Source organism: Lactuca virosa, chromosome 1 (assembly GCF_052849685.1).
Source record: "Lactuca virosa cultivar CGN04683 chromosome 1, Lactuca_virosa_CGN04683_v6, whole genome shotgun sequence".
NCBI classification, from domain to species: Eukaryota; Viridiplantae; Streptophyta; class Magnoliopsida; order Asterales; family Asteraceae; genus Lactuca; species Lactuca virosa.
Window position 1 is genome coordinate 35349559 of NC_136426.1, and position 72089 is coordinate 35421647.

The following is a 72089-nucleotide window of genomic DNA, read 5'->3' on the forward strand; positions in this document are numbered from 1 at the left end:
CTTTAGGGTTTTAGAATTTAATATTTCAAAATTAATACCTTTTAATTAAAATTAAATTCCAAAACTTGAGGGAAAGTTTTGAAACCTTTCAAAACATTAGGGTTTAACTATTTAAATTTCAAAAACTAAAACTTTTAAGTTCAAATTTAAACTATAAAACCTATAGGGTGCAATTTGAAACTTTTACAAATTACTAGGTCAAATATTTGACTCATAATAATCCTATATTATCCATATTTAACCAAATACATTAATTTTGATAAGGATCATCATTCCAAACATAAAACATCGATTTTAGGCAATAAAAACGAGTTTTGGTAATTATCCTTAACAAAATCAGCTCAAAAAATAAAAATCCCGGCAACAACACACTGGACTCGCCGAGTTCAGGCAACTCGCCGAGTCCACTGATGGACTCGCCTAGTCGCCGTCGCAGACAGCAAAAAATTCGACTTTTTGATCATTTAGCAGTTCACTTTTGCATCTATTCAACTAGAAAAACGACCTAGGCTCTGATACCACTTATGGGTTATGGGCATTACATCATTCCTTTGGTGTACATGCAACCCTAATTGCTTTGATCTAGGTTTTCTACTATGAACACAACAACATTGAATACCAAAGCATAAACCGTAGATCTAACATGCTATTATCGAAATTGACATAAGATTAGGGTTAGAAACATTACCTTGATTGTTATGTAGCAATAACAATCACAATCCTTCTTGATCTTGACTTCTGAAAGCTTAGTGCCTCAAATGTTGCACCTCTAATGGAGTCACAAACACCACTAGCAACAAGACGACTTAGGAGAGGGGAGGAAATCGGCTAGGGCAACACCAGGAAGCATAGGGCCGAATTCTACAAGAGAAGGGGACTATTTATACTTGTTTAGGCTGCTAGAGTTTCAGGTGAAAACCCTAATTCTTTGCTTAGGCCTTAAGCAACCCATGGAGTCCCTCTAGAAAGCCCATGGGCGATTTCCTTATGGGCTTCCCATAAAATTCGTCCAACCTATATTCCAAAGTGATCCATCAGCCAAATTGCAATTATCTTATAATTACATCATCAGTCCCCTAAGTTTAATTAATCTCTTTTGACCACAAAATTAATTCTAAATTAATTCTTGATCAATATTAATTAAACAATATGATTTCTCTTTTAATATATTAATCTTATAATATATTAATAAATCATAATTAATCCTCTTTCTCCTTAATTCGTCCTATCAGTTGCTATGGTGAAGGCAACCCAAAAGGACCATGCTCATAATCGGGTCAAGTACATACCAAAATAGTTATGGGCTTAGACACCTAATCCAAAAAACAGACCATAGATCCGAACAAATAATAGCACATAAGGAAAGCATAAAGCATTTAGCACATAAAAGCATTTTTGGCATCTTTCCTAAAATAAACTAGTGCTCGTGTCTAAAATATGGAGGACACTCATCTCACGATCATCGCTTAGCATTCTAAGTTTAAGTCTAGAAATCCCACAAATTCCTAGTTCGCTTAAACTAATGCTCTGATACCAACTGTGACATCCCCATTTTTACGGCCAGAAAAGACCGATTTCGTATATGCTTTTTAATAAAATCAAAGTAACTTTTTAAAGAAAAGTGTTGCGGAATTTGTTCCCAAAACAAAATATGACAAAAATTTTATCAAAGCATTTCTTAAAGAAATCTATTTTCATTACATTACAAAACTCAGGATGTCATCGTTAATACAGATCAAAAGCATAAACAAAACATCATAGGCCACAAAACAAAATTGGCCTCAAAATAATATAGGCCTTACAACATTCCATTTATTTTCTACTGACCTATAAATCCATAATCTCTCGTCAGATCATCCAACTATGCTTTTGCCACTACCTGTAATACAAGAAACTGAGTGGGTCAGGCTGGGGAGCCTGGTGAGCATATAGGGTTTTCAACCAACAATAAATAAGTTTATTATTTTCAACAATCATTAAACCCGATTACCCGTTCCCGTTTTCCTCACTTTACGTCCCTAAAACATCTATTATAAGGGACATATCCTAAGGAATTTCATCTAGATGGACACTACTACTAAGGGGATTCCTCAGCCATATAGGTCTGTAAGGCAACCATGGGGGTGGGGATGGAGTACACCGGTGAACACATCGTTCACAAACACCTACAGGTTGCGAGCCTTCTAGCGTTCCAATGGACTTCCTAGAAAAGTCTGTGGTCGTCATCCATACTCCGCTAGATGACTGGATCAACGTCCACATCGAGGACTCTCATCATTTTATTTCACCACACACCAACTATTTCATCTACCCATGTTTTACCCAACATAATTGTTGTTTTACCCAACATAATTGTAGATATAAAATAGATATACAACTCAGATATGAAAACGAAGATTATATCTTTCATACAACATAGATCTCAAGTACAAATTATTCATATATCAGGTCTAGATCTGAAAAGTTCAGATCTGAAATGAGAAAGTATAGATCTGAAGGAAAAAGGTTCAGATCTGGAAGAAAAGTTTAGATATGAAAGAAAAAGTTTAGATCTGAAGGAAAAAGTTCAGATCTGAAAAGAAAGAGGTTCAGATCTTTCATTCGGCATAGATCCCAAGTAAACAAATAATATACATACACATAGCATTTAATTTATATAATATACTTCATATCTATGTGTAAGATGAAAGTGACTATACACTCACCTGATAATGGGGCGATTCGGACAACACTTCGCTTCTTAAAATGATATTCTTTCACGAAATCGGGAAGTTTGCTTGAAAACCGGGCTCTGCGGGGGCAGAGTTTCCAAACCGAAAAACTCTTTTTCTCGGAGCCCTCGGGCGCTCCGGGGCTTTCTTATAATGCTAGGGAGGTTTCCTAGGCTTTCGAGGTGTTTTGGAAGGATAGAGTAGAGAGAGAAAGAAAGTTGCAAAATGGCAAAGGAAACGAGTTGCCCTCGCAGCCCTTATATAGTCGTGCGAGGCCTCGGTACGCTGGGCGTACCTCGGACCTACGCCACGCATAATGGGGCTCATGTTGGTTCCCCGGTGGTGCGACGTGGCTTATCTCGGACCACAGAAAATAGTCAAACCGTGGTGTGTCCGCTTCTTGTACGCAGGTCGTACTCCGGAACGCTTGACGTCCGAGGATACGCTGGGCATACCCCCCTCGGACAGTCTCGCAAATTGCCATCCCACTTTCAAAAATTCATAACTTTCGCATATGATCTTCTTTTTTGACGTTGTTTATATCCACGCATAGGCGGGACCGCACTCAACAACTTTCGTTTAGACTCCGACGGCTAATTTTGACTTTATTTTTAAAGTTATATTTTTAACAGACTGGGACAGGAAAAGTCTGTTAAAAATTCATAACTTCTTCATCCGACGTCCGCTTTCGTCTGTATTTTTACCATTGAACTACTATTAACGAGATCTTCAATTCTCATTTAGGTTGCGTTGGCCAAAATCCACCCGATCTAAAATTCGAATTCCGGGCTGTGCACTGCTATGTCAAATCTTAGAAAAATCAGAACTTCCTCATACGAAGTCAGATTTGGGCGTTCTTTTTATGTACACTCTCGGTTTAACGAACACTACGAATTTTGTTTAGATCGTTAAGGCTAAAAAGTCAAATATCGCAAATTCACTATTTACGTCTCACAGTGTCGTGCCGGTTTTATCGTGAAACTTCGACAGGTCATAACTTATTCGTTATAACTCAGATTTCGGCATTCTTTATATCTCCGGAATCCTTGTCACGACCACTAAAACTTTCTTCATCAATATCGGGCTTATCTAACATTTTATTTTTGACGCTTATTTTTATTATATCTTTACAAACATGTATATAATCACATAAAAGCACATAATTCACATAATATTCAAGTAATTCATCTTGATTTGGACAATTCAAATGTTTCCATCGCACAAGCACTAAGTCGACCATCTTGCGTCGCAAATTCTTCGTCTTACGGTCAACAATCGCCTCGGGCTCGTCGATTAGCCTCTTATTCTCATCCATCCTTAACTCTGAAATTGGAATTATGTCGGGAACTTCTCCCGTGAACTTCCTCAAATAACACACATGGAATGTGTTATGAATACCATCTAGTTCTTCTGGTAGTTCTAGCTTGTAAGCTTGGTTCCCAATCCTCAGAAGAACTTTGAACGTCCAATGAACCTTGGACTAAACTTTCCTCTTTTCCCAAATCTCATAAGTCACTTCCACGGTGAGACTTTAAGCAAAACCGAATCTACAACTTCGAATGTCACCGATCGTCTCTTCTTGTCAGCATAGCTCTTTTGACGATCTTGAGTTGCTAACATCCTGTCCCTAACTACTTTCAGCTTTTCAGCAATCTGATGGACTATCTCGGGGCCCATAAACTGCTTTTCTCCAGCTTCAAGCCAACAAGACGGCGTACGACACTTTTGTCCATACAAAGCTTAATAAGGTTCCATCTTGATGCTCGAATGATAACTATTGTTGTAGGAAAATTATACCAGAGGTAAATGCTCATCCCAGTTACCTTGTAATTCCATGGCACATGCTCTTAGCATATCCTCCAACGTTTGAATCGTTCCTTCGCTCTGACCATCGTTCTGCGGATGGTAGGTTGTACTTAAACACAACTTCGTACCCAATTCCTCTTGTAGACTCCTCCAAACCCTTGACGTGAAACGGCTATCACGGTCTGATACAATCGTTAAAGGAACACCGTGAAGTCTTACCACCTTCATGTAAGCATTTGCAAGCTTATCCATAGACCATCTTTCATTGGCTGCTATGAAGTGTGCACTCTTAGTGAACCGATCAACGACCACCCAAATCATGTCGTGACCATCCTTCGTTCTGGGCAGTTTAGTGACAAAATCCATGGTAATGTCTTCCCATTTACCCATGGGTACAGGTAAAGGTTCTAAACTCCCATACGGTCTCTGATGTTGTGCCTTAACTCTTGCACATGTCACACACTCGTCCACATACTCTGCAACATCGAGCTTCATCATCAGCCACCAGTAGTAGAGTTTCAGATCCCTATACATATTTGTGCTGCCGGGATGAATCGAGTACATGGTCTTGTGAGCTTCTTCCATCAGAAGATCTCTTATTCCTCCCATCTTAGGTACCCAAATCCTATCTTGGAATACCTTCAATCCTTGATTGTTTGTACTGAACACTAACGTTTTTCCCAAACGCTCTTCCTTTCGGTCATTTTTCTCTGAAGCTTCTTCTTGAGCTTTCTTGATGCTTTCCACAATCGTTGAGACAACTTCAATTATTAACGCTCTTGGCCTTCGCCTTTCAAGGCTCATTTTTCGACTTAGAGCATCAGCGACAACATTTGCTTTACCAGGGTGGTAAAGTATCTCACAATCCTAATCCTTGAGCAAATCTAGCCAGCGTCATTGTCTCATGTGCAATTCCTTCTGATTAAAGAGATACTGAAGACTCTTATGATAAGTGAAAAGTTTGCACTTCGTGCCGTATAGATAATTCTTCCATATATTTAGTGCAAATACTACCGGTGCCAACTCCAGATCATGAGTGGGGTAGTTCTTTTCGTGTTCTTTCAATTGTTTCGATGCATATGCTATCACCTTATCCCTTTGGGTCAGAACACAACCTAACCCACCTCCAGATGCATCGCTATAAACTGCGAAGTCTGCAACTCCCTCGAGCAGAAAAAGAATCAGTGCTTCACACAACTTCTTCTTTAGCTTCTCGAATTCTTCCTCGTGCTTCTCGCTCCAAGTATAAGTAGCTCCTTTATGGGTCAAGGATGTTAATGGAGCAGCTATCAAAGAAAAGCATTGGATAAACCTTCGGTAATATCCGGGTAATCCCAGAAAGCTTCGGATCTCCGTAGGACTCTTTGGTCGCTCCCACTTCATCACAACTTCAATCTTTGCTGGTTCAACCATGATCCCTTCTTGGTTAACCACATGACCCAAGAATTGGACTTCTCGAATCCAAAAATCACATTTGGAGAACTTTACGTACAACTTCTCCTTTTTCAGAACTTCTAACACTTATTGCAGGTGCTTTCCATGCTCCTGCTGACTCTTTGAGTAAACCAGAATGTCATCTATGATCACTATTACGAATTTATCGAGGAATGGTTTACAAAACCTGTTCATCAAATCCATGAATGCTGCTGGAGCATTGGTGAGTCCAAATGACATAACCAATAACTCATAGTGTCTGTATCTCATTCTAAATGCGGTTTTCTCAATATCCTGCTTTCTCACCTTCAGCTGATGATATCCAGACTTAAGATCGATCTTGGAGAAATAGCTCGAACCTTGCAGCTGATCGAACATGTCCTCAATCCTTAGCAACGGGTAATTGTTCTTCACTGTTGCCTTGTTCAGCTCCCTATAGTCTATGCAAATCCTCATGCTTCCATCTTTCTTCTTTACGAATAACATCGGAGCTCCCTAGGGTGATGAACTTAATCTAATGAAACCGTTGTCCAACAACTCCTGAAGTTGCGTCATAAGCTCCTTCATTTCCGTCGGTGCTAGCCGGTATGGTGCTTTTGCTATTGGTGTCGTTCCTGGTAACAGGTCTATTCAAAACTCTACTTGTCTATCAGGGGGCAATCCAGGAAGATCTTCGGGAAAGACTTCCGGATAGTCGCACACAAATGGTATACTAACAGGTATGAATTTGCCACTGGCAACTTCTACAACTAGAGCATTATCAAGTTTTCTATAGGCAATGCTAGTCTTCCACCAAACGTATGTGATATAATGAGTAATTTGCTCCAGAATCAAACAATATATTGGCAGATAGTCCATTTACGAGAAAGGTACCTGAAGCGACGTCCGATGCATCCTTCGCGGCTTCGAGTGTTATCTGGAAAGCTCTGGCTTTTGGCTTCGGTGGGACATTAGGCCTTTCTGCCTCCTTCTTCTTCGGTCAGTCCCTCGAGATGTGCCCTTCCTCATTACACCCATAACAAACTTTCTTGTTGAAGGTGCACTCATTGGCATAGTGCCCAAGTTCTCCACACTTAAAACAAGTGACCTCCCCGTCACATTTCCCATGGTGCTTCTTTTTTTACTTTTCGCACCATTTCGCTTCGCCTCCTCCTCCTCTTGAACCATACTTCAAGGATTTACTTTTCTTGTTGGATCTCGAGGATCCATCAAACTTCCTTTTCTCACCAACCTCGGTTCTCTCCAGACCCCTTTCCTTTAACAGGGTCTCAACATTTTTGGCTGCTCTAATGGCTGCCTTCAACGTGCTTGCCATTTTGACTGTTGGGCCAAAGTATGATGGCAATCCGTTAGCAAATTTTTCTATCTTGGTGAGCTCAATCAGTACCAGGTATGGAAATAACTTCATCTTCTCGGTAAACGCAGTGGCATAGTCATCAATGCTCATTTTCCCCTTCTTCAAGTTCTGGAACTCATTGTTTAGATCTATCAGATCTATTTCGGAGCAGTACATCATTTTCAATTGTTCTATGAACGCTTCCCAAGACATATTCAAAGCTTCTCCTCGTGGTATCGTATCTGCCAACAATTTCCACCAGCTCAAGACTCCGGTCTTCAGTTGTCGAACCGCAAAGACGGTTTTCTGCTTATCGCTACAGTTGCAGCTTTCAAATACCATCTCCATTTCGGAGATCCAGTCCATAATCTCTACAGGCTTTGGGCTTCCGTAAAGACTTGGTGGTTTGGCACCCAAAAAGTTCTTGTACATACGTCTACAAATACCTACAGGATGGAGTACACCGGTGAACACATCGTTCACAAACACCTACAGGTTGCGAGCCTGCTAGCGTTCCACTAGACTTCCTAGAAAAGTCTGTGGTCGTCATCCATACTCCTCTAGATGACTGGATCAACGTCAACATCGAGGCCTCTCATCATTTTATTTCACCACACACCAACTATTTCATCTACCCATGTTTTACCCAACATAATTGTAGATATAAAATACATATACAACTCATATATGAAAACGAAGTTTATATCTTTGATACAACATAGATCTCAAGTACAAATTATTCATATATCAGGCCTAGATCTGAAAAGTTCAGATCTGAAGTGAGAAAGTCTAGATCTGAAGGAAAAAGGTTCAGATCTGGAAGAAAAGTTTAGATCTGAAAGAAAAACTTTAAATCTGAAGGAAAAAGTTCAGATCTGAAAAGAAAGAGGTTCAGATCTTTCATCCAGCATAGATCCCAAGTAAACAGATAATATATATACACATAGCACGTAATTTATATAAAATACATCATATCTATGTGTAAGATGAAAGTGACTATACACTCACCTGATAAGGGGGTGATTCGGACAACACTTCGCTTCTTAAAATGATATTCTTTCACGAAACTGAGAGGTTTGCTTGAAAACCGGGCTCTGCGGGGGCAGAGTTGCCAAAACGAAAAACTCTTTTTCTCGGAGCCCTCGGGCGCTCCGGAGCTTTCTTCTAATGCTAGGGAGGTTTCCTAAGCTTCGGAGGTGTTTTGGAAGGCTAGAGAGAGAGTAGGGAGAGAAAGAAAGTTGAAAAATGGCAAAGGAAACGAGCTGCCCTCGCAGCCCTTATATAGTCGTGCGAGGCCTCGGTACGCTGGGCGTACCTCGGACCTACGCTGCGCGTAATGGGGCACGTGTTGGTTCCTCGGTGGTGCGACATGGATTATCTCGGACCGCAGAAAAAGTCAAACCGCAGGGCCTCCACTTCTCGTACGCAGAGCGTACTCTGGAACGCTTGGCGTCCGAGGATACGCTGGGCGTACCCCATCGGACAGTCTCGCAAATTGTCATCCCACTTTCAAAAATTCATAACTTTCACATACGAGCTCCATTTTCAACGTTCTTTATATTCATGCGTAGGCGGGACCGCACTCTACAACTTTCGTTTAGACCCCGTCGGCTAATTTTGACTTTATTTTTAAAGTTATATTTTTAACAGGCCGGGACAGGAAAAGTCCGTTAAGAATTCATAACTTCTTCATCCGATGTCCGCTTTCGTCTGTCTTTTTACCGTTGAACTACTATTAACGAGATCTTCAATTCTCATTTAGGTTGCGTTGGCCAAAACCACTCGATCTAAAATTCGAATTCCGGGTTGTGCACTGTTATGCCAAACCTTAGAAAAATCACAACTTCATTATACGAAGTCAGATTTGGACGTTCTTTTTATACACACTCTCGGTTTAACGAACACTACGACTTGCGTTTAGATCGTTAAGGCTAAAAATTCCTATTTCGCAAATTCACTATTTACGTCTCACAGTGTCGTGCCGGTTTTATCGCGAAACTTCGACATGTCATAACTTCTTCGTTATAACTCGGATTTCAGCTATCTTTATATATCCGGAATCCATATCACGACCACTACAACTTTCTTCATCGATATCAGGCTTATCTAACATTTTATTTTTGACGTTTATTTTTATTATATTTTTACAAACAAGTATATAATCACATAAAAGCACATAATTCACATAATATTCAAATAATTCATCTTTATTACTTTAAAATAGGTTACAACGGTTGACCTAGACTATTACATCATCGCATCAATGCTTAGCTTCGAAACACGGGTGTTACATCAAAAGATCAAAAACTCTAAAGAATCAAAATTCAAATATACCAAAAATCAAACAAAAAGGTGTTGAATTCGAAGAAATCAAAAAGCAAATATCAAAGAAGAGATTAATTCGAAGAGCTGCATTATGGTATCAAAGTTGTAATTCTTTCTAGATCATATGTATGCTTGGGTAGCTTAACCAAAAATACCTTGAGGTTAAGAAAGATTTCTGATGATGGATTCGGAGGGTTTCAAAAATGAGTGTCGTATGAACTAAGGGGTGAATGTTCATAAGGATTGTGAGTATCTAAGATTGGGGAAATTTTTAGGAATTATAGACATAAATATGCGCATTGCGGTCTTGGTGTAATTGATGGGTTCTAAATGGATTATATTATGTGATGTTGGTGATGAAAGTTTAACTTAAAAGATTAGTTTTGCTACGGGAAAACAAAAGATAAGTGTGGGGTATTTTGATAGTGACATATTTATACACATTTCTAGGTAGTACTTTAATACATTTTAAGCTATAATTTCGTTAATTGCAAAGAATCCCTTGTTCAGCTCCCGGTAATCTATACACATCTGATGCGACCCGTCCTTTTTCTTCACGAACAGAATCGGGGCTCCCCAGGGTGAACTGCTCGGTCTGATGAATCCCTTGTCTAACAGCTCATGCAGCTGTGTAGACAACTCCTCCATCTCGGGAGGAGCCAACTGATACGGTGCCTTGGTTATCGGGGCCGCACTAGGAACCAGGTCAATCCTAAACTCCACCTACCTCTCCGAAGGTATCCCAGACAACTCCTCTGGAAACACATCCGGATACTCTCACACCACCGGCACATCACTCACAGTCGCCTTACCCTCCTCCCGGGTATCCATGACATAGGCGACATATCCAGCGCAACCATGCCGAAGGTAGCGCCTAGCCCTCACTACTGAGCATAAAGCTGGTCCACGCTGTGTCCTCTCGCCCTGAATCACCAGATCTCCCCCACTTGGGGTCCTGACACGTACCAACTGTTGTGTGCAATCAATCACAGCCCCATTAGGGCTCAACCAGTCCATACCGATGATGACCTTGTTCCCACACAAAGGTATGGGAAACAAATCTACCAAGTAGCGCTCCTCGAACAACCTCAAAACACAATCTCTGAAAACCTTTGATGCTCGAACTGATCGGTCGTCAACAATCTTGACCTCTAGTGGGCAATCCAACATGACCGAAGACTTAGGGAACCTCTTGCTAAGTGCAAGAGAGACACACGATCGAGTAGCACCCGAGTTGAACAACACCTGAACTGGAATACCGTTCACATGGAACGATCCTACAAAAAAACATAACATGGCACATGAATATCATAAACAACATATAATAAAAGCTAGGGAGAAGAAATCATACCCGTCACCACATCGGGTGCGGCGCGTGCCTCCTTGGTAGTCAACTGGAAGGCTCGGATCTTCACCACCGGAGCCTCTGTCTTGCCCTGCCGGCCATCAGTGAGGCGCAGGGTCGCTGGAGCTGGCTCCGCCACTGGCGCTGTTGCTGCTGTCAATCTCGGGCAGTTGGCCTTTTTATGGCCTCGCTGGTTGCAGTGAAAACACAGCAACTTCGATGTCTGAATAGTGGGGGCAGGGGCGGTACAATCCCTGCTGAAGTGTTCTGTCTTTCCGCACTTATAGCAGGCCAACGATCCCAATCTACAAGCTCCCTCATGCGGCCTGCCGCATTTCCTGCAGCGGCTCTGGCCCGGCTGGCCCTTCAACTTAGAGTCGAATCCCTTGGGCTTCTTCCACGAAGCCCCAGTAACCTGTCCCTCCTCTGCCTTCCCCTTCCCGAGGTGCTCCAAATCAATCTCCCTCTCCCTCGCCCTGGAAATCATAGAATCCAGGTTCAGACATGCTGAGAAGATGACATGCTCCCGAATATTAGCTCTCAACATGTCATGATAGCAGGTCCTCCGCATCTCCGCATCCCCTGCATACTGAGGCACCAATAAGGCCCTCTCCCGGAACTTGGCGGTGATCTCCGCCACCGTCTCAGTCGTCTGTCTCATGTCTTGGAACTCCCTGGCTAGCTGCTGAAGCTCCACAGCCGGTGCAAACTCCGTCCTAAACCTGGTTATAAAGTCCGACCAAGTCATGGCCTCAATAGATGAGGCTCCCAAAGAGTCACCAACTGACTCCCACCAATCCCTGGATCTGTCTCTCAAACAACCCGCATCATACCGGACCTTTGACCCCTCATGGAAGAAGCTCGTCAACTGGTCAGACTCTATGTCTGCAATCCATCTCCTGGCCACGATGAGGTCTTTCACCCCATGGAAGTCCGACGCACCACTCCCCATGAAGTCCTTGAAGGACAGTGTGCGCGCCCTGACTGGCTAGCCGCCCAATCACTCCTAAATGCTCTGAGACGATCCTCCATCAGCTCAATAATCCCTTCCTTGATCGACCCGAAAATCACTGGGGTCGACTCAAGGATGACTCTAGTGATCTCAGAAGCAATTAACTCACGTAGTCCCTCATCAACTGGCTCGGCACCTGATCCCGAACCTGATCCTGAGCCTGATCCTGATCCTAATCCTGAACCTCCTCCTCCATGATGCGTAATCATCACCATTCTGAAACAAAACACATAACCGTCAGGGTCATACATAACTTCAGGAGGTCTCACATACTACAAGTTCCCTGGTTCTATCTCGGCCCGCCTTGACTCGAGTACGGATCCTCTACTTTCAGTAGTACGGGCCCATACTACCTTCCACATCTATCCGTACTTTCCTCAAGGTTTGCCTTGACTTCACCAAGTCCCTTCTACTGCTACTGCTCTCTGTACCAATCTCATCCTAGGCTTACCCTAGGGGAACTCTCCGACCTACTCTCCGACATCAGCTGCATAAGGAATTCCTGCCACCCTTACCTAACTAGCTTGCGAATACCATCACATATCACTAAGACCAGATAATTCTTCGAATGGGAGATCCTGCCCCGACAACGGTTGGACTCAAACAAGAGCTGCGCAATAGGGCTAGACCTAACCTTATGAAATTATTTAGTCCTCGCAATATGTAACTTAACGTATTCGTTTACTATTTAGTTAAAGATAACTAGAATCCCTAAAAGCACAAAGCAAGCAACATTCGAGCATTGAGTAACCATACCAAATATATCCTATTCAGGCCATCAAATCACTGACTAATCAGTTCTAGCATGTAACTCAATAAGCACATATAACAGGCACAAAAGGCATCTTCCTATATCCTTAGCACTAATCTAGCATGCAGTTCTCATACACACATAACAGGCATACAAGGCATCCTTCCTAGATCCTTAGCCCTAATATAGCATGCAGTTCTCATAATCATATCACATCATAACATAACTTGTATGGGTATCTTGGGGAAAACTTACTTGAGCTCGGTCGCTCGCACGCATCACACACCTTGTTTTTTCTCAAAACTCCTTATTTAAACTTTTTAGAAAATTATTTTCTTGTAAAAATATTTCATACCCTCGATTTGAGTTCAGACAGCCCCGAAGGTGTGCCCGAATCCCTCAAACCAGGGCTCTGATACCAACTTGTAACATCCCAATTTTCAAGACCAAAAATTTTGTTTTTAGTTAAGTAACTTATAAAACCATTTACTGAAAAACAACATCATCATCATTTCAATTCATCAAACCATATTCACATGTCTTAAAAACCATAACAGAAAGTAGTAATAATATCAGAGTACAAATCCCATGGATCCCAAAATGCAGAAATAATGTGTGTGCGATGCGTTGCTACCGTGTCGACTCCTTCCCCTTCGACGAAGAGGTACCTGAAACCAAAACTGAAAACCGTAAGCACAAAGCTTAGTGAGTTCCCCCATCATACCACATACCACATAATGCCTGCCCCTCGGTATCTTTTAACCGGTATCTGTCTGGCATAACTGGGAGCTGGGCTCCCCTTCGATATCTTTCAACCGGTAACCGGGAACTAACCTCCCCTTCGGTATCTTTCAACCGGTAACCGGGAACTAACCTCCCCTTCGGTATCTTTCAACCGGTAACCGGGAGCTAACCTCCCCTTCAGTATCTTTCAACCGGTAACCGGGAGTTAACCTCCCCTTCGGTATCTTTCAACCGGTAAGTGGGGACTATTTCACCACCTACCACTACCACATACAACATATCATAAACATACCGCTAGACATGCATGGGCTCTGAAGACCCCTTCGGTATCTTTCAACCGGTAACCGGGACTAATCCCCCTACTACCACTATCACATATATCACAACATGTTAATCGTATAAAACATATCAGGTAGTAGCAAACCTAGATAATTATCACAAAGACAATCATCTATCAACCAACTCCTACTAGTGGGCTGACATTGTGGCCGTAGACCCACTTCTACTGGAAGGTAACTCACCTCGGAAAATTGTGTGTCAAATCTCGCGGAAAGTAGTCTCTAACAGCTGCTCCAATAACTATCGACTATCATAATCACATTAACACTCAATCAGAGTCTATAACATTATTTAGGGTAAAATGACCATTTTACCCCTTGGTCCAATTGGAACATTCATAAGTCCCAATTCTAGCTTATTAAGCCCAGCCCTCCTATGGCCCATCAAGGACTCCCTAAGGGCCCACTAATTGCCCAATTTCTGAATTGGTCCTTATCCCCCAAATGGGCCCAAAAAGTTCCAAGTCCTAATGTAATAATTCCAAAGGGTCCAATCATGGCCCAATACTCTAGTTCCAGACTCCCAAGTCTAAGATTATACTTCACAGTGGGCCACGGGGCCCAAAAGTCTAGGCCCATTCTCTTAAGGCCCAAAAGCCCAAAACATCCACTCTGTATGCATACGCGCAGCGTACTTGGCACGTACGCTGGCCTTGACCAAAACGGGGAGTTGACCCAGTACGCGCGGCGTACCAAGGAGTACGCCCAGCGTACTGGCTAGCTTCCTTGGAACATCATTCATGACTTAATCTAGTAAGTCCTTACGTCTAAACTGTAGATCCAGGTCCTTTAAGACCTCCTAAACCATAAAGTCATAAACTTTATGTGCTTGCATGCATGGTTGGGGGCAAAACATGATTTTGGTCCATTTAACAAGCTTCAAGACCAACTAGCACTTGCATGGTTGTGGCTTAACCATCAAGATCCGATTTTTATGACCTTAGATGTTTCTAAGAGTCCAAAAGGACAGCTCTTATGCTTTGAAACCCTCAATACTCAAGCATTCTCAACAATGGGGTCTAAAGGTGACATAAAATACCCAAATGAACAAATATAAGCATACAATGGCCAAGTAAGGAACTTGATACCTCCAAAGGGTCAGAAGTGATGCCAATCTCCTGGATCTACAAGCTCTTGGTGGATCCTTGCTTCTTCTTCAAGTTCCTTTCTTCCCTTCTCACTAACACAACACACAAACACTCTCAAATGGGTTCCAAATCACAAAGGTACACAAATATGAGCTAGGGTTTTCGTGGTGGCTGGCTATGGGTGAAGGGAGGCTAAAAAAACAGGGGTAATGTTCTTTATATAGGGAGTAAACCCTAAATTTTAGGGTTTAAAGAGTTGCACACGTATGTTGGGCGTACTCCTGGTACGCTGGGCGTACGTGCATGGCCTCCACGGTTTATTCTCACGAGTACGCTGGGCGTACATGGCAATGTACGCCCCGCGTATGCAGTTTCCACAGCCCACTTGTAAGGCCCAAAGGTCAATGCCCAACCAAACAACCCCATAATTTCATTAAGATAATTAATCATAATACCTGGAAAAATCCTGGATGTTACACTTGTTTACCTAGTAGTTTAGTGACCGTTAAATTGCTAGAGCTAGGAGTGACCACATTTTAGATAAAGTAATAAGAACTAACCCTAGGAAAAAGGTGGGTTCAAAACTAAACGAAAGTGTTTTTATTATCTTGATTACATTTGTTTTTAGTTAAGAGTTTGTTTTAAGTTAACATGAACTTGCAAAATCAGATAAAACCCCCACTTTAGCTAATTGTTTTTAGTAGTTAAATTATTAGCTATATCTGTTCCATGTGTTCGATATCCAACTTACTTTACTATACTATACACTTACTAGGTATACTTCCTATAGGTGCATTAGTACATAAGTAGTTAGGTTTATAAATTTAAAACTAGATAGGTATAATTTGTGCGCATCACCTTGTTATGGATAAAGTTGGAAACTTTATCCATCTAAACATCATATTGATTCAGATCTGAAGGTTGGAGACTTGGACTTAATGGATTATGTTGAAAAAGATGCACTTTTGGTACCTTTGAGACTTAAAGACTAGATCTTGTTTGTTGGGACCATTCTAATGGATAAAGTTTGAAACTTTATCCGTTATGAAGATATTAGGAACCATAAAAATGTGATCTTGGTCCTTCTATCCCTTCCATGCAAGAGTTATGATGTCTTAATGGATTAATAAGTTGGGGTTTTGGCTTTTGGACCTTTTCTAGCTATGGAAAGTCATAAAAGTGGAAACTTTATGACTTGAGTCGATGTTTTGAGTCTAGATCTGAGCTCTGGACAGAAGGTGTTAAGTGATAAAGTAATTAATGGAGAAATAAGATCAGGTCGCGTACGCTGGGCGTACGAGGAGTATGTTGGACGTACGCAGCTGCCTTGGACTTTGACTTTGTTGACCTTTGACTTTTGACCAAGTTTGACTTTAGGTCAAACTTGAGGGTTTTGGACTATTGATTAAGGTATTACTTGGTTTTGGTGATTAGCGGATTCGCGGGAGCACGCTGTGCAGAAAGGGAAACACATCTCAATTTTTCGAGTTTCTTCATTTCAGGTGAGTTTTTGCCTCATTGTACCCGTGGGTCGAAGGCACCAATGCCGACCTACTAGTTTTGGTTATCTTTTAGTAGAAGGATGTCATAGGGATTGTATATAGTCATGTAGGATAGCCCGAGGACTCTTGATCTAGGCTTTCTTGCATGTTCCTTGTTTGGTTGTGGCTCTAGAGTAGGATCACTTGTCCGGGTGTCTATCTCACCTCTGAGTATATACGGTTATGTATTCCTTGGATTGTTGGTATTAGTATGTTGTTATGTTGTAGTGATGTGTTAGATCTGTATCCTGGTATATAGGATGTTGTTGTGATGTAGTGATCTGTTAGATCTGTATCCTCGTATATAGGATGTTGCAATACTGTAGTGATCTGTTAGATCTGTATCCTCGTATATAGGATGTTGTTATGCGGTAGTGAGCTGTAGATCTGTATGTCTACATGTACTTGTTGGTTATCATCTAGTGGATTTCCCTAGGGACTGTATGTAATCACGTAGGACAGCCTGAGAATTCATGATCTAGGCTTTCTTGTATGTTCCTTGTTTGGTTGTGGCTCTAGAGTAGGATCATCTGTTCAGGTGGCTATCTCACCTTTGGTTACTTATGGTTACACATTTCATGGAGGTTAGCTGGTAGCGGGACAGTGTGCTAAGAGAGGACTAGTAGGCGGTAGTGAATTGTATGATTGATGTTTGCCTGTATTTTGTGCCTACTTGATCCTTGATTGTTTATATGTCGACATATGGTGATAGTGGGTTAAGGCGGTCCTGATTTGTGTTATAGGCCAACATATCCGGTGCGGACCGGCTGTAAGCCATAGGCACGGAAGCTCAGGAAGAGCGGTTAGGTTGAGGCGGTAGGCCAACAAACACGGGGTATTCTAGCCCGATGACTGATTGGACCCATTGCATGTTGGCATTCCAGTCTGTGGACTGATTGGGCCTAGGCATTCCAATCCGATGATTGTGGGTCGTTATGCATGCTTGTATGTTTATCGTATGGGCTATTTTGGGGGAAAGTCACTAAGCTTTGTGCTTACCTAGTTGTTTATTGTTTCAGGTATCATCGATCGTCATGGGAAGGCAAAGGCCTGACTTTACACATTTATCGGCAACAATGAAGATTTTGCGCTTTAATATTACTCTGATTTTCAATAAATGTATTTGGAATAAACGACTTTCTTCATAATGGATTTACAATTGGGAATCTTTACTTTAATCAAATTAAAATTTTTGGTTTTTTAAAATGGGACATTACACCTGAAAAGGACAAGTACTTTTGAGTGATGTATTCGTCATCTATCGAAATACTAAAAGGGTATTCTGATGCTAGCTGGATAGATCAAACCAATGACTCAAAATCCACAAGTGGTTGAATTTATACTCTAGCTGGCGGTGTTATTTCATGGGCGAGCAAGAAACAGACATGCATAGCTCATTCAACAATGGAAGAAGAGCTAATTGCCTTAACAGCAGCGGGCAAAGAGGCAGAGTGGATTCGGGATCTACTTATAGATATCCGTTTGTGGGATATTTCAATGCCTTCAATACTCATGTATTGTGACAGTGAGGCCACATTGTCTAAAGTATATAATGTGGTCTATAATGGGATGTCGAGACATGTAGGTCTGAGATACAGTTTTGTAAGACAACTAATTGAGAGTGGCACCCTCAAACTTGTCTATGTCAAGACAAGTAGGAACTTGGCAGATCCATTTACCAAACATCTGACGAGAGATTTGGTTACATCTACCACGAGAGTCATGGGTCTAAAACCAGAATAGAATCGCTTAGTGTTGGAAACCCAACTTGGAATTAGTGCTTCTATCTCTCAAGTTTAAAGGGTAACAACGAAGTCACTAACGATAGAAGGTACTATCATTAATGATAGATCCATTTGAGGTAGGATAGTACGTCGTTGGCGGGAACGAGGTCGAGTTAAGACTCTTAATAAAGTTTTTGAGACATCTAAGCAACAAAGATGTTGTAAAACTTTGCTTATATGATCTAGTGGTGGTGTCGCCTCAAGTGAAGATTAGTGGTTTATCTTCTAAAGGGTCATGAAAATGATTTATAGCGCATGACCATATTAGCGCTCAGGGAGAACCCAAAGACGGCCAGTGATGTGTGGGGTTAAACCGGAGAGGTCACAAGGTTCTTGGTTTAAACCTATAAGGCTACCATTGAATTGGTCGCTTCTTGTTTGTCCTCATTAAACTAGGGTTTAATCATCGTGACACTCAAGTGACATCATCTGTCTGAGTGAAAGGAAACTTTCCAACTCGGTGGAGGATTATTGGAAATTTCAATGGAATAAGCAAGGTGGCTAGTTTCCATTATCTCACATTGGTGGGGGAAGAAACATTTAGTGGGTTTATAATGTTATTCTCTTGATAGGCATTCAAAGGCTTTTAGTGGAGCAAGGGACGGGCTAAGCCCAAACACGTGCGCCTAGCCTAGCCTAGCACTAGCTGACGTCGCGAGTGTGCGAAATGGCGTAATTTAGGCGTACTTGGCACTTCACATGACGCATTGGTCGTTGAGAGCTGAGGAGCTTTTATTATTGGTGAGTTTGGATCAAGTCGGTTTGACCGATCCGGTCAAACGGTTGACCGTCGTTGACTTCGTGGAAATCACGTCAAAATATTCTGGAAGGCCCAGAAAACGACTTGCTTAGAGAGCAAGGTGTCGCCCTAGGTTCGGTTTAACCGATCCGGTCAAACGGTTGACCGTCATTGACTTCGTGGAAATCATGTCAGAATATTCTGGAAGGCCCAGAAAACGACTTGCTTAGAGAGCAAGGTGTCGCCCTAGGTTCGGTTTGACCGATCCGGTCAAACGTTTGACCGTCGTTGACTTCGTGGAAATCACGTCGGAATATTCTGGAAGGCCGAAAAAACGACTTGCTTGGAGAGCAAGGCGTCGCCCTAGGTTTTCTAGGGTCCGGCCTATGAGGGCCCTTTATTGCTTTCTAGGGTTTTGACACCTATAAATACAACTCCCTAGGATCCGTATGAGACACACGGAAATAACTGCTCTCTCTCTCTCTCTCTCTTTGCAATTTCTTCAAGTTTCTGAGTATTCACTTTGCGTTTATCGTTTTCCATTGATGTTGGGAAACAGATAAGTCTGCATTAAATCCTAGGGTTTTACTATGTTAATTACAACCTAGAAGCGAATTCAAAACCTCTAAGGACAAGTGTCCGATCGGTGCAATTTTACGTTCGATCGAGATCAACTACAAACATGTTGGTTTTACTTTATTGTTTTGCATTTAAATTCGTCCAATAACAGGACAACATGCTTCTACTCATTTCTTATAATCATATCTAATTGAGAATGATTGATTTGGTTTTTGGACGAAACTCGGTAATCATATTAATAATAATTAGATTTATGATTCGCAACTAATCGGCATATAATTTTCAATACTATTTGTCGGTTTCCTTGTGTGTCTATTGGTTCTGATATTCAAACAAACTATCAAGCATCGTCTCCGGCGACTAGAAGGCTACTCTCGATTCCGACGACATGAAGGCTGAAGCAGTCCTCCTCTTCGTCTCAGATAAACTGCATTCGACTTAATCTCAGTGTTGGATTCGGCCATTCTTGTAGTACACAAAAGAAACGGTCAAAAATGCCTAGCCAATCAAACTTCTCGTCTTCACCCATGAAGAGGCCTACGTCACATGACGCCTACGTTCGGTTGGGGCAGTGTTCACGTGTAGAAATAACCTCCAGCTCGGATTTCACGCATGAAGATATTCCCTCTACCGGAAAGCCTAATAGAATGAGTTTGATCAATTCAACCTACCAATAGTATCTTATCAATTATCACTAAACATATTCTAGTAGCCACTAAAGTTACTTTGGTTTTAATTTTTTATTGGATTTTAAAATCTTTGACCATCTCTAGATCGATAAATCCATATATTAGGCAAGATTCTTGGGATTATTAATATAAAACTACTGAAAACAAAATTCCAAAAACTATCAATTGTTTTTTCTTAAATGACGTTAGATTTTTTTTCCTTCTTTTTTTTATTCAATAAGTCACAATATGAGTTTATTGTTGGGTCTTTGTGTACATATACTATTTTTGTCATACCTTTGATTTCTTGTTTAAAATAGTTACTGATCATACCTTTGATTTTAAAATAGTTACTGATCTTTTATTGGTGTTTATAAATATTTAATAAACAAATGATCAAGTATACGTTTATGGTTTTATAACCCTATAAATTGTATATCTTCTCTTGTAAAAGGTAGTTTTTCATTTTTAGCAACGACATTTATATTGTAAATGAATGTATTATCTTTAAGAGAAATTAAATATATTTATATTTTTTCTTTCTATTTATCTTTATATCCATTTAACTATCCATGTAAAATGATGAGAAATATTACAAATTGATAAAATTAATAATATTTTAAAACATTTGTCATCATTTCATATATGAGTCAAAAGATAAATCGGAAGAAAATAAAGAATTTGTATATACTATTTTTAAATACCAAAAGTTATATTTTTTTCAATTTAATTTCTAGTTATTCACTTCATAAAATATCATCTATATATATTATATATACTTTTAAATATCATATTATTCAAAAATTATAATTTTAATCAATTTTAATAAGTTAAACGCTATAAAAAAAATATAATTTTTTTTAAGGAGGGCAACACCAGATACCGTTGGGCAAAAAAATCTTTTGGTAGAAAATATAACTATTTGTCATATTTATTATTATTATTAGGGGAAATTACAAAACTAGTCTTTTTTCCTAATTACTTATCAAAAAATAGCCAAAAAAACTCACTTAGCCAAAAATAGTCCACAAAAGAGTAGTCAACATTCGGTTGACTACGGTCAACAGGGGATGACTACGGTCAACGCCCGTTGACTACTCTTTTCCCCTAATGGGCTTCTGTTTCAAGGGGCCGTCTACTTTTTCGTGGCCCATTAGCCCAAACTATATAATGAAAAAAATTTCAGATTAGGTCATTTTTCTATTTTTTTTATTGTTAGGCTACGTTTTTCTCTCAATGGAGCACCCGAAGAACAATCAGGTTTGTCTACTTTTCATAAAAATTTTACCGTGTTTGTGATTAGGAGTAGGTTTTGTTTATGGGGATAAATTTTTTTTTGAAAAAAATTGAAAAAAAATATATATAAAACCGTAGGTTTCATATGAAACCTACGGTGTACAAGTGCCCAATGCACTGTTTGTGCAGTTTCGACTTGTACACCGTAGATTTCATATGAAACCGTACGGACGTTATTTTTTTTTCGTTTTTTTTTTAAAATGGTATCAATAGAATAGGAATTGGATGTATTTTGTTGTGGTATAATTTTTTTTATAAAAAAAAAGGGAAACCGTACGTTTATTAGAAACCTACGGTGTACAAGTATTTACTGCACAGTTTGTGCAGTAAACACTTGTACACCGTAGGTTTCACAAAAAAACCGTTTTTTTTTTTTAAATTTAATAGCCAATAAACATTTGTATCCCCGTGTATGTATCTTATGATTTTTTTTGGAAAAAAAAAATTGTAGGTTTCCTAAAATGTATGGTTTTATATATATATTTTTTTATTTTCAATTTTATTAAAAAAAATTTTGTTTAAACGTATTTGTAACGATTATATCCTCTTGTATGTATCTTATGATTCAATGTTTTGCATGTTGTTAAAAATGATGTTATTTTCTATGTCTCAATTATAGCATACAATAGCAACGTAGTATCTATTTGAAGAAGTTTTTATGTGTATAATGTGTAGATACTTTGTATTATACTGTATTGATAAAATAACATTGTGTTTTGGTAGTTTCGGGTTTGTTATAAAATATGTTATTGTCACACCATTTTTAAAGTACAATACTATTTTTTGTATACAAGTACTATAGAAAAGACAAAATTTTGTGTAAAATAATTTACTTTGGTATTTTATAGAAAGTAAATAGATTATATGAAATGTTTAACTGTTTTATTGTGTGATACTCTAACACTGTTTTTTTTTATAAAACCTTATTTAACTTTATTTTTTATTTATTTTGTAGCTTCCTAACAAAAAGATGACATGCAATATATCTGTGAAAGCTTCATGTCACAAGTTGCATGAAGTTTTGAGTCAGTTGAACGGGCCGGTTCGAGAGATATTTTCAAGGACTAGCTTTGGTTACCTCTTGGATCTACCGGCTCAGTCCGGAGACGGACTACTTATTCATGGCCTACTACTTCACATGCTGCGTCCTACCCCTGAAAGTGATGCAGCTGAGCGTCTACATTTCATGTTTTCTGGACGTTCTTTTTCATTTGGGCCGGAAGAGTTTTGTATTGTCTCGGGACTTTACATGGGCCGTTTTCTTACTTCAAGGATCGAATTTTCAACCATGTATAATCACGGATACGGTGATAATACATTTCGGTCCAGAGTCTTCCCGTATCACACGGACACTACGTTGCTTGTAGAAGATTTAGAGCTACTTATCTTGAACCGACGGTTCAATGAGATATCGGCTGACGATGTTGTCCGTGCGATTTTGCTCTATATCCTCAATCAAGGTTTTTTGGGAAAAGAACCCAAAGACAAAGTCACGAAGGAATTTATGTGGGTGGTGGAGAACCTAGATGAATGGAACAGGTATTTATCAATTTAATATTATAACATGGCCACAAGGTAAGCCATCTATTTGCCACCGCCTACATGTACAGGTTCTTTGTTGGAAATCAACAATGACACTTTTGTGGTTAGAGCTTTTCACTTCAAATCTGCTATTTGAGATAGGGTACACCATCCAATTATTACAAGCATTCTTATTTGCTTGTATAATCGTTTCAGCCCATTGGGTGAGTGTTGTTTTAGTTTCAGCTAAAAAAATAGACATATTTTTTCATAAAATTATTACTACACGAGTTAAGAAAATACTCAAGCAACAATGTATATAAAATATTAGTACCTGCAACATTACGTTTCTGAAAACTCCATTGTTGCATTGTTGCACGAAAATACTCAATCAACATCAATATTGGCATCTTTCTTGCAAATCGTGACATTGAATTTATCGACTCCGCACTATTTGATGTCATAAGAAAATACCGATTCCCAGGAAAATGTGCCCTGGCCCATCTTTCTGGATTGATGTTTTGTAGGTATTCTCATACACGAATATTTACATTTTTTATTTTTTTCATCCCATTATCGAATTTTTTAATGGTATAGGCTTTTCATGTCTCCCAAAATAATGCGTGCATTGTATCGCTGCTTCCAAATTTTGCTGAAATGTTGAAATACAAATGGATACCACATATTCCATGATAGGCATGAGGAAATATATTTGCAATTGACGTCGCTATGGATGGAGCCCTATCAGATATGATTGTAAGGTCTTCCAAATTGCCTATACATTCACGTAGCTTTCGAAGGAACCAGGACCACGTCTCAGTACATTCACTTTTGCAAATGGCATAAGCAACAGGCATGATTTGGTTTTGACCGTCCATTGTCACTGCGAGCAACATCGTGCCTTTGAATTCACCCTTTAGGTGACCACCATCAATTATTAGGGTCGGCCTACAATATTTGATGAACGCTCGTACCTATAATTATTTTTTATTGCATTAACAAATACCAATTAGGATTCATATGTTATATTTGTTATAAAAATTAACACTGCTTACCGAGCAACCCAACGCGATAAACACGAACTCAAACCGATCATCATCGTCTACTCTTATCTAAGTAACAGTTCCTGGATTGTGCTTGACCAAGTTATGCAGATACACTGGTAGTTTGGTGAATGAATCCTCTTTGGTACCTCTTAACATCAACAACGCATATTGTTTTGCACGTCATGCCTGTTGGTATGAGATATTGATTGGAAATTTCGAATTGATGTCCCTAACAATTTCATTGCCCCGATAAACTCTATTATAGTCTCCGGCCAATACTTCAGCGATAAAGTGGCCGAGTACCTTTTTCTTTGATTGTCGATGATTAGACTCCAAATTTGTCGCACAACATGTGTGTTGGTCAACAACTTTTGTGACTTGGAAAGCAGTAGTCGATTGGATTCCCCTTGCCCTAACCATCCATGAACAATTTTTAACCAAACAAACAACCTCGAACCTTCCTTTGCTCGATCTGGTAGTCTTATACTGCTTACCTTGTTCCATGCATTGTCTTCCGATTGCAAGCTTGAGCAACTCTTTGTCATCAAAAATGTCTAAAACCTTAATCTCTTCACTTATATCCACCCTCTGACATGGAATGTTCACATCAGCGTTTACAGGACACGAAGGCAAAGGGGGCATACCATGAAACATGATATCTGAATAAATAAGCTTAGATTCGTCATCTAATTCTTCTCCGTTAGAATCACTATGTAGGCCGGATATATCCAACTTGTCACAATCCGCAAACTCGCCATATCCTTTTAGTTCACCATCATGCAAAAACGGAACTTCCTGTTTTCCAAATTCATTACCAACCTTATTCACCATGGCTACTGCTTTTTTTTTGTCAAATGATTCATTTACACCAACATCATTAACATATGCACCAACATCATTATCACCGATATACTTATAATTCTCCGGTGTAACATACATAATCGGTTCTGGCACTACATTTACATTTTCAGCAACACTATGATATTGACTTTTACTTGGACTTTTAAAATTACCTATTGGGTTGTTGCTCCCTTTTCCACTTGATAAATTTGCTGCAGATGCCTTTCCTCTATCATCCATTTCGTTCGGCCAAACGCCTTCTTCAACCACCACATACACAGACACATATTTATCTCCAACGCCATTTATACCTTTATCGGCTTTCTAATATCACGATCATCAACAATACCACAATAATAGAGTTGTTTTGGATGTTGATAGGCCAAACTAACTTTTTATTCTTCGGGAAGACCCATCTTGCACTTGACCAACTGAACAAATTCGGTGAACGTTGTGTTTTCGTAAAATTCAACACCTAAATAAAACATTTTCGGATTGTATCCCAGTGGCCAAACATATGATAATTGGGAATTAACAAACTCCCATCTTCCATCCGTAACGAGTAATACAAAATACTCGTTACAACTCATTATCTTAATTTTGAGGATAAAGAAGCTAGAGAGAATAAACTTTCCAAAAATATAAAATACTTAATATATATAAGATAGGTTGAAAACAGTAGTCAACTTTGACGAAAAAGTAGTAAAGTTTAACAAAAAAGTAGTCAAATTTAGCAACAAAGTAGTCAACTTTACCCAAAAAGTAGTCTACTCTTTTCGTCAGAGTTGACTACTGTTAAAATTAAAACAAAATAATTCAAACAAAATAATTGTTAAAATTTAAACAAAATAATTGTTAAAGTTATTGTACATATTATAAACACTCTTTTTTATACTCTATATTACAATAAAAAATAATAAAAAAAAAATTTTAAAAATAAAAAATCAAAAATCAAAAATTAAAACCGTAGTTTTTTGGCCAAAATAGTAGATAATACCCCTCCCAAAAAAAAAAAAAAAAAACCGTAGTTTTTTTTGCGAAAACCGTAGCCTACGGTTTGGGAAACCGTAGGTTTCGAGAGGAAACCGTAGGTTTTAAAAAACATACGGTTTTGAATGTCAAAAATGAAAAGAAAAAAAAAATTATACAAAACGCGAAACAGTAGACGAAATGGCGAAACAATAGGCGAATTTCGAAACCTACGGTTTCGTGGGCTATTTTTGGCCATTTGCTAATTTTTGGCTAAAAATTGTTAATTACCCCTTAATTTGGCTAGATTAGTAATTACCCCTTATTATTATTATTAGCCCAGTCGAGTACATAATTTATGTAAATTATGGGATTATTAAGAATTAACCAGGTCAAGTCAAGGGCCCACGGGACCATTTTAAATATTTTAATCACAAATACATTTCTCTTTGTATACAACATTTCAACTTCAAGTTATACATATACGGAGTATTTGATATAAGTTGATCAAAATTCTTCCGTTTTACCATAAAGAAAACGAAAAACATGAAGGTTCTCTTCAATCTCATGATTCTCATCTGTTTTCAAACTTCATCTATAAGATCCCAACAGCAGTACACAGCAAATCAAGTGTTAAACTGCAAAACCAAAGATGAATTGCTTTACACCTGCAATGGCCACCACCACCACCATCTCTCTTGCCAATCGTTTCTCATTTTCAAATCCAAACCACCTTTCGATTCTGTCACCACCATCGCAGCCCTGATGTCATCCAACCCTCATGAGCTTGCCCGCATCAACCACGTAACAGAAACCGCCGTTTTCCCCATCGACAAAGACGTCGTTATTCCGGTGAACTGTTCCTGCTCCGATCGGTGTAATTACCAAGCCATCACCACTTTCCTCCTTTCACCACAGGCAAAAACGTATTTTATTGTAGCAAATTTGACGTTTCAGGGTCTATCGACATGTAGTTCTTTAATGCATGCGAATAGATACAGCGAGTTCGATTTGGAAGATGGGTTTGAGCTCAAAGTCCCGCTACGTTGTGCTTGTCCTACAAAAGATCAAGTCTTGAGTGGCACCAAGTATTTACTCACCTACTCCATCGTTTTCAAGGATAATGTTCCTGATATTGCTCGGAGGTTTAACGTGAGTGTCGAGAGTGTGTTAAAAGCAAACGGGTTTTCTGAAACTAATCCTACTTTGTTCCCTTTCACTACGATTTTGATTCCTTTAACAGAAGAACCTTCAATTTCCGGAAGGGTAATCCGACCAGAAACGTCGACAGTGCCTTCTGCAAAGAGATCGCAATCAAAGAAACCCTTAAAAGTTGGAATTTCAGTTGTGTGTTCCCTTCTGGTTTTTCTGGGCATTCTAGTTTTTTACATGAGAAAAGGGAAAAAGGTACAAGATAGTGAAGAAATGTCACATTCGCCTAAGGATCTTCTTGTCGAAATTGCAAGCTTTGAGAGAATCATCAAAGCTTTTAGCTTTCACGAACTACAGGAAGCTACAAAAAACTTTGATCACAAGCGTAGGATTAAGGGTTCTGTGTATCATGGAGTGTTTGGGAACCAGATTGTAGCAGTTAAAAAGACGGGTATTGATGTATCGATGCAAGTGAACATGTTGAGCAAGATTAACCACATCAATCTGACGAAACTATATGGTTTTTGCATGAATCAAGATTCGTTGTACCTTGTTTTCGAGTACATGAAGATGGGTTCTCTCAGAGATTGGCTTAGATCAGGAAAAAGACCGAAAGAAACTCATAGTTTGTGTAGACGGGTTCAGATTGCCATGGATGTTGCTCATGGGCTTCACTATCTTCATAACTTCGCTAAGCCTATGTATATCCACAACAACATCAACAGCAGCAACATTCTTCTTGATAGCAACCTGAGAGCAAAGATTTCAAATTTCAGTCATGCAAGAACAACAGATCATATTCGTGTCCTCACTACAAGGATCGTGGGTAGCAGAGGGTATATGGCTCCTGAGTATGTGGGGAATGGTTCAGTCACTTCGAAAGTTGATGTGTATTCATTTGGAGTTGTGATGATGGAACTGATATCTGGAAAAGATGCTGTGTTTAGAGAGGGAGGTCAAGAAGTATTGCTTTCAACAACAATGGCTACAATCATGGTCGATGGAGTAAATGCAAAAAGGGAGCTTATGTGCATGATTGATTTAGCCGATGAAGAAGATGGAAGCATGGAGTATGCAGTTCAAATGGTGAAATTAAGTCTGGCATGTGTGAAACAAGATCCAGAGAGCAGACCAAGCATGGATGAGGTAGTATCTTCTTTAGTTAGAATTCATGTTGATTTACAGAGGACTGTAGATCGTTGTTCAGGAAGAATAATATTAACAAAATCTGATCCCTTTAACGAGATCAATGTTTGTGATGATGACGAAAAAGGATGTAATGTATAATTAAAAGCAATTACATGTGGAGTTTGTGTAAGTTGCAATATTTATTTCCTTGGAGTACGTAATATTCGTTAGCTAGAAAAAATACAGGGAGAAATGGAAGAACATAGATTTTGGCAGAATTGTGTGACAAAAAAAAAAAAAAAAAAAAAAAAAAAAAAAAAAAAAACCAAAGTTTAGGGACCATATACATAAATAAGGGAGATTTTATTAATATAAATGAAATCAAGTCCTACTAGTTTCATTTTTCTTTGTATACATCTCTTTCATAGCAATATCAAGAACTGATTTGAAAATAACACATACTAAGGAGAAACGATAAACAACATGGCATATATACTAACAATCTAACACCAACTTGACATTACACAAATCATTTAATCAGAAAGGAAAGTTTCCTGTTGATCGAATGTTGTACAATGTTTTTTGAAGGCCATGTTTAACCACAGCCCGATGTCCTGCTCTAAAACCATTCCCATACACCGGAGACTGATCAGATTCAATCTGGTATTTAAAAAACTCCGCAAGCTTCTTCTCTAACGCAAACCTTTTCCCTTGACCAGATATGGATCCCATCTGAGATGTCAACCACATGTGAGCTACCACCTGACATATTCCTTCTTCAACATCTTGCCGGAGAGCCACGTATTCATTCAGCCTCAGCCACGCATGCATCATTTCATGTGCCAAGATTGTCCCGGTAAGCAACCTAATTAAGTATATATATATATATATATTATTTAATTATTTAATTATATAGATATAGATAAAAAAAAAAAAAAAAAAAAGCCACGTGTCACCAAAAGCAGCAATACCTTGGAAGTCCATGTAGAATGAGAATGGCTGTAACCTCACAGATACGTGTCAGCTTATATGGCTCTCTTCTCATGTTTGGGGCCCAATTCATTCCAATCCCAGTTCTCGGTTGCCTCGAAACCTACCAATAACATTCAACAAAACTACAACATTCATATCATTCATTCCTAAAATCCATGAAACTTTTTTTAATACTTACTGTGCTAATGGTTTGTTCCTCAGAAAGGCATAGTCCTCTGGTCTCCGGCATGTGGTAATGGCCCTATTAATTGAAAAAGAAAATGGAAAATAAGAAATAAGAAATAAGAAACAAGAACAAACACAGATCGACTTTCCCTTTAAAATACTTTTCCTTACATTCGTTTCTCCATTCATGGCCTCATTAAGTGCTTGTCTCTCAACTAAAAGTAAAGGAATCTTCTGTTCCACTTTCATGCCCATACTTTCATAAAATTTCTGTATATCATTATAAAGTGGCTGACATTCGGTGGTATCCATGACTGCGGAATCAATACACTCCAAGCATAGCTTTCGTCCATCACCAAGAGCAACATATCGTGTTTCCTTTGACTGAAAATGTTATATCCGTTTTTTATTTCTAAAAATTGTAAAAAAAAAAATAATAGTACAATTTTGAAGGTAAGTGTAATTAATCAAAACTTACTTCCATTCGCTCACAGCTACAACACCTTGTGGTCCCATCATGCTCATGATACGCACAGTATTTCTGACCCCAGAAAGGATGTGCCTTGTATACAACAACACCAGCAGTATTTTTTCGAATCTGTAAAAAAGATTGATGAATTTCAGGTGAAAGGTAATTAAAAGTATGTGATGCTTTCCTGAAATTGAAACAGATACTTACAAAGTTCTTGCAAACATCACATCGTGGATGATTATTTTCATTGTAACAAGAACCAGAAACATTTCTGTTCCAGGGTGAAGGCTCACCCAATTTCAAACTTTCCTGTAGAGCCCTTGCAAGACGCTCGTCTTCTTTCACTTGGAAAACTTCATCTATTTCAAGTAGAAAAAGAGTTAAAGGGGAAAAAAAAGAGTTGAAGGAAACAAACTAAGAAATATATAGTTTCACTTACTGATCACATGATTTCCTCTTCTTTCGTCTGCAAATGATATTGCAATTGCCCTGTCAATGCTTTCGATCTCTCTCCGTGTGATCTACAAAGGTAAAGCAATCATGAAACTTCAAGGTGTAGTATCATTATGGCATAATAGTTAAAACGATACTGATCATTACCGATGATGTAGAAGGAAGTATTGTTCCCATTGATGCTGTTCTCCCTCCATATCTCCCATTATATCGCCTGCTTGAAACTTCATGGGTGCTGCCAAACCAATCCATTATGCAGTCTGCACGTTTTCTTACGAATCAGCAAAATCTTCAATTTTACAAAATTCAAGGCAGCAAAGGGCGAGCTCGATAAATTATAAGAAGAATTGAAGCTCAGTGACTATGGATGAAAAGCAGGTGATTGTATATGTGATTACAGAATGTCAATAAATAGGGAAAAGGGACGGCTTAGGTTTATGATTCGTTTGATGTATATTATAATTAAATTTAAGGAATCAGGAATCAAGAACTGTTACCATCATCAGTTGTCATTGATGAACAACTCAACGCGCATTAACTTTACCAATTTAGCAAAGATGGGCATGATGTTTAGCAGACGCTTTATTCGAACCTGACGATGGTGATTAATTGATATGTTCCAGAATTAGTCCTTTTATTACACATCGTCCATCTTTTCGCCATTTTCAATCGTTGCTGGGAGAACTCCATTCCAATATCGTCTTTGCTTCTCGTTCCTTTACATAGTTCTAGTTGCCGACTAGTAGGATATGATCATATGTCCTTCCATGTTCTTTTTACACGGAGACACATGTTCCTATCAAGTCATTAAACATTGTCTTTCTTTTAGCATTTGTTTTTATAAGTAGGAGTTAATATTATATAAATTGGATAATCTGAATTTAATATCTGATATCTTAATTTGAATTTCAATTATAATATATTCTAGATTTTTGTTAACTTTCTCTTCAAATTAAATATAGTAAATCGGGTAAATATAATCACTAGGACGAACGGACGTAGTGAGTTGGTGATGACGGTATCGTCGAAAACATTTAAAAACCGAACCGAAAAAACCGCATAAACCGAAACCAAAAAACCGAAACCGAAATAAAAACCGACGGTGCGGTTTTTAGTTTTATAAAAACCGAAAATGTTCGGTGCGGTGCGGTTTCTAGTCTTGCAAAAACCGCAAAAAACCGAACCGCACCGCATATATATATATATATATATATATATATATATATATATATATATATATAAAGTGTTGATATTTGTAAGAACGAAGAACTCGTGACAATTAAAATTTTTATCAATATAAATATTTATCTTATCAGAAGATGATTGTATATTTTTAAGCATACATTTAGTGATATTTAGAAGAACAAATAATGTTTATGACATTTTTAACATTTAAATATGAAGAGTAATATCGATGATAGTATCATTTTATTGAATATATTAATTGATATTATATCATGTAAATGTGAAACAAATATTCTATTTAATTTGTATTATATTCAAACATTAGAAGCACGTTGAATTAATGGTTATATCATTTGATTTCAAACCAAGAGGTGGTGATATCATAAAAACTGAACCACAAAAAACTAAAAGGAAAAAAATGACAAAAAACCGCAAAAAAAACCGAACCGCAAAAAACTGCAAGAAAACCCGCAAAAACTGTCACACCCCCGGAGCAGACGGCGGAAATGTCCGGAGGCGGGTGACTACATTGTGCAGTATCATAACAATTGAATATAAATGAAACAGAGCAATCCAAACATCATACCTTGAAATAACAAACTTACATTGTTTACATATTGTATTTGCCCTTCGAGTTATACAAAAGAGACATAAGCAAAAAAATTCCAAACTACAGCTAAATAGTCCTGCATTCGCGTCCCTTGTTGCCGGCTTACTACATCCCTGAGAATACAAGTCGTTTTGAAAAGCGTCAACTAAAAAGTTGGTGAGTTCATAAACATTTTTGTATAAAAACAGTTTTACAGTTGTTTAGAATCGTTCTCATTGTACTTTCAGAAAATCCGATATTTTCTATGAAATCGTTTGAAGCTTTGCTTTGAAAATCATGGATATATGTGTGCATGTCGTTACTTTTGTTCATCCTTATAAGGAGTGATTATGAAAAGTAGTGTAATTTGTAAAGGCGAGCTGTGTTCGAGAATAGTTCTTTTGTGTAGTAATAGTCAACCGTTTCCAGAAATCCCCTATTTTCAAAAAGAGAATATAGTTGTAAATCTTGTTTTTCTTATCGAGTAAAATTGAGTGTGCGTTCTAGTTTATCGTTATCGAAATCGTATAAAATCGTTTACTCCAGAAAATTCTATATTTTCTGCTATAAAATATTCGTAAGTTCTGTTTCCACTTGTGTAAACTTGCACACGTGTGTGTTAGTTTGTCGTTTTCAAAAATCGTATACAAACGTTTTCCATAAAGGCCTACGTTTTCTGATTTGTAAAATAGCAGTATTAAGACTCTGTACTTGTTAGGTGAAAGAAATCAACATGGCAATTGCGGACATTCTACGTAATGAAAAAGGACAGTCAACGCAACAAATGCGGACCATCACTACCATGCGTAGGACAGTCAACACAACGTGCCAAAATTTATTTACGAGGTTTTCCTTACATAAATTTCTAGATAACATAACATATTCTAGTGAGTCGTTATAACCATACTAATATGACCGATACCTGTTTTGGCGTTTCTCAGGCGCCGTCGTTTTGATAAAGACATTTGTCACCCTAGACTGGCCGGTCTAGCTGTAGCGAACAGCGAAGGTGCGGGGTGTCAACCCCGTATAGATCTATACACAAATTTCCGCTCTCCCTCCAGGAGATTCTGGCTATAACTCCTTACAGGACTTTAGACGTACACTAATATTTTTATATTTAGGTACTTTTGAGATTTGTCTGACTAGAATATTAACAACCTTTTGAGCAATCGTTTGAGATCCATTATTTGTTAGATAAATAATGAAATTCGTACTCATTGAATAAAAATATCGTTTTCGTTCCATATCGTTTATTGTGCTTGTTAACTGGGTGCTCGTGTTCGTTCCGTTTCGTTTATTGAAAAATAAGTCATTTTGAACGTTTATCAAAATGACCCAACATTATCGGAATTGACAAAAATGGTCTTTCCTTTCTATAAATTTTCGGCTCAGGCCCATATTAGTCAAGAGAAAAGTGTCAAGTTATAATTTGTGTAAATTTATGACTGCAGGTTATGACACGCATTTTCTATTTTATGACATATAGAACATTACTTATGTTCCTAAAGGTTTTACGACAGCATTTTATGACATGCAAATATTTTGTCATGAAAACTCTGTTTTCGTATATTTTTCTTGATAACATTATTTATATTAAATATTTATAAATAATCACAAATAGTTTGTTAATCTGGTAAAAAGTCATGAGTATGACATAATATTCCAAGATAACCCTTGTATTTATGTTTGGCCAAAAATAATCCAAAATATTATTATTTCCATTGTAACATCCCAAAAATACGACCCACAAATTTTTGTTTCAACATTACTAAAAATCACAACATCAAATGTCATATCATAAAATCATGGAACGTGTATCTCAAAAAGTTATAATCAATGTATCAAATCAGAAAATGTGTCAAATCATATCAAACTATCAGAGTGAACTCCCAGGCTAAACTGAAGTTGTAGTGTGTGTCACGTCATCATCCCGAGCTCTTCCCCTTGCTAGCGGAAGTACCTGAAACCAAAACTGAAACTGTAAGCACAAAGCTTAGTGAGTTCCCCCAAACTACCACATACCATACAATAACATATAAAACAACTACTGGGCCTTGCCCACTGCATCGGACCGAAGTCCAGAAACTGCATCGGACCGAAGTCCGGAACTAACCAGGGCCGTGCCCTCTGCATCGGACCGAAGTCCGGAAACTGCATCGGACCGAAGTCCGGAACTAACCAGGATCTTGCCCTCTACATCGGACCGAAGCCCGGAAACTGCATCGGACCGGAGTCCGGAACTAACCAGGGCCTTGCCCTCTGCATCAGACCGAAGTCCGGAAACTACATCGGACCGAAGTTCGGAACTAACCAGGGTCGTGCCCTCTGCATCGGACCGAACTTCGGAACTGACTGAACATAACATAGCATAATCACAACTACTGGCTTAAACACATATACTGCATACTGCATCGGACCGAAGTCCGGAACACATAACCAAAAGACATGCTTGAATCACAAAGACCTCAAGCACACTGAACTACTGCATCGGACCGACGTCCGGAACTACTGCTAACTAAACGGGCCAGCATTGTGGCCGTAGACCCGTTCCTACTGAAAGGAAACTCACCTCGTAAGCTGGATGCTGGAAAAGCTACTCGAGAACTGTCTGTTGCTGCTCCGGTATCTCCCCGGCTACAATTCCCATAAATATACTCAATCAAATACTGATAACTAAACTGAGGGTGAAATGACTATTTTACCCCCGGTCAAAGTCAACTTCCAGTTGACCGGACTCGCCGAGTTGGGCCGCCAACCCGCTGAGTCCCTTTCATCCGTTCTAGTCCTCTACTCGCTTCTACTCGTCGAGTTTGGCGAAGACTCGACGAGTTCTTCTTCGATACATAAATCGAGTCTAACTTCATCCGACTCGCCGAGTTGTATGAACAACTCGTCGAGTTCTCCTTCATCATATGAACACGTCCAGTCTGCGACTTGCCGAGTCGTAAGAACAACTCGTCGAGCCTGAAGAACAACTCGCCGAGTTGAAGAACAACTCGCCGAGTCCCAAGCATGCTATTACTATACAGTCGATTCTAATCGATTTCAGTGCTTCTAAATCATAGATCTGAGCTTCTAGGACTGGTTTTACACGTAAAGTTTCCAACTTTACGTGCATGCACAAGGGTATGAGGCTAAAATACCCAAAATCATCAACTACTAAGCACTTAGGGTTTGGAACAAGGCCAAGATTGCATAAAGGTGGCTATAATGAGCTCCTGGAGTTCAAGAGGGGCTAGATCTGAAGTATAACTCGATCATAAGGCTTTATTACAAGAGATTTGGGGTTTTTGAGCTTAATATCAACAATTTTGGGGACAAACTAGATCTATTAGATCAATAAACAAGATGGAGACTTTATTACCAGAAAAGATGACCACAAAGGAGTGTGTCCCGGATCTACTTCTTCTTCCTTGAACTCTTCAACCTTCTCCTTCTTCTACTTGCTCCAAAATGCACCAAAAGTTCCTTCACAAGGCAACAACCACTCACACACTCTTTAAGGAGGCTAGGGTTTGATAAGAAATGTTCTGAGGGTGATGGAGGCGAGGTTGGGGCGCATAAATGTGTTTAAATAGGGTGCAGACCCTTAAAATTAGGGCTTCATCCAGACAAGCGAACTCGCCGAGTCCCAGCATATGGACTCGCCGAGTAGCCAGCTTAATACGCGTGATCAACCCGTCTCTACTCGACGAGTTGGGCTACAGACTCGTCGAGTATCCCTTAAGAAAATAAAAATTACTTTATTTAAATCACATACCAGAAATGGGGCGTTACATCCATAATTTAATCATTTTCAAATTATTTTGTCCACAACTTGTTTAAGCAAATCTTGAAGCAAATCCTAATAGTTGATATAATAATTTGTGACTTATACTTGGTTACATAAAATTTTTTGTTTCTAACCATGATTTGTGGGAAAATAATCCAAACTCTTGAGACTTAACCAAAATCTCGAGTTTTTGGACTAAGTGTAAGGAATTTCATACTTATGCACATGTAAGATGGCATGCATACACAATAAGCAAATAGATCATGATTTACACAAGACTTTGACTTGTATTCTCCCCCAAAAACAATAAAAACTTAGAAAAAGGGGGGGTATGAAGCTCACCTTGAGTTAGTTTTGAGGGTGATTTGATGAAGTGTTAACGAGCTTCCAAGTTCCAACACTTGAAAGGTTCTTTGAACTTTAGAATATCCTAAGAATAATTTTATGTGTAAATATAATGAAATCTTAGGAATAATGTGGAGGATCATTAGTCAAAGAAGATGAAACACTTACAGAAAGAAATCTGGGAATCTTTCTTTGAAGGAATGAGACTTGAAGCTTGAAGGAGTTGAGAGCACTCTTAGAAGTTTACTGGATGTGAAAGTGAGGAGTGGAATATGGGGAGGAAAAGAGAAGTTCACGTATCAAGAAGGAGGGGATTAAAGGGTGACTTGACATTTGCTTGGAGGGCTGGTGGATAAACCTTATTATCTATGGATAATGTGTGTTTTACTGAGCTTTGCATGGGAAATGAAGGATTTACATCACATCACAAAGTCAACCCTTATCTTCTTAGAATCCCTTTAATAATTTTGGGTATTATTTTATATAAATATGTTTAAAATAATCAATTTTGGCATAAAATAGGGGTTTAAGGGGTCTAAGATGTGAAAAATACGAGTTTAGAGGAATTCCCGATGTCAAAATATTCTAAACTGAAGAAAAAGTCTGAAAGGGACAAAAATCCGGAGTGTAGCCTTGCTCCTGCGAGGGTCCGAAGTCATCTTCTAATTTCTGGAGTGGGTTCAAGGGTTTCCGGAGTCAACAGGTGGGTTCCGAAGCTGCATGCTCACTTCCGGAGCATTTCTCTCGGATCCGGAGTCAGGCGCGAGTTCAGTTGTCCGGACTGAGGTGCGAAGCTGGCTAGAATTTCCGAAGCAAGCCCTAAGCGAGGTCCTTCCGGAGTCAATCCTTCCGGAGCATGCGAGATTGTCCGGTGCAAGAGGGGTTCCGAAATGCGATTCCTCTTAGTTTCCTTAGAAGGCATTCCGGACTAAGAGGGTTCCGGACCAAGAGGGTCCTTTTGGGTTTTCTCCTTCGGTTTTGAGCTGTTTTTGACTGAGGAAGGTACATAGAGAGATTTGGGAGAGATTTCATATTCTTGGAGAGATTTGGGAGAGACTCAATATACTTGGAGAGATTTGGGAGAGATTTCATATTCTTGGAGAGATTTGGGAGAGATTTCATATTCTTGGAGAGATTTGGGAGAGACTTCATATACTTGGAGAGATTTGCATTCTAACTTTACATGGTCCATTAGGAATCATAATGTACAATTTTAATGTGTTAGCACAAGTCTCACAATAGTTATTTCTTACATGAGGACGGAATTTCCTAGCCAAAATGCTAGTTGTGACAAAAACCAAACCGCATAAAAACCGAACGGTGCGGTTTCTAAACTTTAAAAAACCGAAGTTGCGGTTTTCGGTTCGGTTTTAGGCAAAAACCGCACCGAACCGCACCATGCTCACCCCTAGAAAACATTACTTCGACTCGCAACGAGTTGAAGTTTTTGGCTCACAATTCACATGCAGGTTGAGGAATACAAAATTGATTTTTTATTTATTTTATTTATTTTTAATAAAATTTTCTGGTATAAATACTTTCTTTTACCATTTGAAAACCATATATTTCTTTCTTTCAGTTTTACTCTATAATCTCTATATTCCAATTCAAAATTTTGGAAATAGATGTTTCCTAAGCCATTTGTAGTTGTATTCACAGAATAGTCTGAAATCGACGAAGTGTCATTGGCCAACACTGACACTTTCGAAAATAGTCAGGTGAATCAACATAGATCATTTTATTTATTACGATTAGTTTTGGATCATTTTAAGTAGCAGCTTGGGGTTTGTATCGTTCAACATATCAATTTCTTTCAAATGGAAAAATATGCAAGGAAAAGCGAAATAGTTTAATGTTATTTTTACCCACATGATGAATACCTGCGAGCACGAAGTTTCCGATGACAAAGTTTTAAACACAACAAAAAAAATGAGTATCACAAACACCGTAACATGAAAGCTTTTCTTTACGAGGCCACGTGAAATATTTTAAAAAACTACCCTACTTTTTTTAGAATTTTAGTATTTCTTTTAGTTTTCGTTTATGGTTTTTTTAGTTATTTCATTTCTCATTTTAGTATTTAATTTGTGTTATTACTTATTATAGTGTGGCTTTTAATTATGTTATTGTAATGTGTTTTTTTAATTAAATGTTATTTTTAATTATGTTTAATATTTTTTTGGTTTTAAATTAGTATAAGTTTATTTTATTATTAAAATTTTTTTAAAAATGTTATGTTTTATTTTATTTTGAATTTTCTAAATAAATTATATTAAAAATAATTATGTGATAAGTGAGTTGAGTAGGCTGGAAAAAATAATATTTTCATGTTTTGTGGGTTAGAAAAGATGGAAAAAAGATGAGATAGAAAAAGTGATGTGACCAGTTGGTTGGGAGGAACCACTCCTCCCACCCTTATAGTGATTTGGATCTAGAGAGAAAAATCATAAGAAAAAAAATATCTAGATAGATAATTGTGTTTGATCTTGCAACTATGTGTTGTTTCTTTCAATTCCGACTAATCGGATTTAGGCGAAGAAATATATACTACCTAATATAGAGTGACGATCATCGAGATATCCCGTCCAATCAACATTCAAATAGGCATATTTAGATGTTTGATGAGAATCGTTGAAAACATAAGGCCATGAGAAAGTGTTCCTTATAGATAATGCAAAATATATTTTACTGCAATCCAAGGTCTATTAGTCGAGTGTTGAACAAAATTGTTCACCGCATATGCTATCTTGAATCTCGTAATAACTAGGTATGAATGAGTACCTACAATATTATGATATGTAGCAGCACGACGGATCAATTATAATCATAAATGATTATGTAGTGTCGTCTGTTCCTTTCACCTCAGCCACCTTCCCCACCACCACAACCGCCACCACCACCACCACTACCACCATGTACCTCTACCACTAGCCGACCCCACCACTGCCACCTCTGTCACTTATACCACCGCCACATCTGCCACTACCACCTCTTCTGCCACCATTCGTTATAATCATATATGATTACTCAATCTGTGAACAGACATATATGTATAATTATTTATGATTAGACATATATGTTTAATCATATATGATTATACCTCTCTGGCATATAATCATTTATGATTAGACATACTCTGATGTTGCCGGTACGCTGGAGCGTTAGAGCGACAAATGAGAAATATATGGTTGATATTGAATCTCAAGATCTCTATTTTTATTAATATCAAGTGAAATGTCTCATATATATATATATATATATATATATATATATATATATATATATATATATATATAGAGAGAGAGAGAGAGAGGCTTAGGTTATTATATTCAAAGTAATTATTGTGTTATTGTATGCATAAATGTGGGCCAATCATTTTACTTATTTTAAGAAAGTGATTAATACATATTATTGAATTAAATATAATTGATAAATACCATCAAATTTAACTAGAAGGGTATTTTAGTCAATTAATATAGATTTAATAAAGGAAATTTGCATATTTTAAGGGATCATAGATTCTATTAATTTTAAAAATCCGATTTTACGAATTATAATGTTTTTAATTCGGACATTCTGACAGAATATGTTTGAGTATGTTCAAAATATTCTAGAACCATAAAATAATAAAAATATTCTTGAACATATTTCTTAATCATGACTTTAAAAATTTCTTGTAGAATAACAAATTCTCGAACCAGCAATTGAAGAATTAAAACAAAAATTACATTATTTCTTATAGAATACATGTAACAATTGTTAAGAATTACATTTATTGTTAAAGAATAAAACTAAAAACTTTCAAATCGGGAAAAAACATCAAAATCTAACAAAGACACTAATACATTCTAAAAGAATAATGTTGCTAAGAGGCGTCGTTCAAATTTCGTGGTCCGTTCTTCAAGCATCAGCTTCTGTGGAAACAAATCCAATGAATAAATTAGTAAGAAAATATTCATATTTCATTCCAACATAATTGAAATTCGTGATTCCATTCTGATAGAATTGGAATTTATTTACCAATAATTATATTAATTCGGGGCATTCTAACAGAATATGTTCATGATTATCATAAAAAAATATTCTTTTCTGATAGAATACTATAAACGAAGAAATATCATTCAGTTGAAGCATTTTAGCGATCGCTTGGTGTGCATCAAAACAACTTTCAATTTCCTGTAAAAATTAAACAATCAGAACAAATTCTCAATTCACCAAAAATATTACACCTTGAAAGAATTAGACAATAAACCTAAACACATCCAAAATTTCTTTGATTTCTGTCAAACAATCAACCCAAACATCCATTATATATATTGAAATTAAATCAAATTAAAAAAAAAAACCTCATTTGAAGATTAAACTTCATTGGTTTACAGTAAATCAATCAAAATAAGAAGAAGAAGAAGAAAGAAACATGTACCCATAGACCTCCTTGTCTCTCGTTCTCACCTCACCAGAAAAAAAAAGGAAGAACTGGCAGAGCCGCCTACTGTCGCCGCTGATTTTGCTTGTCCCTGCCTAATTGATTTGTTGTAATGGAATACACAGTGGTGTAGGGCACCGATCGATAAGAGAGTCACCAGAGAAGGGCGACTGCCCCTCTCTTTCTCGTCTTTTCTTCTTCCTGTCAAACACAACAATCGAACGCCCCCTGGATCGGTGTTGTCCCGATGCTTCTTCCCTCCGCACCTCCTCGCGATTTCCCAACTACCACAGAAGCTCCGTCGACATGCCCTGTTCCTTCGTTTTCCTTACCATCAGCGTCTTCGACTGATTAGAGGGGTAGGACACCGATCGATAATTGCTTCCTTCGAACCAACTGCCGCCTCTTCATCACGTCGATTGAACCACCCACCTCTCTTCCCTTCACACACTATGTCGGAACCGGGAGAGAAGCAGCCGAGAGCTGCTTGATTGTTAAAGGTCGATGTTTTCTGTCTAGGGTTTTAAAGCGGTAAATGTAAACAATTTTGCCTAAATTAAAGGGTTTATGATTTGAATAATTAATTACCAAAATTAATTAAAAGCTAAGATTACAATTTTACCCCTATCTAGGTTTTTAAAATGATTGGTCCACATTTATGCATACAATAACACAATAATTATTTTAAACACCTGAACTTATATATATATATATATATATATATATATATATATATATATATATATATATATATATATATATATATTGAATAGTTTATATTTGTCTCACACCTCTAATAAGTCATTTTGGTTCAATTACTAATAACTTATAAAAAACTTCAAATAACTTATAGCTCTTTCAGACCGTTAATAAGACTTTTTTGGTCATTTTGTCAAATACTAAAAAGTTCTTATCAACCTATAGTGTTTGACACCGCATAAACTAAACATTCTTTGAAAAACTCTATTTTCGTACGACTATACGCTAATAAACTAATAAGTGGAAAAAAAAATGTTCATCGTTTTAAATAAGCACTCCCGAACACTCTCTAAACACTAATTGAGTTACGTTTCTTGAATCTTTGGTCGCTTAATCGTTAAATCTAATTATTGATTGTTAAGTTTTCCAAATATGACCATTTTACCTTTGGACTAAACTAACAAACACATTAAACAATAGAGTTGTCGCCACCGCTTTCCACAATGGCGTCAAATGGCAGCCAAGCCAAAACGAAGATTCTGGTGGAATCCGAATCCGATTTCGGAAGCGAGGAGGATAAAGGGGCAAACGATGCGACAACTTCTTCTTTGGCGACGCTAAACTAGTGTTGGGCTATGGAGAAGGTAATCTAATCAATCACAGTAGACTTGCTGCTTGTTTCAATTTACGAGTTGTTAAACTAAAGATCAAGTCTCGTAGGTTGCTCAGACCCTAGAAATCTTTGGCTTGAATCAAGCATGTCAGGTTGTTTAATGATAGTAAGAGCGTATGTACATAGCCGTCCAAGTTCAAAGAAAGACCTGGGAATCTATCCTTTCAATTTTTTATTGCTCAAATCAAGAGTATCTAGTATAGATGTGATGCATTTTGAAAATTTTTCATCAAACTGCAAGGAAAAAAACCAGCCTTAAGGATGAAAACAAAAAGAAACTTGGACTCAAATTGTCTGATCCCGATACCACATGGACAATTTATGTAATTTAGTCTAGAGATTATTTCATTCACTATTCTCTCGTCATCTACACCTGGGTTTACCAAATAAAATAATGTGTGTGGATTTGGTAGCAATGGTGATTTAGGTGGCCAGAAAAGAAAAAGCTTATAAAGATCTCAACCAAACTTAAACAATATCGATCATAAATCATAAATCATGATTTCTAATGTGCTCATTTTTTGTGGTGCAGTGACACTGGCGATACTTGTGGTGATACTACTGGCCACCGTTTCACCATTACCGCATTCAAACTCATCTTCAAAGCCATTGGTGGCATTATCTTTATACATCCAACAACCACAAACCGCCGCCATACCAAATCCGCGCACAGTGGCACCACCACCACCAGATGCCGGTGCCTTGATCTTCCATCGTGTTTTAACAGAGGGGCCAAAGAACACGTCAAGAGTCGTGGGGAAAGCCCAAGGCTTCTTCATCCCTGTCAAACAATTTGCACATTCGGGATTCAACATTATTTATCTTACTTTTGATACACATGAATATTCCGGCAGCGTTAGTATTCAGGCCAAGAATCCGGAGGATGATCAAAAGGATGAACTGAGTGTTGTTGGGGGAACAGGGTCTTTCGCTTTTGTACGTGGAATGGCTGTTTTGACAAGGAAAGATGAGCATGATACTGATCTTGTGGTGCCATATCACATTAGATTGCATTTGAAGTACCCTAATCGGTCTGAAACAATACCTGCAGGATGATTTGTAAACTAGTTTATTTATTTGTTATTTTATTTTATTATGATTTTGGGGAACTTTTATTTATAATAAGTTATAGTTATTAAATCATTTGTAATAATACAATTACCAAATCTTTTTCGAATGAACTATAAACAATATTTGAATTAATGTTCCTTTATATTCATACAACAAATATAATTAAAATTTGAAAGGGGAAAAAGTAGAAAGCAACGATTAAATTTATTCCCATGCACCATTGGTTAATCTACGTTCTACAATAATTAACCTGTTTGTTTTTCTGTTTTTACCTTTTCCTTAAACTTAATAGAGTTGCGACTTATGTTTCACAACAAAATTAAAAACATATTTAACATATAAGTATTGGATATACATTATGATATTCAATTTGGATAAGTATGCCTGAATCTTGAATAAAATTCGTTGTCATCAAAGAGTGTATAAATAATAAATGCATAGCAATCTACAATGGGCCCAACTATGGACTAGATAAAATGTAACACCCATAAAATTCAAGCCAATTTAAAACTTTTAAAACATTTCCAAAACCATTAATCATTACAAAACTTGTTTTCAAAATGTATCATATCAGAGTATCCCAGAAACAAAATTATAAAAAGTGAGGAGCTGTACGATCACGCCTTTGCCTTGCCACGATCCTCTGATCTACCTGAAACAATAAACTGAAACTGTAAGCCCGAAAGCTTAGTGAGTTCCCCCAAAATACACATACCCGCAACAATACACATATAATCATAAACAGCATACTATGGGTCCAGTCAACCATCAGGTTGGAATACCCCAGGCCCTCAACCATCCGGTTGGAATGCCAACATACTATGGGTCCAGTCATCCTCGGGATGGAATACCCCAGGACCACAACCAACAAGTTGGAATGCCCACATACTATGAGTCCAGTCATCATCGGGATGGAATACTCACAGCCCACAACCAACAGGTTGGAATGCCCAGGTCTATTGGCTTTCGCACAAAGCAGATAAGCCTCAACCGCCAAACAAACATGTGCACATATAACAAACAATCACATAACAGTCTATAGACAATACTTGATCTAATGGATCATACCACATAACACATAATACCATCCTCTCTACCAGGATGTCGATCTAACAGGTCATACCGCATATCATACAATATTATCCTACCCTCTAGGATACCGATCCAACAGATCATACTAGCATATCATAACCATATAACAATCCAAAGGGCCGGCCTTGGTGCCTTAGACCCTTGAGTATAGTGAGGATAACTCACCTCACAATTTCGCACTGAAAATGATAGGCTCAAACTCTCGAATCACCAACACGAACTCCACCACCTATAGTTACCATAAAACCATTTTTCATAAATTTCTAAATTACCAAAAATACCCCAGAGGTCAACTGGTCAACCCTTGGTCAAAGTTCACGTCCACAGTCAAAGTCAACAGTCCATGTTGACCCAACTCGTCGAGTGCAGTTCACCGACTCGTCGAGTTCTTCCTGAACTCGAGAAGTCGTGAAATCCTAGGTTGACTCGTCGAGTTCCCTTATAACTCGTCGAGTTCATACGTGTCCAGAGGTTGAGAGAAACCCTAGCCGACTCACCAAGTTTTCGACTGACTCGCCGAGTTCAAGGCAATCTTCAACGGACTCGCCGAGTTGTTTATCCAACTCGTCGAGTACATGACCATCTTCATGTGGCTCGCCGAGTTGACTATGCAACTCGCCGAGTCCCTTCAGACCTTCACCCATACAGACACTTTTTAAGCCATGCAGCGGCTCCATATTGCAGATCCAAGCTTCTAAGGCATGTTTATCACGTAAAGTTGCAAACTTTACGTGCATACATGGCTCTAAAGGGTCTTAATGACAAATCCAAGCTTATAATGGAGTTTTACACTCATAGAAGGCTTCATACATGACCAAGCTCGAAACTTTATGAACCTAGAACCCAAAAAGGGTCCAGATCTGAAGTTGCAACTTCAGATCTAGCTCATACACCACAATATCATCATAACCAAGCCAAAATAACCCTAAACCTCACCCAAGCGAGATCTAGAAAGAAATGAGGTAAAGGTGACGACTTGATACCTTCAATGATGCTAACTGAGGTAGATTTCTGATCCCCACACTTTTCCTTGCTTCTAGTCTCTTGTCCTCCAAGCTCTTCTTTTCAAAGATCCACCTTCCAAAGCTTAAACACACAATAAGGAAACACCACATGGATTAGGGTTTTTCTGGACTCTCAAGGGACTGTCAAGAGGCTGAAGGAGGCTTATGATTCTTTAAATAGGGTGCAAAACCCCAGGATTTAGGGTTTCATCTGCCAGCTCCTACTCATCGAGTCCCTTCTTGGACTCGGCGAGTAGGTCATTAAAACGTGTGGACTAACCCGCTGCTACTCGACGAGTAGGGCAACCAACTCGTCGAGTAGCCCTTGAAATCAAGAAGCTTTATATTAAATCAATACCTGAGAATCGGGGCGTTACAATTCTCCCCCACTTGAACTAGACTTCGTCCTCGAAGTCTGCCGCGGTGAACAGTTCTGGATAATGCTCCCGCATCTCTGCCTCTGGCTCCCACGTCCACTCGGACCCCCTACGATGCTCCCACTGTACCTTCACTAAAGGTATCTCCTTGTTCCTTAGAATCTTCATCTTTCTCTCCAGTATGGCCACAGGCCTCTCCACGTAATTCAGGCGCTCATCGACCTGAATATCATCCAGCGACACCACCGCCTCCTGATCCATAATGCACTTTCGCAGTTGCGAAACGTGGAAAGTGTTGTGGATCCGACTAAGCTCCTCCGGCAGCTCTAGCCTGTAAGCCACCTTACCAACCCTGGCAATGATCCTGAACGGCCCAATATATCGGGGACCCAATTTTCCCCTCTTCCTGAAGCGGATCACACCCTTCCAGGGCGAGACCTTCAGGAGAACCATATAACCGACCTGAAATTCTAGCTCAGATCGGCATCTGTCGGCGTAACTCTTCTGCCGACTCTGAGCGGTCTGCAGTCGCTGCCTAATCTGTTGAATCTTCTCGGTAGTTTGCAAGACTACTTTCGTCCGTCCCATCACCCTGTGTCCGACCTCACCCCAACAAACCGGGGTGTGACATCTCCGCCCATACAACAGCTCGAAAGGCGGGGCGCCAATGCTGGAATGATAGTTGTTGTTGTAGGCGAACTCTGCAAGCGGTAGGTGAAAATCCCAGCTCCCACCGAAATCAATGACACACGCCCTCAACATATCCTCGAGGGTCTGAATGGTCCGCTCGCTCTGACCGTCAGTCTGCGGATGCAATGATGTGCTGAAGTGCAACCGCGTGCCCAGTTCCTCGTGGAACTTCTGCCAGAAACGGGAGGTAAACCTGACATCCCGATCAGAGACAATGGAAACGGGAACCCCATGGCGAGACATGATCTCGGGAACGTACATGTCGGCCAACTTCTCGGCCGACGAACTCTCCCGAATCGCCAAGGAATGGGCGCTCTTGGTCAATCGATCCACGATGACCCATATAGCATCAAATCCCTTCGCTGTCCTCGACAGCTTGGTAATGAAATCCATCGTGATATGTTCCCATTTCCACATGGGAATCTCTAGAGGCTGCAGCTTACCATGCGGCCTCTGGTGTTCGGCCTTGACCATCCTGCAGGTCAAGCACCTCTTGACATACCAAGCGATTTCTCGCTTCATACATGGCCACCAGTAACTCAAACTCAGGTCTCGATACATCTTGGTGGCCCCCGGGTGAATAGAAAAATGAGACTTATGAGCCTCCTCCATGACCGTCTGCCTGACCCCACCAGACATCGGAACCCAGACCCGACCGCATCGGGTCAATAATCCCCGACTATCCTGCACAAACCGGGTATTCTCACCCTTGATCCTCTCTAGCTTCCAATTCTCCGGGTGCATGCCCTCAACCTGGGCATCTCTGATCAAACTCACAAGCGGAGAATCCATCACTATCCTCATACATACCGCGGGGGTGGAAGACCCAGCTGATTTGCGGCTCAAAGCGTCCACAACCACATTCGCTTTACCAGGATGGTAAAGGATCTCGCAGTCGTAGTCCTTGACTACATCCAGCCACCTGCGTTGCCTCATGTTCAGGTTCGGCTGATCCATGATATGTCTCAAGCTCTTGTGATCCGTGTAAATGGTACAACGGACCCCATAAAGGTAATGTCTCCATATCTTGAGAGTGAAACCCACCGCTCCCAGCTCTAAGTCATGCGTAGGGTATCTCGTCTCATGCGGCTTCAACTGTCGTGATGCATAAGTTATCACCCGTCCCCTCTGCATGAGGACCGCTCCTAGTCCCGTGATGGACGCGTCACAGAACACCACAAAGTCCTCAACTCCCTCCGGAAGAGTCAAGACTGGAGCCTCGCATAGACGCTGTCTGAGGGTCTCAAACGCCCTCTGTTACTCAGGGCCCCACCGGAAATCCACCCCCTTCCTCGTCAGACGAGTGAGGGGTACTGCAATCTTGGAGAAATCATGTATGAATCTCCGGTAGTACCCTGCCAATCACAAAAAGCTCCTGATGTCGGAGGGAGATTTCGGAACCTCCCACTGCATAACTGCTTCGATTTTGGCCGGGTCGACCAAAATCCCCTCCTGGTTAACGAGGTGTCCCATGAACTGGACCTCTCGTAACCAAAACTCGCATTTTGAGAAGTTGGCATAAAGCCGTTCTCGCCTCAAAACTCCCAATAACTCTCACAGATGCTCCTCATGCTGTTCTCGGGTCTTGGAATACACCAAGATATCGTCTATAAACACTATGACCGAGCGATCGAGCATCGGTCTGCAGACCTAATTCATCAGGCCCATGAACATTGCTGGCGCGTTGGTGAGCCCAAACGGCATCACCACGAACTCATAATGTCCATAACGAGTTCGGAATGCGGTCTTCTCCACGTCCTCCTCTCTGACCCTGACCTGATGATACCCAGACCTCAAGTCTATCTTGGAAAACCAAGATGCGCCTCGAAGAGATCATCTATCCTCGGGAGTGGGTAACGGTTCTTCACCGTTAACTTATTCAACTCCCGGTAATCAATGCACATCCGGTGCGAACCGTCCTTCTTCCGGACAAAGAGAATCGGTGCTCCCCATGGAGAACTGCTAGGTCGGATGAACTGCTTGCACAGCAATTCCTGCAGCTATGACGACAGCTCCTGCATCTCAGGTGGCGCCAATCGGTACGGCGTCTTGGCAATAGGGCCGCACCAGGCACCAGGTCGATCCGAAACTCGACCTGCCTCTCCGGAGGTATCCCTGGCAACTCTTCTGGAAACACATCTACAAACTCCCTGACCACAGGAACATCGGAAACCGAAATCTGATCCCTGGCTCGCGTATCCAATACAGACGCTAGGTAACCTGCACCCTCGTGCTGTATACTGTCGAGCCCTGGCGGCTGAACAAAACCCTGACCCCGTGTAACATCCATAAAATTCAAGCCAAAATAAAACTTTTTTTTTAACATTTCAAAACACGTGATTATTACAAACTTGTTTTCAAAATAGTATATTGTCAGAGTATCCCAGAATCAAATCATAAAATCATAAAATGTGAGGAGCGGTACGATCACGCCTTTGCCTTCCCGCGATCATCAGAAGTACCTGAAACAATAATCGATAAATGTAAGCTCGAAGGCTTAGTGAGTTACCCCCAAAATACCAACCTCATATAACCGTACTCATATCATATCAGCAAATACAGAATAGCATGCATAATGAGCCTTCAACCTGACTGGACCGCCTCGCAGGCCTTCAGTCTATCTGGACCGCTCTCCGAGCCTTCGGCACGTCTGGACCGCCTCGTAAGGCCTTCAGCCTATCCGGACCGCTCGTCGGGCCTTCGGTCTGACTATCATACCCTCCTGGGTTTGTAGTCTATCCGGACCGCCCTGGGTATGTTGGCCTTCAGCACAAAGCAGGACCGCCTCAACCCAAACCCCCAATCAAACAAACATGCGCACATACATATCATACGCTAGCATATATAACAGTCAACCGATCTAACAGATCAAATAGCATGGCAACATCCTATAACTAGGATACTGACCTAACCAGGTCACTAACATATGTACAGATAATCATAACATAGGAACATCCTATAACCAGGATACAATCATGAAGGGCCGGCCTTTGTGCCGTAGACCCTGTTGATATAGTGAGGAGAACTCACCTCTCAAGTGTCGTAGTGAAGTAATAAGCTCAGTTCTCGTCACCAACACGAACTCCTCCACCTAAAGTTACCACAAAACCCTTTTCATAAATTTCCAGATTACCAAAAATACCCCAGATGTCAACTGGTCATCCCTTGGTCAAAGTCCACGTCCACAGTCAAAGTCAACAGTCCATGTTGACCCAACTCGTCGAGTGTAGTTCACCGACTCGTCGAGTTCTTCCTGGACTCGAGAAGTCGTGAAATCCTAGGTTGACTCGTCGAGTTCCCCTATGACTCGTCGAGTTCATACGTGTCCAAAGGTTGAGAGAAACCCTAGCCGACTCGCCGAGTCTTCGACTGACTCGCCGAGTTCAAGGCAATCTTCAACGGACTCACCGAGTTGTTCATCCAACTCGTCGAGTACATGGCCATCTTCATGTGGCTCGCCGAGTTGACTATGCAACTCGCCGAGTCCCTTCAGACCTTCACCCATACAGACACTTTTTAAGCCATGCAGCGGCTCCATATTGCAGATCCAAGCTTCTAAGGCATGTTTATCACGTAAAGTTGCAAACTTTACGTGCACACATGACTCTAAAGGCTCTTAATGACAAATCCAAGCTTATAATGGAGTTTTACACTCAAGGAAGGCTTCATACATGACCAAGCTCGAAACTTTATGAGTCTAGAACCCAGGAAGGGTCCAGATATGAAGTTGCAACTTCAGATCTAGCCCATACACCACAATAACATCATAACCAAGCCAAAATAACCCTAAACTTCACCCAAATGAGGTCTAGAAAGAAATGAGGTAAAGGTGACGACTTGATACCTTCGAATGATGCTAACTGAGGTAGATTTCTGATCCCTACAAGTTCCTTGCTTCAAGCCTCTTGTCCCCCAAGCTCTTCTTTTCAAAGATCCACCTTCCAAAGCTTAAAGCACACAAGAAGGGAACACCACACGGATTAGGGTTTTTCTGGACTCTCAAGGGACTGTAAAGAGGCTGAAGGAGGCTTATGATTCTTTAAATAGGGTGCAAAACCCCGGGGTTTAGGGTTTCATCTGCCAGCTCCTACTCGTCGAGTCCCTTCTTGGACTCGGCGAGTAGGTCATTAAAACGTGTGGACTAACCCGCTGCTACTCGACGAGTAGGGCAACTAACTCGTCGAGTAGCCCTTGAAATCAAGGAACTTTATATTAAATCAATACCTGGGAATCGGGGCATTACAATTCTCCCCCACTTGAACTAGACTTCGTCCTCGAAGTCTGCCGCGGTGAACAGTTCCGGATAATGCTCCCGCATCTCTGCCTCTGGCTCCCACGTCCACTCGGACCCCCTACGATGCTCCCACTGTACCTTTACTAAAGGTATCTCCTTGTTCCTTAGAATCTTCATATTTCTCTCCAGTATGGCCACAAGCCTCTCAACATAATTTAGGCGCTCATCGACCTGAATATCATCCAATGACACCACTGCCTCCTGATCCATAATGCACTTCCGCAACTGTGAAATGTGGAAAGTGTTGTGGATCCGACTAAGCTCCTCCGGTAGCTCTAGCCTGTAAGCCACCTTGCCAACTCGGGCAATGATCCTGAACGGCCCGATGTAACAGGGACCCAGTTTCCCCCTCTTCCTGAAGCGGATCACACCCTTCCAGGGTGAGACCTTCAGGAGAACCATGTCACCCACCTAAAATTCTAGCTCAGATCGGCGTCTGTCGGCGTAACTCTTTTGCCGACTCTGAGCGGTCTGCAGTCGCTTCCTAATCTGCTGAATCTTTTTGGTAGTCTGCAAGACTACCTCCGTCCGTCCCATCACCCTGTGTCCGACCTCACCCCTGATGGGTTTTGAGCATTCTAACACTTCCTAAGTGTACATGCAACCCTAGTAACCTTGGATCTATGTTTGTCTAATTATCATGCAAAGTTGAATTCCAAGGTTATATTCCTATCTAGCATACATGGGGAACAAATTTTAACTTGCATGAAAGATAGAATAACTTACCTTGTTGTTGCTTATGATCCTTGAAACCTTGTGAGCCTAGCACCCCAAGTGTGATGCCTCAAATGCTTCACACAACACCAAATGCTTTTGGAATGACTTTAGAGAGAATACACACTTCTAAAATCGGCCTAGCCCTCTTGTTTCTTATGTGTCACCAATTTTGGTGGAGAACATGTTGCTTATATAGTGTGTCACATCTAGGGTTAGACCATGTAAACCCTAATGTGGCATGACTCTTCATTTCCATGACCCATGGGTTTGTAACTCCCATGGAGCCTCCATGGAGCATTCAATGGGTTTAACCCAACTTGATTATCCATGGAGCCTTTTAGCCCACTATACAAGTTATGGATGATTTACATGATCAACCCATATATTTAATTAGTCATCTTTTGATCACTTAATTAATCCTAGATTAATTCTTGATCAATACTAATTAAATAATACTATTAATATATTAGAACTTATAATATATTAATAAACCACAAGTGTTATTTCTCTCATTTAGTCTATCCAAATGCATGATGCCATGCAACCCAAATGGACCATACCGGGTCGGGTCAAGTACATACCAGAAATAGTTATGGACTTAGACACCTTATCCAACAGTCTCCCACTTGGATAAGTCTAATAACTATAACTGCAAGTATGACTTCAGGAACCGATCAGCAATCGTAGCTCTTTTCAAGGTTTCTTGGAACTGAGAAGATGATGATACGCCATTTCAGATAAGTGATCATATAATCCTCTGTTCTAGATATCAGCCGGACAAATACATGGAACAGTGTCTTACTTTGTGTCCAGCAGTTTGTTTCCCGATTTCCGATTTGTTTGACATAGAACTCAATTGAACACATCAACTTAGCTCTGACCGGGCCCGGTACATAGGTCAAAACAAAATCATCGAGGGGCCCAGATATCAGCTTCTAATCCAAGAAGGAACAGATAAACTTCGACTCATATGTTTGTTCTACTACTCATTGAATTATACACAAGAGCACGTTTTATAACATCGAGTTACCAATGCGTTTTCGTACAATCAATGCATAACCAACTCATAAGTAACAAATCATATATCTAGGTTTGAAGACTTATATGATATTACCGTCTCACGATCACTCGAGATAAATTCCATGAAGTGATTCCAGTGAGCGTGGGTTGAGTCCAATGCTTATAACTTATGAGCACTCATGAGTGTTGTAGCCATGTCCAACAACTTAGACCACTGCAACCAATCATGACAGTCTTGATTCATACCTACTTCCGACATATGACCGACTGTGGAGGTTCGAATAATATGATATACCAAACATAATTATTCTGGAAGTCAAAACATGCAAAAGAAATATAGTAAACGATCGACAAGAGATAGCAACACTTTACTCATAAATAAAACACCTTTTATTCATCATCTAATGTCAATTACACTTTACAAATTTCAAGGTTATCTAACTACTAAATCTAATATCATCCTTCAGCCCTATGCTCCGAGCATGCTGGAGATGCTTAACCCGAGTCAGTCCCTTCGTGAGGGGATCTGCTGGATTCTCATCCGATGATACCCTCTTTGCCACGAGGAGTCCTTCTTCTATTCGATGTCTCATGAAGTGATATTTTATGTCGATGTGTCTGGATCTCCCGTGATCCCTTGGTTCCTTGGCTAAGGCAACTCACTTTCATTGTCACAGAAAATTTCCATTGGCTCTTTAATAGCTGGTACAACTCCAAGGTCTCCAATGAAGTTCTTCAGCCATATCGCCTCCTTTGCTGCCTCGCTAGCTGCTATATACTCTGATTCGCAAGTTGAATCAGCCACTGTCTCTTGCTTGGAACTCTTCCAAGAAATTGCTCCTCCAATTAAGGTAAAGACCCAGCCTGACTGAGAGCGGAAATTATCCCTATCAGTCTGAAAGCTAGCATCACTATACCCTACAACTCTCAAGTCTTCACTCCCACCGAGGGTAAGGACCCAGTCCTTAGTCCTCCGTAGGTACTTGAGGATATTCTTTACCACAGTCCAGTGTGCCTTGCCAGGGTTCCCCTGATACCTGCTAACCATGCTCAAAGAAAAGGCTACATCAGGTCGAGTACACGTCATAGCATACATGATCGATCCTACAGCCGAAGCATAAGGTATTCGACTCATTTCTGCTATCTCAGCCTCAGTACTAGGGCTTTGTGTCTAACTCAATCTGGCGTTACTCTGGATGGGTAACTCTCCTTTCTTGGAGTCCTGCATGCCGAATCTCTTCAGCACCTTATCCAAGTAGGTACTCTGACTAAGTCCAATTAGTCTTTTACTCCGGTCTCTCAAGATCCTTATCCCTAGAATATAGGCAGCTTCTCCTAGGTCCTTCATAGAGAAACACTTCCCAAGCCAGGACTTAACTTCCTGCAGAGTTGGGATGTCATTTCCTATGAGTAGTATGTCATCCACATACAATACCAAAAAGCTAACTATACTCCCACTAGCCTTGACATATACACAAGATTCATCTTCACTCCTAGAAAAGCCAAATTCTTTGACTTTCTCATCAAAGCAAAGATTCCATCTGCGAGGTGCTTGCTTTAACCCATAAATGGATTTCTCAAGCTTACACACTTTATTAGGGTACTCTGTATTGACAAAACCCTCTGGCTGACTCATGTAAACATCCTCAGCCAACTTTCCATTAAGGAAAGCGGTTTTGACATCCATTTGCCATATTTCATAGTCATGAAATGCATCTATGGCTAACAGAACCCTAATAGACTTAATCTTGGCCACTGGAGAAAATGTCTCATCATAATCAACTCCCGGAGTTTGTGAGAAACCCTTTGCAACCAGTCGTGCCTTATAAGTGTGTACATTACCATCCATGTCGGTCTTCTTCTTGAAGATCCATTTGCACCCTACAGTCTTACGACCTGGTACATTCTCAACCAAGTTCCAAACTTGATTGTCATACATGGACTATATCTCGCTGTCCATTGCCTCTTTCCACTTGGCTGACTCAGGGCCTGCCATGGCTTCCGCGTAACTGTTAGGTTCATCCAGACCTATCAGTGTCTCATCATTGATAAGTGTATCACCTTCCGTAGTAATATAGAATCCATAGTAATGCTCAGGTGCATTCCTAAACCTTGTGGAACGCCTCAAAGGTACAGACTTGTCAATTGGCTCAACAGAAGTTTCCTCCTCAAGTTGAGTGCTAGGGTTTGAAGTTCCTTCACCACTTGACTCTTGAATTTCTTCAAGGTCAACTTGCCTCCCACTGTCTCCTTGGCTTATGAACTCTCTCTCTCGAAAGAAAGCCCTCCTAGCTACAAAGACCACATTCTCACTAGGTCTGTAGAAGAGGTAACCAAAGGATTTCTGTGGGTAGCCGATGAAAATACACCTCTCACTTAGAGGTTCGAGCTTATCATGAGTCTCGCGTCTCACGAAAGCCTCGCAACCCCAAATCTTAATGTGGTCTAGTTTGGGTACTTTACCAGTCCACATCTCATGAGGAGTTTTGGCAACTTTCTTTGTGGGAACTAGATTAAGGATATGTGCGGCAGTCTCTAAGGCATACCCCCAAAATGAGATTGGTAGCGAAGCTCGACTCATCATGGAACGAACCATATCTAACAAGGTTCGATTACGCCTCTCAGCTACACCATTCAACTGCGGTGTCCTGGGAGGTGTCAATTGTGAGACAATCCCACATTCCCTAAGATAGTCGAGGAACTCTGAACTAAGATACTCACCACCTCGATCGGATCGAAGCATCTTAATGTTCCTGCCCAATTGATTCTCGACTTCCTGTTTAAACTCTTTAAACCTCTCAAAAGTCTCTGACTTATGCTTGATTAAGTAGACATATCCATATCTACTGTAATCATCAGTAAAAGTCAAATAATAACGATTAGCATCCCTTGTGGCATGTTTGAAGGGCCCACATACATCCGTGTGTATAAGATCCAACAAACCTTCACCCCTCTCACAAGAGCCTGTGAAGGGTGACTTTGTCATTTTTCCAAGTAAGCATGATTCGCAACTATCATCTGACTTTAGGTCAAATGACTCCAATACTCCATCCTTTTGGAGTTGGCCTATGCGTTTCTTGCTTATATGTCCAAGACGACAATGCCATAATGATGCTTTATCCAAGTTATTATCATTAACAGAATCAATACACAATACATTATTTCCTAAGTTATCAACCACAGATACAGTTTCATACACACCATCACAAGGTAATGCTTTAAAATAAAGAACATTATTAAAGAAAGCATTAATCGAACCAACTTCATTATCAAATGAAAAGGTGAAACCTTGTTTATACAATGCATGAAAGGAAATAATATTTCTTGCCATTTCTGGCGAATAACAACATTTATTCAAATCTAAACTAAACCCACTACTTAGCGATAAAGTATAAACTCCAATCTTGGTGACAGGTAAAGCTTTCCTATTCCCCATGATTAAGTTTATTCTTCCATGCTCCACATTCTCACTTCTTCTTAGTCCCTGCAAATCAGAACAGATATGAATACCACAACCGGTATCAAGGACCCAAGAGTTAGAATGGGGTGAGTTATTAGATAAGATAGTGTAAATACCTGCATGGTTGGGTTTAACTTTCCCATCCTTCACATCTTGCTGGTACTTTGGGCAGTTCCGCTTCCAATGTGACTTTTCATGGCAATAGAAGCATTCAGCCTCTTTAGGGTCAGAAGAAGGAGTGACAAAACCTTTCTTGGTTCCACTTGAAGAAGAGCCATCAAGGGTCCTAGCCTTGGTACCCTTCGAAGAGCTCTTCCTCTTCTTCCCTCTACCTTTCCCGATTGCCAAAACCGGGGTGGAGTTTGGAGTAGGAGTGTTAACAACCGACTTACCCTTAAGACCTGTTTCTGCGGTCTTGAGGAGTCCCTGAAGTTTGCTGAGTGTGACCTCTTCCTTATTCATGTGAATGTCATGCGGAATTGATCATAGCACGATGGTAAGGAGTGAAAAATGATATCTATTGCAAGCTCCTCAGGGAAGTTCACATTAAGCTTCAGCAACCGATCCACATACCTTTGCATTTTCTGCATGTGGCTCGTGACGGATTCCCCGTCCTTCATCATGGTTGTTATGATAGAGCATATGATTTCATACCTCTCTTGTCGTGCACTTTGATGGTATCTTTCCATCAGATCTTGGTGCATTTCAAAAGGGTAGAAGTCCTCATAGGACTTTTGGAGTTCCGCTGTCATGGTGGCCAACATGATGCATGCCACTTTTGTAGCATCCCTTTCATGTGCCCGGAAGTCAACAATCTCCTGGGGAGTTGCAGTGGTCTCATCAATCTCCTTAAGCTCCTTGTCAAGGACATATTCTTTGTCCTCGTAGCGGGTAATCATCCTGATGTTTCTGATCCATTCATTGAAGTTGGATCCATCAAAAGTGACTTTCCCACACAAGTTCATAAGGGTAAAGGAGCCATTAGGATTAGAGCCAGAAGCAGCATTGTTTGAAGACATCTGAAAGAAGAGAACAAGATTAGTTTAGATATTAAGAGAGTCCTTAATAAAACACCCAAATGTAATATTAAGGCTAGAATCCAATCACAATATATTATAACTTAGAAGAGGTATGCCGTAATCCAAGCTATAACATATTTGAAAAGTAGGTGAATGACGATTCACCAATTTCCACCATGAAAAACGAAATATAGATATTAGGTTTTTAATTGGTTCTTAGAAATTCCTATATTCTTTTGAGATTCAATGAACTTTTCAAATGCATGTTTCAATCTCGAGTGTGCCCTCCAAGTTTTGTGACTGGGATACCGAGGATCACAAAACGAGGTGTGAAGTAACCATGCAAATCACTTGGTACCCTCAAGGTTTATCACTCAATCGATGTGTCGGTAAACCACACACGCTCCACCGATGCTATGGTAAACCTTAAGTCACCCTTTACCTACCTTGTTAAGTCCAAGTTAGTGTGCCAGTTAACCACACACGCTCCACCAACGACTTAAACAAAGTGTAAAGTGTAATTTCATGGATTAGCACCTTATTCACATTTTCCTAAAGTAACTAAGATTGGGAATTTAATAAAAGCATTTAGTTACTTTATAATATTCATCATACTTTTAATGAGAATTTATAAGTCCTTGTCTTACCCGTTCGGCTAACGACCCTCCACCGATCAAGGAAGCGGTGGGTGAGAGTGGACACCCATTAAGTTACCATTTTATAGGCAACAACCTTATACCCCCCTTATAGACCGGCTTCGTGAATGAGGCGTACTAGCGGTAAGACGACTTGACGTTATACATATATATATTAGTAACTTATAATATTATAAAGTATAAGGGTTGAATTTTAACTTTTAAAATTCTAAGGGTTGGAACTAAAGTTTTAATCAAGACTTTACATGTTCCAAAACTTGAGGGCAAGTTTTGTAAACTTCCAAAACTTTTCATTTCTTATAACTTATTAATTAACTGAGTAATAAAAATGAAGACTCTTCATTTTTATAACTTTTGTGTTCTTTTAATGGCTTTAATAAAAGTGAGACTTTTGGTTTTCCATAACTTGAGGACAAGTTATGGACTCCATTAAAACACATTATGATCATGAATTAAACTACCATGAAGGTTACAAACAATTCCTATGATCATCTAATCTTCATAAGTTCAAGAACATGAATATGAACACTTTCAAGAATCAAAAATTACACTTAAAAAAAACTTGTAATTTTAATAATTGCCATTGTAAATGGATTAGCATAAACATTACACCATCTAAAACAAGCTTTAAAACATCAAAACAGTTTAGGGTAATGTTTCTAGTCCATTTCCAGCAACAAATGTGCAAACTTTCATACGAGCAGAAAACAGAAAAACGATTTTTTTTTTCAAGCTGTTTGCACACAAAAAAAAAACAACAAACGGACCAGACTCTGATACCACTGATGGGTTTTGAGCATTCTAACACTTCCTAAGTGTACATGCAACCCTAATAAACTTGGATCTATGTTTGTCTAATTATCATGCAAAGTTGAATTCCAAGGTTATATTCCTATCTAGCATACATGGGGAACAAATTTTAACTTGCATGAAAGATATAATAACTTACCTTGTTGCTTATGATCCTTGAAACCTTGTGAGCCTAGCACCCTAAGTGTGATGCCTCAAATGCTTCACACAACACCAAATGCTTTTGGAATGACTTTAGAGAGAATACACACTTCTAAAATCGGCCTAGCCCTCTTGTTTCTTATGTGTCACCAATTTTGGTGGAGAACATGTTGCTTATATAGTGTGTCACATCTAGGGTTACACCATGTAAACCCTAATGTGGCATGACTCTTCATTTCCATGACCCATGGGTTTGTAACTCCCATGGAGCCTCCATGGAGCATTCAATGGGTTTAACCCAACTTGATTATCCATGGAGCCTTTTAGCCCACTATACAAGTTATGGATGATTTACATGATCAACCCATATATTTAATTAGTCATCTTTTGATCACTTAATTAATCCTAGATTAATTCTTGATCAATACTAATTAAATAATACTATTAATATATTAGAACTTATAATATATTAATAAACCACAAGTGTTATTTCTCTCATTTAGTCTATCCAAATGCATGATGCCATGCAACCCAAATGGACCATGCCGGGTCGGGTCAAGTACATACCAGAAATAGTTATGGACTTAGACACCTTATCCAACAACCCCAACAAACTGGGGTGCGACATCTCCGTCCATACAACAGCTTGAAAGGCAGAGCGCCAATGCTGGAATGATAGTTTTTGTTGTAGGCGAATTCTGCAAGCGGTAGGTGGGAATACCAGCTCCCACCGAAGTCAATGACACACGCCCTCAACATGTCCTCGAGGGTCTGAATGGTCCGCTCGCTCTGACCGTCTGTCTAGGGATGAAATGTTGTGCTGAAGTGCAACCGCGTGCCCAGTTCCTCGTGGAACTTCTGCCAGAAACGGGAGGTAAATCTAACATCCCGGTCGGAGACAATGGAGACCGGAACCCCATGGCGAGCCACGATCTCGCGGACGTACACGTCGGCCAACTTCTCGGCCGATGAACTCTCCCGTATGGCCAAGAAAGGGGCACTCTTGGTCAATCGATTCACGATGACCCAAATGGCATCAAACCCCTTCGCCGTCCTCGGCAGCTTGGTAATAAAGTCCATCGTGATATGTTCTCATTTCCACATGGGAATCTCCAGGGGCTGCAGTTTGCCATGCGGCCTCTGATGCTCGGCCTTGACCATCCTACAGGTCAAGCACCTCTTGACGTACCAAGCGATTTCTCGCTTCATGCACGGCCACCAGTAGCTCAAACTCAAATCCCGATACATCTTGGTGGCCCCCTGGTGAATAGAGAAGTGAGACTTATGAGCCTCCTCCATGACCGTCTGTCTGACCCCACCAGACATCGGAACCCATACCCGACCGCATCCGGTCAACAAACCCCGGCTATCCTGCACAAACCGGGCATTCTCGCCCCTGATCCTCTCCAGTTTCCAGTTCTCTGGTCGCATGCCCTCCACCTGAGCATCTCTGATCAGACTCACAAGCGGAGAATCCACCTCTATCCTCATACATATAGCTGGGGTGGAAGTCCCATCTGACTTGAGGCTCAGAGCGTCCGCCACCACATTCGCTTTACCGGGGTGGTAAAGGATCTCGCAGTCGTAGTCCTTGACTACATCCAGCCACCTGCGCTGTCTCATATTCAGGTTCGGCTGATCCATGATATGTCTCAAGCTCTTGTGATCCGTGTATATGATACAACGGACCCCATATAGGTAATGTCTTCATATCTTGAGGGCGAAAACCACCACCCCCAACTCCAGATCATGAGTAGGATACCTCGTCTCATGCAGCTTCAACTGTCGCGATGCATAAGCTATCACCCGTCCCCTCTGCATGAGGACCGCTCCTAGTCCCGTGATGGACGCGTCGCAGAACACCACAAAATCCTCAACTCCCTCCGGAAGAGTCAAGACTGGAGCCTCGCATAGACGCTGTCTGAGGGTCTCAAACGCCCTCTGCTGCTCAGGGCCCCACCGGAAATCCACCCCCTTCCTCGTCAGACGAGTGAGGGGTACTACAATCTTGGAGAAATCCTGTATGAATCTCCGGTAGTACCCTGCCAATCTTAAAAAGCTCCTGATGTCCGAGGGAGATTTCGGAACCTCCCACTCCATAACTGCTTCGATTTTGGCCGGGTCGACCAAAATCCCCTCCTGGTTAGCGAGGTGTCCCAAGAACTGGACCTCTCGTAACCAGAACTCACATTTCGAGAACTTGGCATAAAGCCGTTCTCGCCTCAGAACTCCTAATAACTCTCGCAGATGTTCCTTGTGTTGCTCTCGAGTATTGGAATACACCAAGATATCATCTATAAACACGATGACCGAGCGATCCAGCATCGGTCTGCAGACCCGATTCATCAGGTCCATGAATACTGCTGGCGCGTTGGTGAGCCCAAACGGCATCACCACAAACTCGTAATGACCATAACGAGTCCGAAACGCGGTCTTCTCCACGTCCTCCTCTCTGACCCTGACCTGATGATACCCAGACCTCAAGTCTATCTTGGAAAACCATGACGCACCCTGCAATTGATCGAAAAGATCATCTATCCTCGGGAGTGGATAAAGGTTCTTCACCGTTAACTTGTTCAACTCCCGGTAATCAATGCATATCCGGTGCGAACCATCCTTCTTCCTGACGAAGAGTATCGGTGCTCCCCATGGAGAACTGCTCGGACGAATGAACTGCTTTCCCAGCAGCTCCTGCAGCTGTGATGACAACTCCTGCATCCCTGGTGGTGCCAATCAGTACGACGCCTTGGCGATAGGGGCCGCACCTAGCACTAAGTCGATCCTGAACTCGACCTGCCTCTCCGGAGGCATTCCGGGTAATTCCTCCGGAAACACATCAGTAAACTCTCTAACCACTGGATCCTCTAAAACTGGAGTTTGATCCCTGACCCGCGTATCCACCACATATGCTAAATAACCCGCACACCCGTGCTGAATGTACTGCCGAGCCCTGGAAGCCGAAAAGAACCCTGAACCCAACCTGGTGCCCTCGCCATATACAATCAGTTCTCCCCCACTTGGGGTTCGAACTACCACTCGCTGACCCTCGCAATCTATCATGGCACCAAAACGACTAAGCCAATCCATCCCTACGATCACGCACACCTCCCCCATGGGAATCGGTATCAAATCAATCGGAAAGGACACTCGGAAGATCTACAACTCGCACCCTCGATAGACCGAAGAAGCAGAAACTCCGTGTTTGTTGGCGATAGAGACTCGTAACGGACACTCTAGCTCGCCCACTTGCATACCAAACTCCCTACTGAAAGTCTGAGATACAAAAGACCGACTCGCCCCCGAGTAAAATAAAACCAAAGCAGGCAAGGAGTTCACTAAGAACGTACGTAACCACAGGTACAACGAATAAGCATAAAACAGACGTAATAAATGAGATAAAGGATAGAAACATACCCGCAACCACATCTGGTGCTGCCCTGGCCTCCTCTGCTGTAAGCTGGAAGGCACGCCCCTGAGCCTTCGGAGGCTCTGTCCTAACTGGCCTCCCATCAGTAATCCTCAATGTAGCCGGCGCTGGAGCCTGCGTCGGCCTGGCTGCGAGCTGCGGACAGTTGGTCTTCACGTGACCAACCTGATGACAATGATATCATATCCTCATATCCGATGCAGGGGCGGACTAGCGATAGTCCCTCGCATAGTGCCCCTCCCTACCACACTTGTGGCACCCACTACTCACTCGACAGGCTCCCGAATGACCCTTTTCGCACTTTCCACAAGTGCGGCCCTGCTGGCCCCCAACCTTAGAATCAACGGTCTTAGACCGCTTTGGCGCCGGCTGCGCCTGTGCCGGAGCCCGACCTTGTTCTCTCAGCTGTAACTCAATCTTAAGCTCCCGCCGCCTGGCGGCCTCCTATAACTCCAGAAGCGTATCACAACGCTGAGTCGCCACAAACTGTCGAATATCTGTCTTGAGTATGCTCAGATAACGGGTCATCTGAGCTTGCTCAGAAGCAAACTCCAGGCAGAACATCGCCCTCTCAGTGAACATACGAGTGATCTTCGTCACCGTCTCCCGATCCTGTCTCAACTCCTAAAACTCCTGAGCTAACCGTTCCCGCTCGACTCGAGGAATGTAGCGAGCGTGGAACATATCCCTGAACTGCTCCCAAGTAACAGCAGCCCTCTGCTCGTCTGAATATGACCCAGTCATCAACCTCCACCAGTCCTTTGCCCCGGACCTCAGCAAGTTCAGGGCACATCTGACCTTCTGGTCAACAGGACATAAGCATGTAAAGAAACATCCCTCCACGTCAGACAGCCACCTCATGGCTTTGATGGGGTCCTGAGTCCCATCAAAAGTAGGGGGCTTCGTGTTGTCGAAGTCCCGATACTGAAAACCCCGACCAACTCCCAACCCTGCTGCCGATACAGCTGTTGTAGCTGCTGCGGCAGCCGCCTTACTGAGGGCTGCATAGCGATCATCAAAATACTCCACCATAGCGGTCTTAATAGACCCGAACATCTCCGGCAACTCGGCCCGGAACAAAGCAGCGACCTCATCATGCAGGATCTCCCAGATCCTGTCATCTATCTCATCTGGCCGATAGTCTCGGGTGCTGTCGGCGCCCCCTGTCCGCTCTCTCCCTCTCCTGATCCTGATCCCGAACCGGATCCAGTCACAAAGCGCCTGGTCATCACCATTCTGTGACTTCCTTGCTACGCGTATGGGTCCTGTGCTTTCAGTAGTACGGGCCCATACTACCTTCCACACCTACCCATATTTGTCCCAAGTATCATCACAATGCCCTAACAATATACATAATCATAGCGAGCACTCAAGCCTCACTCCTAAAGGAAGGCTAAATACCTCGTAGTCGGCAGACTCATCCCAAACAACCTATCCATCCATGAAACTTCCACCAACCCTGCAGCGCTAGTGTATGCTAGCCATACATAACGCTGGACCCTATAGACTTTCGAATATCCAATCCTACCCTAAGCTCCCAATCAAACAAGAACAGAACATAAGGCCAAATAAAACATTCTCAGGCTATAAGATCTTAATTATGTACGGTCATGATGCATATACTAAGCAACTACAGTAATGATGTCAATTTCATATAAGGAAACCCTAGGCTATCAGGCATCATATAATCAGGCAATTCTATCATGTAATTCCTGAAGATCACTAGCCTAGTACTACTATGCTGTTCTAACATATCACAATATCAAATAACTGTATGGTATTTTGGGGTCTATCTGTGAGCTCCGGCTGATCGTACACTTGCATCCTCCTTTTATTATTTTGAAAACATTTTAAGAAAATCGTTTTATAACCTTGTCCTCAGTTTGAGACTGGAGACACGCGAGTGTTTTCTCCAATTCACTCAAACCAAGGCTCTAATACCAACTTGTAACATCCATAAATTTCAAGCCAAAATAAAACTTTTTTTTTTAACATTTCAAAACATGTGATTATTACAAACTTGTTTTCAAAATAGTATATTGTCAGAGTATCCCAGAATCAAATCATAAAATCATAAAATGTGAGGAGCGGTACGATCACGCCTTTGCCTTCCCGCGATCATCAAAAGTACCTGAAACAATAATCGATAAATGTAAGCTCGAAGGCTTAGTAAGTTACCCCCAAAATACCAACCTCATATAACCGTACTCATATCATATCAGCAAATACAGAATAGCATGCATAATGAGCCTTCAGCCTGACTGGACCGCCTCGCAGGCCTTCAGTCTATCTGGACCGCTCTCTGAGCCTTCGGCACGTCTGGACCGCCTCGTAGGGCCTTCAGCCTATCCGGACCGCTCGTCGGGCCTTCGGTCTGACTATCATACCCTCCTGGGTTTGTAGTCTATCCGGGCCGCCCTAGGTATGTTGGCCTTCAGCACAAAGCAGGACCGCCTCAACCCAAACCCCCAATCAAACAAACATGCGCACATACATATCATACGCTAGCATATATAACAGTCAACCGATCTAACAGATCAAATAGCATGGCACCATCCTATAACCAGGATACCGACCTAACCGGTCACTAATATAGCATCATCCTATGCCCATGATACTGACCTAACCAGGTCACTAACATATGTACAGATAATCATAACATAGCAACATCCTATAACCAGGATACAATCATGAAGGGCCGGCCTTTGTGCCGTAGACCCTATTGATATAGTGAGGAGAACTCACCTCTCAAGTGTCGTAGTGAAGTGATAAGCTCAACTCTCGGATCACCAACACGAACTCCTCCACCTAAAGTTACCACAAAACCCTTTTTCATAAATTTCCAGATTACCAAAAATACCCCAGAGGTCAACCGGTCAACCCTTGGTCAAAGTCCACGTCCACAGTCAAAGTCAACAGTCCATGTTGACCCAACTCGTCGAGTGCAGTTCACCGACTCGTCGAGTTCTTCCTGGACTCGAGAAGTCGTGAAATCCTAGGTTGACTCGTCGAGTTCCCCTATGACTCGTCGAGTTCATACGTGTCCAAAGGTTGAGAGAAACCTTAGCGGACTCGCCGAGTCTTCGATTGACTCGCCGAGTTCAAGGAAATCTTCAACGGACTCGCCGAGTTGTTCATCCAACTCGTCGAGTACATGACCATCTTCATGTGGCTCGCCGAGTTGACTATGCAACTCGCCGAGTCCCTTCAGACCTTCACCCATACAGACACTTTTTAAGCCATGCAGCGGCTCCATATTGCAGATCCAAGCTTCTAAGGCATGTTTATCACGTAAAGTTGCAAACTTTACGTGCACACATGACTCTAAAGGCTCTTAATGACAAATCCGATCTTATAATGGAGTTTTACACTCAAGGAAGGCTTCATACATGACCAAGCTCGAAACTTTATGAGTCTAGAACCCAAGAAGGGTCCAGATCTGAAGTTGCAACTTCAGATCTAGCCCATACACCACAATAACATCATAACCAAGCCAAAATAACCCTAAACTTCACCCAAATGAGTTCTAGAAATAAATGAGGTAAAGGTGACGACTTGATACCTTCAAATGATGCTAACTGAGGTAGATTTCTGATCCCTACAAGTTCCTTGCTTCAAGCCTCTTGTCCTCCAAGCTCTTCTTTTCAAAGATCCACCTTCCAAAGCTTAAAGCACACAAGAAGGAAACACCACACGGATTAGGGTTTTTCTGGACTCTCAAGGGATTGTAAAGAGGCTGAAGGAGGCTTATGATTCTTTAAATAGGGTGCAAAACCTCGAGGTTTACGGTTTCATCTGCCAGCTCCTACTCGTCGAGTCCCTTCTTGGACTCGGCGAGTAGGTCATTAAAACGTGTGGACTAACCCGCTGCTACTCAACGAGTAGGGAAACCAACTCGTCGAGTAGCCCTTGAAATCAAGGAACTTAATATTAAATCAATACCTGAGAATCGGGGTGTTACACCCCGATCTGGTTCCCTCGCCATATATAATCAACTCTCCCCCACTTGGGGTTCGAACCACTACCCGCTGACCCTCGCAATCAATCATGGCACCGAAACGACTGAGCCAGTCCATCCCCACAATCACGCATACATCCCCCATGGGGATCGGAATCAAGTCTATCGGAAAAGGTACCCCGAAGATCTCCATCTTGCACCCTCGGTAGATCGAAGAAGCAGAAACCCCGTGTTGGTTGGCGATAGAAACTCGCAACGGACACTCTAGCTCGCCTACCGGCACTCTGAACTCCCTACTAAATGTCTGAGATACAAAAGACCGACTCGCCCCCGAGTCAAATAAAACCAGTGCAGGTAAGGAGTTCACTAGGAACGTACCTAATCACAAGTATAACAGATAAGCATACAACAGATATAACCAATGGGAGTAAGGATAGAAACATACTAGCAACCACATCCGGTGCTGCCCTGGCCTCCTCGGCTGTAAGCTGGAAGGCACGACCCTGGGCCTTCGGAGGCTCCGCCCTGACTGGTCTCCCATCCGTGATCCTCAAGGTAGTCGGCGCTGGAACCTGTGCCGGCTTGGCGGCTAGTAGAGGACATTGGGCCTTCATATGGCCCACCTGCTCACAATGATAGCAAAGCCTGACTCCGGAAGTCGGAGTCGACTGCCTGCAATCCCTGGCCAAATGGCCCTGCTTGCCACATCGGTGGCACCCATTCCCTGTCCGGCACATCCCTGAATGAGCCTTCCCGCACTTTCCACAAGTGTGGCCTGGCTGTCCCCCAGTCCTAGTATCAGCGGTCTTGGACCTCTTTGGCGCCGACTGTGACTGTGTCGGGGCCTGCCGTTGCTCCCTCAACTGCAGCTCAATCTCCAACTCACGCCGTCTAGCGGCCTCCTACAACTCCAGAAGAGTATCACATCGCTGGGTGGCAACAAACTGACGGATGTCAGTCTTGAGCATGCTCAGATAACGGGTCATCTGAGCCTGCTCGGAAGCAAACTCCGGGCAAAACATCGCCCTCTCAGTGAACATACGGGTGATCTCCGTCACCGACTCCCCATCCTGTCTCAAACTCAGAAACTCCTGTGCCAAACGTTCCCGCTCGACCCGCGAAATGTAACGGGTGCGGAACATGTCCCTGAATTGCTCCCAAGTAACAGCAGCTCTCTGGTCATCAGTGTACGACCCAGTCGCAAGTCTCCACCAGACCTTGGCCCCGGACCTTAGCAGGTTCAGAGCACACCTGACCTTCTGGTCAGTAGGACACGAGCAGGTGAAGAAACACCCCTCCACATCTGAGATCCACCTCATAGCCTTGATGGGATCCTGCGTCCCATCAAAAGTAGGGGGCTTCGTGTTATTGAAGTCCCTGTACTGAAAAATTCACCCCGCTCCCCCTCCTGTCGCTGTTACAGCCGCGGTGGCTGCAGCGGCAGCTGTCTTAGCGAGGGCTGCATATCTGTCGTCGAAATACTCCATCATAGCGGACTTAATAGTCCCGAACAACTCCGGAATCTGACCCCGGACAATCTCGATCACCTCCTCGCGGATGATCTCCCTGACCCGATCCTCTGTCAACATTGGCCCCTCCTGGCCGATAATCTCAGGTGCCACTGGGGCCTCCTGATCACCCTGTCCTGATCCTGTTCCGGACCCCGTTGTGAAACGCCTCGTAACTGCCATTCTGAAACATAACAGGAGGATATCAGACAATCCGCATAAATAACCGGGAACCAACTCCCGACTAATCCCTGGGGGTTGTGACTTCCTTGCTACGCGTATGGGTCCTGTGCTTTCAGTAGTACGGGCCCATACTACCTTCCACACCTACCCATATTTGTCTCGAGTATCACCACAACACCCTAACAATATACATAAACATAGCGAGCACTCAATCCTCACTCCTAGAGGAAAGCTAAACGTCTCACAACTGACCTACCGGTCCCACACAACTCACCCATCCATGAAACTTCCACCAACCCTGCAGGACTAGTGTATGCTAGCCATACATAACGTTGGACCCTATAGACTTTCGAATATACAATCCTACCCTAAGCTCCCAATCAGACAAGAACATAACATAAGGCTAAATCAAACATTCTCAGGCTATAAGATCTTAATTACGTACGGCCGTGATGCATACACTAAGCAACTACAGTAATGATGTCAATTTCATATAAGGAAAACCCTAGGCTATCAGGCATCATACAATCAGGCAATTCTATCATGTAATCCCTGAAAATCCTTAGCCTAGCACTAGCATGCTGTTTCAACATATAACATAATCAAATAACTGTATGGTATTTTGGGGGCTACTTACTGGCTCCAACTGATCGTACATCCTGCATCCTCATTTACTTATTTTGAAAACCATTTTAGAAATCATTTTGAAAACCTTTCCTTGATTTGAGACTGGATTCACACGCATGTTCCTCCAATTCACTCAAACCAAGGCTCTGATACCAACTTGTAACACCCATAAAATTCAAGCCAATTTAAAACTTTTAAAACATTTCCAAAACCATTAATCATTACAAAACTTGTTTTCAAAATGTACCATATCAGAGTATCCCAGAAACAGAGTTATAAAAAGTGAGGAGCTGTACGATCACGCCTTTGCCTTGCCACGATCCCCTGATCTACCTGAAACAATAAACTGAAACTGTAAGCCCGAAAGCTTAGTGAGTTCCCCCAAAATACCCATACCCGAAACAATACACGTATAGTCATAAACAACATACTATGGGTCCAGTCAACCATCAGGTTGGAATACCCCAGGCCCTCAACCATCCGGTTGGAATGCCAACATACTATGGGTCCAATCATCCTCGGGATGGAATACCCCAGGCCCACAACCAATAGGTTGGAATGCCCATATACTATGAGTCCAGTCATCCTCGGGATGGAATACTCACGGCCCACAACCAACAGGTTGGAATGCCCAGGTCTATTGGCTTTCGCACAAAGCAGATAAGCCTCAACTGCCAAACAAACATGTGCACGTATAACAAACAATAACATAACAGTCTATAGACAATACTTGATCTAACGGATCATACCACATAACACATAATACCATCCTCTCTACCAGGATGCCGATCTAACAGGTCATACCGCATATCATACAATATTATCCTACCCTCTAGGATACCGATCCAACAGATCATACTAGCATATCATAACGATATAGCAATCCAAAGGGCCGGCCTTGGTGCCTTAGACCCTTGAGTATAGTGAGGATAACTCACCTCACAATGTCGCACTGAAAATGATAGGCTCAAACTCTCGAATCACCAACACGAACTCCACCACCTATAGTTACCATAAAACCCTTTTTCATAAATTTCCAAATTACCAAAAATACCCTAGAGGTCAACTGGTCAACCCTTGGTCAAAGTTCACGTCCACAGTCAAAGTCAACAGTCCATGTTGACCCAACTCGTTGAGTGCAGTTCACCGACTCGTCGAGTTCTTCCTGAACTCGAGAAGTCATGAAATCCTAGGTTGCCTCGTCGAGTTCCCTTATAACTCGTCGAGTTCATACGTGTCCAAAGGTTGAGAGAAACCCTAGCCGACTCGCCGAGTCTTCGACTGACTCGCCGAGTTCAAGGCAATCTTCAACGGACTCGCCGAGTTGTTTATCCAACTCATCGAGTACATGGCCAACTTCATGTGGCTCGCCGAGTTGACTATGCAACTCGCCGAGTCCCTTCAGACCTTCACCCATACAGACACTTTTTAAGCCATGCAGCGGCTCCATATTGCAGATCCAAGCTTCTAAGGCATGTTTATCACGTAAAGTTGCAAACTTTACGTGCATACATGGCTCTAAAGGGTCTTAATGACAAATCCAAGCTTATAATGGAGTTTTACACTCATGGAAGGCTTCATACATGACCAAGCTCGAAACTTTATGAACCTAGAACCCAAAAAGGGTCCAGATCTGAAGTTGCAACTTCAGATCTAGCTCATACACCACAATATCATCATAACCAAGCCAAAATAACCCTAAACCTCACCCAAGCGAGATCTAGAAAGAAATGAGGTAAAGGTGACGACTTGATACCTTCAATGATGCTAACTGAGGTAGATTTCTGATCCCCACACTTTTCCTTGCTTCTAGTCTCTTGTCCTCCAAGCTCTTCTTTTCAAAGATCCACCTTCCAAAGCTTAAACACACAATAAGGAAACACCACACGGATTAGGGTTTTTCTGGACTCTCAAGGGACTGTCAAGAGGCTGAAGGAGGCTTATGATTCTTTAAATAGGGTGCAAAACCCCGGGCTTTAGGGTTTCATCTGCCAGCTCCTACTCGTCGAGTCCCTTCTTGGACTCGGCGAGTAGGTCATTAAAACGTGTGGACTAACCCGCTGCTACTCGACGAGTAGGGCAACCAACTCGTCGAGTAGCCCTTGAAATCAAGAAGCTTTATATTAAATCAATACCTGAGAAGCGGGGCGTTACATAAAACAGTTGGGCTAATAAATATGAGCTAAACATATTTACAACATATTTGACAGTAGGACACCTTGGTAGTTAGAATGAAAGGTAGAGACCGAATACTCAAGCTTGATAAAAAATTTGTGAAGAGTGAAATAGGAAGGTCTTTGTGGAGAACCCAAATACTCAAGCTGAAGTGTCAAGGGTATGTGGAGAACCCGAATTTGTCCGGGCGACTTTGTCTCCAACAAGATTTACATCAATCTCACCATATTTCATATGTTGATATTAGACTGGATTGTAGAAGAGATACTACACTCAGATTATCATAGTCGGCAATGGTGGCTTTCCTGAGAGGGGAATAAAGTTTGTGGAGAAGGTTACATAGGCAACATGTCTCGGCTACGATATTAGCAACGCCTCCATACTTAGTTTTGGCACTAGAGCGAGATACATTAGTTTGCCATTTTGACTGACTAGGATAAATTGTTATCTTCGAGAAATCATACATGGTCGAGTGGTAGAGTTGTAGGCGAAAATTTATAGTGTCGTGAGCATAACGCAAAATACATTTGAGATCATTCAAGTGAGGCTCCTGCGGATCATACATATATAGACATATATGTCAGACGATATATGAAATATCTGATCTAGTGAACATGATATACTACCAATAAGGTTGCAATATAAATCTGGATATGAAGCAGAGTCTCGATGTGGTCAAGCTTAGACTGCGTGTCTGTAGGTATTTTGCAACTTGGGTTGCAGTTCAGCATGTTTGCCCGTAAAAGCAGTTCAAGGGGCTAGTTTACTGAGATAAAGTAGTCGATCTTTGTCACGGGTCGTTGATATAACAAGTCATTGAGATTAATCATGGCAAACTTGTTTGAAAGCGATAAGATCGGTGGATGACACGGTGAGAACAATGTCATCAATGTACAAAAGTAAGTAAGCCAATGTATCATCTCTTTGAAAATGAAAAGTGAGGAATTACATTTCCTATGAACAAATCTCATGATAGTAATCAAGGTTTTAAAAAGATTGTCATGACTCCAAGGCTTTATTTGACGTCACGTTTTAACAAAATGCCGTCTTAAATCATACATGTATATAAAAATAAATGATAGTAGAATATATATATATATATATATATATATATATATATATATATATATATATATATATATATATATAAATTCCGTCTTAAATCACGCTTTACAAATGACGTGGTTCGCCATGACTCGTAAAAGCTTAAGGCTTAACAATTTTTGACAAGTTCACACCTAGTTTTATTTAGAACCATGGTTGTAATACATTTTGCAAACGATTGAAAAGTGAGGAATCAAATATATATGTGTTAGAATTATGAAAAACTTTCAAAACAATAATCAATTCCCAACTTATTCGTAAATGGTATGTTCCATTTTGGCATTTTCATTTATTTGTTTTAAACTGGAAAAGGTTTGTATTTCTTTTTTTTTTTTTTTTTTGGCCGATACTAGAATTTAGGCTAAAGAACTGAACCATGTATATCTTCCGATTTCAACAAAGACGACTTCTAAAATAAAAAAATTGACCAAAACTGAATTTCATGTGATTAGTAAAAGGTAAAATCTTCTTCAATCGTCAAGTCCCAAACTGTAGAACAAAGTTCATTTATCTTGCTCCGAGATCTGGTCATCATCTTCCGTAAGAGGAGAGGTAAGCAGGAAGAAATGGCGAAATCGAGCGCCGATGATCTGGAGCTCCGGCGAGCCTGCGAAGCTGCAATTGAGGGCACCAGCCAGAAGGTTGTATTGTCGATCCGCGTCGCAAAAAGCCGTGGTGTTTGGGGTAAGACGGGCAAAATCGGCAAAGGTCAGATGGCTAAGCCTAGGGTTCTTGCAATCTCCAGTAAGCTTTTTCTTCACATCTCTATTTGTTTTCCTTTATCTTTACTTTTTGATTCAATCACCGGTTGCTGACAATAATAATCTG

At 40.9% G+C, this 72089-nt stretch overlaps 4 protein-coding genes across 5 annotated transcripts in view; 3 read left to right on the plus strand and 1 right to left on the minus strand.

Annotated features, from left to right (window-relative positions):
- The first annotated feature begins 26410 nt into the window (after positions 1-26410).
- On the plus strand, positions 26411-28312 carry LOC145112838 (protein LYK5-like). The gene has a single exon (XM_079048966.1). It carries the CDS (start codon positions 26420-26422, stop codon positions 28310-28312), a length of 1893 nt encoding a protein of 630 aa, XP_078905092.1. The 5' UTR covers positions 26411-26419.
- Positions 28313-28646: 334 nt separating this feature from the next.
- On the minus strand, positions 28647-31020 carry LOC145168778 (protein DA1-like). The gene is made up of 9 exons (XM_079087493.1): positions 30734-31020; positions 30384-30496; positions 30223-30304; positions 29991-30142; positions 29790-29909; positions 29483-29695; positions 29325-29387; positions 29125-29246; positions 28647-29018 (listed from the first exon to the last, which is right to left on the minus strand). Exons 1-9 carry the CDS (start codon positions 30747-30749, stop codon positions 28691-28693), a joined length of 1209 nt encoding a protein of 402 aa, XP_078943619.1. The 5' UTR covers positions 30750-31020; the 3' UTR covers positions 28647-28690.
- An 11374-nt stretch (positions 31021-42394) lies between these two features.
- Positions 42395-43131, plus strand: LOC145104344 (Disease resistance-responsive (dirigent-like protein) family protein). Its single transcript, XM_079041609.1, has one exon. The coding sequence runs from the start codon at positions 42427-42429 to the stop codon at positions 42982-42984; it is 558 nt and encodes a 185-aa protein (XP_078897735.1). The 5' UTR covers positions 42395-42426; the 3' UTR covers positions 42985-43131.
- Positions 43132-71675: 28544 nt separating this feature from the next.
- LOC145168884 (exocyst complex component SEC3A-like) overlaps positions 71676-72089 on the plus strand; it is a 7160-nt gene continuing 6746 nt past the window's right edge. Inside the window, exon 1 of one of the 2 annotated variants that reach the window (XM_079087567.1) lies at positions 71676-72005. In XM_079087567.1, the coding sequence (XP_078943693.1) occupies positions 71828-72005 (178 nt within the window). In that variant the 5' untranslated portion in view covers positions 71676-71827. The remainder of the gene's footprint in view (positions 72006-72089) is intronic. The other variant, XM_079087613.1, reaches the window with a different exon arrangement.

What these genes read in the sequence shown, in the direction of transcription:
- LOC145168778 (XM_079087493.1), bottom strand. An exon ending in TACTTCCTTCTACATCATCG is followed by an intron (nt 30,305 to 30,383) that starts GTAATGATCAGT and finishes TTACCTTTGTAG; the next exon opens with ATCACACGGAGAGAGATCGA. An exon ending in AGGAACAAACCATTAGCACA is followed by an intron (nt 29,247 to 29,324) that starts GTAAGTATTAAA and finishes TGTTATTGGTAG; the next exon opens with GTTTCGAGGCAACCGAGAAC.
- LOC145104344 (XM_079041609.1), top strand. Translation starts at nt 42,427, where the DNA reads ATGATTTCTAATGTGCTCATTTTTTGTGGTGCAGTGACACTGGCGATA.
- LOC145112838 (XM_079048966.1), top strand. Translation starts at nt 26,420, where the DNA reads ATGAAGGTTCTCTTCAATCTCATGATTCTCATCTGTTTTCAAACTTCA.